Raw genomic sequence first — 72,089 nt, 5'->3', positions numbered from 1 at the left:
CTTCCACTAAGTCTCTGAGTAATTAAATAACACTTTCCTTTCCTTTCTGATTCCCCCATGAATCCCCTTGAAACTTCAGTGCTTCTTCCATAACACATTAAGGTAGAGATCCCTGGCTTCCCTGCTCTCTCTGTCACACAGAAACACACATGGCCACTTGGGAGATAAACACAGATAGGCTGTATTTATCACTGCCTACATTCTTCCCCACAGTTCTTCCTCCTCCTCCTCCTCCTCCTCCTCCTTCCACATCCATGCTCCAGGGGTCTCCAGGGGGCTCACACTGATCATTCCACATCATTGTGAGAAATGCCTTCACATTTATGATATTCTGCTCCAGCTAACAGGCACATCATTCCCCCAGCAGGCAATCTTGGTGTCAACTGCAGCCACACCAGCCTGTTTGTATGTTGCAGACAAATTGTTCTTGGACACCTACTCACCAGCACATCTAGCAACAAGGCACCACTCTGCCAATATATTGCTAAATTTGCTGGGGCTTGCCTTGTCTTTGTGAAACTGATATTTTTCTTTTCTTTTTTTTTTTTTTTTTTTTTTTTTCCCTATAATCCCAAATATTTGAAGTGTTCAAAGCAGCTGAGTAGGGACAATGGTCTGGCTTGGATTTTCCAAATTTATCTCCATCCTTTCTCCAGGCTCAAGCATTTGGACTTAAGCAGTGACAGGATATAAATCCAGACAATTTATGCTTTTGCTATTTTTCCCCCATAATGAACTCTCCGGGAACTGATAAAATAAAATTAATTTTATTTTCCTGAAAAACATTATGAGAGCGGAAATAGCAGGTTAAAGAAAATGAAAAGCAGAGCATAGAGAGTCCTTTCAATCAAAGGACTTTTCTTTGTAATATATGGGGGAAAATAACTAACATGTATCAGAAATCTGAGCAAACAGATTATAGAATATAAATTTTTATATGTTACAATTATGAAGTAAACCAGGTTTTCCAAGCGAAAAGACAAAGCAGAATTGTATTAGAGATTAGTGAAGGACTCACTGCTGCTGACTTTTTACAAGACTGATCTGGAATATATGACTTGATGGTGAATTTTTCTTTCTGTCCTATAGTAGACTGCATGGAACATGATGTGCCTTTGCAAACTAACCACCACAAGCAAAGAGTTTACAATGTCTGAGGACTCAGAATCATAAGAACTCGATAGGACCTGCAGTGTTTATGATGGAGCATGGACACTCATTCCCTGCTCTGGTTAGTTACACAGCCTGCATATCCCTTTCCATAAGGACAGCTAAGGTTTTCCTTGAGAAGCACCATTTAATGCCTGAGCCATGCCAGTCACTGCAAAACATTCCCCTCACCAGTTCCTGCACTAAAAAACAATTTGGAAATCTTAAAGTGAGAGGAGTAAGACTGTGCTTGTTCCCAAAAACAAATGCACAAAAAGCCCCTGCAAGGGCATGTGCAGAAATCCCTGCCTCATCCAAAATGCTAGTAGGAGATGCTTAAGCACTACCTTGCCCTTATGTTAGCATGGGCTTTAGAAGTGCAGCCAAGTCCTGAAGAATATAGGAAATCCATGGAGAAAAACAACATATACTCACCAAATTAATGGTTGCCATGTGACTCATATATGTGAGGACATAGAAAAAACACAATTTTGTCACCGAGCCTGGAAGGCTGCTACCTAATGCTCATGTTTTCACAGAAGTTCTTCAACTAGGAAAAACTTTTTACATGGCAAAATATATTTTTCTTCCCTAGAACAGATATAAGCAGAAGGTGTCAAACATTCTGTAAAAAATTATACCAAATAAGAAGTTTCAGCATCCTTACAAAGAAAAATGACACTTTTCCAAAACACATTATGGGGAAAATCCCACTTTAAACCAGTTTATGTTGAGAAATTACAGTTTTTCTACAGAAAACAAAGAAATATCATGACAGTGTACCTTTCTTTCCATAATTTTTTCATTCTTCCTTTATTTTATGGAGGGGTGTTACATTTAGCTTTGGGGTTGTTCTTCTGTTATAATTTGTTTGTTATTCCAGGACTCATATAATGGTTCTGTAGAATGAGCTTTTCTCAGCAACAAGTAATCTCATACATTGCTAAAGCATTTTCTTAACATTGAGCACTTATTAATATTTCCATTTTTTGTTTATGCCAAAAAACACGACTTTGTGGTAAATGTGAATGTAACTGCAAATATGTATCTATTCAAATGTTACCTGGATGTGTCAGAGCTGATACCATTATTGGATAATGTTTTACTAATTGATAAGATAATGTGCACTAATTATCAAGCCACAACTTAGAAAAATAAAGATCTCTCATATGGGATTATATTGAGACATTACTCTTGTATTTTGGCATAGAAATCAAAAATGATAGCTATTGTTATGGGCATGTACTAACATTTTTATCTTACATCAAATGAAATGTGATAAAAAAGAAAAACATGAAGCTAATCTTCAATGCTGAAAATGGAGTGATGGTCAAGATAAAATTTCATCACTGGTTCATCAGTTCTGTGGTTTCAGCTCTTGTGTCCTAAAATCCCCATCTCTGGGTGTGTTGTCTCAGTCAGCTGTGGAAGCTAGTATTTCACACACCAGAGGCTGGATTTCCCTGACTGAGATCAGTTTGGCTGCAAACAGTTTGTGACATCATCTGTAAACACAAAATACACTGCAACAGGACATTCACACTAAATTATTTTTACCTTACCTGTGGCCCATTTAATGTCAAGAACCTTTAGCTCTTAGGAGGAGGGTGTAACAAAGCAAAGGCAAAGGGAATATTGTGATCTGGGCCAGCATTACAAAAGAAAGGCATGCAGATTTAGAGCTTGTTACAGCCTCTTCTTGATTCCAGCTGTACATCCAGTTGGAATCTTTGCACTGACTTTAATATATGATTAGTATTTAATTTTTTTATGAAACTCCATCTAAACTTATTTGTGTTTATATATATAAATATATGAATATATATATATGTATATACCCACATTAATATTTATGCTTTCATACATTTATGTCTATGTGTATATATGCATGCTGAAGAGGAATAGAAAGACAGATTATAAATGCATTTAACAAAATAAAATTATATTATAAACTGCAGGATGATAATAAATAAGCCTGCCTTTTTCCTACTTGAATTCTATCAGAAAAGCACTCTAATTGCACTTCTCTTTTTTTAATACATATATATGTTCAGTGCTTACAGCATGCTGTTTTCATTACAGATTGCCAGTGTGCTGGGAATTAAGGCCATGTTACACACAGACAGATGTTATTTTATAGAGTGTCATTCAATGTAATGGTACCAGATTTTAGCACTTAGCCTTCCTCCAATTGCCCATTAACAGTTTGTGTAACTGGGGAGCAGGAAAATACCTACTCTACATTGTAGAAATTATTTCAGATATCTGCTTCCCAAACTTTGGGGAGTCTTTCCTGTGAGCAGGAGCCATTGTTAAAAGCAAAATGCTTTAATCAGGAGAGGAGTGACTGAAAAGCATTTGTCTATTTCTGCTGGGCAAAGCTCCCCTTCTTGCCTTTATTTCAAATCCATAATGAAGCAGGAGTCTTGCCTAAAATCCTGTGCAAATGTATCTGATAGAAGGAAACAATCTGATACAGAATATTCTGACGGCACAGTCTGCAGGTTGTTTGCATTCATTTCTGGTTTCTTAGTGGGTTTTGGAAGGAAAATGTGTGTATGTAGATGACTGTCACTTTTATTCTATCATAGAACACCCACACATCTGGAAAGCCCTGGCATTCAGCACATCCTTTGTCAGTGATGTTGGAGCAAGCATCTGCTGTGTGCCTCCTCAACAGCACCAAAATGTTATTGAGTACCAGGCAATGATATGCAGTTATTGCTCTCCTGACCCATCTTTTGGATCCCAGTTTGAGATGGTACATGCAAAGATGGATGGTGTTTTCTGAGGAGTTTTAACAGATCCATAAGCAAGTTTACAAGAAAAAGCTGTATGCGTTGGGCTGTAATGGCTCATCCAATACCACTGGGAAAATCTAAGGGAGCCAAGCTTGATAGCCCAGTTCCTGGTGAAGAAAAGGCCAGGCTCCCCAAATACACCTTCAACAGCAGGTCCTTATTTTAAGACCATATTCAGCTGAAGCCATGAGTATCTTCCAGAGGAGTGCTTTTCTAGTGGGTCTGAATTGGAAGCAGGTCTGCACACTCACTGCTGTTTGTTGCAATGCCCACAGCTGGACCTGGATAGTGATTACCTCTGGGACAGCCCAGTGCCCCAGGGTCAGCTTCCTCCTGGCAACAACCAGCTGTGCCACAGCTGGACTCAGCTCTCACTGTTGCCTTGTGAGCAACAGCCTGGTCAGAAACTGCCTTCTTCCACAGGTGGAATAGTTGTGTGTGTATGCATGTGCATGTGCTTGTAATCAACTCTGAACCCCTTGTGAAGAAAGACACTTGCTGGGGAATAAGTTTATTTTTCCTTTTTGGGTACTCCTACGGTCTCTAAATTTTGGAAAAATTTCAAAAAACAGTGCACAACAGGATCATCCTTCTTCATTAGACATTTTTTTGTTTTTTCCTAACTTGCTCATGTTTTTCTCTTTGTGGAGCATTTTTTTGGCACTGAAAAAACAGACTTATCCAAGTATGAGCACAAACAAAGCCTGTTAAGGGTTGTACTCACCAGCTATTAGTAGAGAGTAACATGGCATTGTGTGAAGAGTATGAGCCATGCTGGAGAGGCCCACTAGGTATCTAGCTATGCTCAACAGCATTCTTCAAGATTGAGAATCTCCTCCAGGGAGTTAAGCTCCCAGAACAGCAGGGTGAAAGGCTGAGGAAGGGCTGGCTCACCAGGGGGAATAACTTGAGACACAGAGCCATAGACAATATGAAGAATGGACCAAGTGGTCAGTGCACTCCCTGCCATGGGAAATACCAAGGACCAATCTGGGTGTACTTATGGAATGATCAGCTTTAAGGGAACATTATTTTTTTACATAATTTGTCCTAACTGATTCCCAGAATAAAGTTGTGACTTGCTTCAGTTAACAGAACCCAAACACCTCTGGCAATGACAGACCATGGTCCCTACCTGTGGCTCATACACATTCAGTTTCCACGTTCAGTGTTCCTCTCTGCACATTGAATATATCCTCAGGCACAGAAAGGCAGCATTCTGCACCCTCCACTCCCCAGGATCCTATGCCATTTGCACCACTTGGCTACTGATCCTAAGTTAGATTGGGTTGGACAGATGTGCAGCAGAACTGAGTGTACATCTGATGCTCTCTGGCACAGACAGAGTTTCCTTAATGATAGAGAATCCTTTAGAAAAAAAAGAAACAAAAAGATACTGGATAAAATGTGCAGTGATATGTTTTCCTCTTCTTACCCTGTTTTTCCTGCTTTTTCTCCCCTGAGTTGTGGGTCAAAAGGGCCAAGGTTCCAATGAGTCTTCTCACTCCCTTGCAGTCACATTTTGAGGACCTGGGTACACAGACCCAGGTCAGGGCAGCCTTGTGAGTGTTCTAGCTCCTGTGAGGCAGCCTGTTCTTTCCCTCTTCAACCACAGCTAAGTGGCTGGGACAAAGCATGAACCTGGAACGATACAAAGAGCTGCACAAATCAAACAGAATCAAACAGACAATTTATATAACCAACCAGACAGTTTATGTTACAGATTCACTTCTCTCAGTTGCTTTATTAAGCTAGTAGTCAAAGAAAACATCTTTGTTGCAATAATGTGCAGATCCATGATGTAATGTGTCAAATTTCAATACACTCCAATAATAAATCTCTAATCTTTACCACTCAATTGTGGTCAAAAATCTCCTGATTCAGCCTTTGAGACATGTTGACATTTCTAGTGGTAACTTGACACAAGAATATTGAGTACTTTGAATTGTGATAAACATCATATTGCATGTGTTGGGGTTTTGACTATTTTTAGTCTCAGCCAAGTTTGTGGATAAATGTACCAAATAGCCTTGCAAGAATATGCTTCAACTTTACTCATAGGCCTGGACTCTTTGACACATGTTTCTCTAGTTTTTGATTTAGCTTCATGAAATATCATAATTTCTCTCGGGAATAACCATCCTTCTTTTGGAACAAGTATTCTTGTTTTCTTCAAGCTATTTTGTACAACAGCTCCTAAATCATGAGTCTCTCCAGTCCACTGCCAAATAAAAGCAGCACATCAAATTCCAGTCCTAAGTACACTGGTGTTAATTTGGGTACTAGACACAGAGGATATGCTCCTGATTTGTGCCTGTGAAAGGCAGAGAAGTCTCTAATTCTCTGAAGAGGAATTACAGGAAAGTGCTGCTGCATCAGTGGGGGAAAACCGTTTTCGTTTCAAAGAACAATCGTTTTGCCCTATCAGAAGTTTTGTCGGCAAGACTTACCAGATAAAATGAACATTAAAAGGTTTTTAAACCTAAAAGAAATAAACAGAGGAATGATCCAGGCATTTCTCTCCCTTCTGTCTTACTCCCAAAGCCCCTGGTTCATCACTGGATTCCTCTCCTGACTTTGGTGACCATCAAGGTGGCCAGAAGGCAGCATGCACACAATGGCATGCTCTCCTGCCATACTCTTTCTAAGCAGATCTTTGGGAGCTGTAGCTCCCAAAAGCACATGGGAAATGTGCTCATCTTTGCATTCATTATATCCAGATGACTTTACCAAAATATGAAGAACCATCTGATTTCCTAAAATGCTCTGAGCTTCCATTGTATCTCAAAAATAAATCGCAATGGTCCTTTGACAATCTGTTTGTTCCATTCTTTAGATTCTCAGCAAAGGCAAAGTAACCATCTTTTCCTTCTTTCCCTCTTCTTTCTAGACCCTCAAACAATTTAATTCACATATTAGGCTAATCTTTTATGTGGATAATTTCTATTTTTATCAGTCTATTTCCATTTATCTTTTCTGGAAGTGGGCACTGGTGATTGTCAATTAAGACATGTTGATTAAATATCCCAGGTCCTTAAAGGATTTATCAAATTATGGTAACCAAAATTTCATTACCTACCTTTTTTTTGGTAATGTACTATAAGTTAATGAGCATCATAGGTTGGCATTTATCAAGCAGAGATATAGGCTAGTTGCTCTTTGGCAATACTTTCCTAGGCTTGAATTTGTTCAGAATACACACCCCTTCAATCTTCAGTTTATCTATTGCAGAGCCATTTTTTGACACTGGAATCCCATCTTCCCTGAGCAATGGCAGAAAGGATTTAATAAATAAGGTAATTGTGACAATCACCTAATTCCCTCCAGCCTCATATTTCAAAGATCTCAGCCTCATGCAAGCAACAGAGCTCTCCATGGACTCACCCTGCAATAACACTCACATTGCACCTTTAATTCCAGTTAGATCATGTCCAGTGATGCAGTTTCAGTTTATATTAAGACTCTGGGCCATGAAGCCGTGTTCCCAGAGAAGAGCTGCAGGCCTTGTTCATCTCCTCTAAATCCAGGGGAAGAGGACATTAAAACTCAGGCAGAAAAACAGGCAGGAAGCTGAGAGTAGTTTACATTATCCAGGGTTTAAACCCAGAATGATTAGCTATGTCCTCAGATAGAAAAAGCATAGGGTAAGAAGTATTTTGATAAAGGGCAGTTTTTTTTCCCCAGGTCTTAAGATAATAACACCATGAGTATAAGATAATAACACCAATCAGCAATCCTTAACTTTTAAATGTCCTAAAACCAGTAGCTGAACAATTGGTTTCTCCTAAGGTGACAAAATAGTGTGTAAAGTATGAGACACATGAAAAAGAGTAGAGCACAGCAGGCTGGACACTGAGTTCTGCATAAGTTACCAGCAGGGTGTTGGGGTCTTTTTTCTTTCCTTTGTTCCAAAGCTGTATTTCAGATTAGGTGTGATGGATGTAATACAGAGCTACCTCGTGAGGAGCAGCTGAGGTCGTTTGGTTTGCTCAGGCTGAAGGAGATGAGGCTGAGGGGAGACCTCATTGTGCTCTTCAGCATTGTCACAAGGGAAAGCAGAGGGGCAGACACTGCTCTCTTCACTCTCACAGCAACAGGGCTCGAGAAACCAGCACAAAGCTGAGTCGTGGTAGGTTAATTTGGAGAGCTGGAAAAAGTTCTTTACCCAGAGGGTGGCTGGACACTGGAACAGGTTTCCCAGAGATGTGGTCACAGGACCAAAAAGAATTTGGACAACACTGTCAGGCACATGACAGGATTTTTGGGACAACCTGTGCAGGGCCAGGAATTGGTCTCAATGATCCCTGTGGGTCCTAACTCAGGAGTTGCCATGCTGTGCAATGCTACAATTCTGTACTATAATCCTGATGGGTCCCTTCCAACTCAGCACATTTTATTCTAAAAATTTGGTGAGGAGTTAATTTCATCATATAGAATTCGATACAGGAGGTATAATTGCTCAGTTTATCCTGATGATTCAAATAACCCACAGAGAAGCTGCAATTTTGTAAGCAATTTAACAAGTTTTTATGATAGAAAAGGTATTAACAAAGGAAAAATTAACAGAGAATATCATGAAAAAACTTCCAGATGGCAAGATGTATTAGTTGGTGAATAACTTCCCAAGGGATGAGGTGGAAGCTGCATTGTCTGGAACTTTAAAAATAGACTGACAAATATAAGCAGACCTACAATGCAATGGCAAGAGGCACTGTTCAGTCTTCTTTAATATTTGTTCTTATTTACAGCTCTCATTCCCTTGCCCAGGGACTGTCCTCTCTGTGTGTACTCAAGCAGCTCCACAAATCAAGAACGGTGGCACTCCCCTTCATCACCAGATCAGGCACTTCCAGTGTTAAATCCACAACTAGCAACAGCTTAGGTGCAAAATACTGCAGGTGAAACCATCATAACCTCTACACTTCAGCAAAGAAGGTATCTAGAATATTCACTCTCTTTAGCCCTAAGTTATGAAGAAAAAAAACAAAACTGTGTACAAACATTTTAGTACAAGTAAATGAAACAGTTGTCAGTGAGGGTGAGGTGAGGAAATAACAGTTAGCAAAAACATTGATGTACTGTTTGTCCTATAAGGAAAAAGGTGATAGAAAAATATGAAGCATTATATTTGTTTTTCATGAGTACAAAAGCATATTGGCTCTCAAACACTGAGAAAAATTACAAGCAAAAGAGAATGGGTAAGATTATCAAACATCTTGGTGATACTAGAAAACAGAACAAAGTTCAGTGGCACACATAGTTAATATTAATTCTTTCATTTGCAACTGACCTAAAACCTGATATCTTGGACCATTATTTATTCAATGTTTTTAGTATGGATGCTTAATGTTTAAAATTATGCCTTATTGCAAGGGGGAAAGTAAGATTATATACTTATGGACTGATTCCCATTCAGACAAAAGAATTTGCTATATTTTTGATGCTGTAGGACCTATGAAGGAATACAGTTTCAAGGTATTTTTGTATTACCTAACTTAATTTTCTAAAACAATAGAGAAATCTAAAGGCTTGACTTTCAAATACCCCTTAATTCATCCAAACAAAGAGTTTATGGTGGTACAGATGCTTTCCTACACAGGTGTCATCACTTGGATCCTTTGCATGGATTTTGTTGTCAGTTTGAACAAAATTATGGAATAACTACTTCTTAATGAGCTGGCTGGTCATCCACTTAGTGAATTGTAGCCCTTGCTGTATGAATTGGCAGTGGAAAACTGAGCTAGACGGTCACTCTAATGCAAGAGGAGAAAATTGGCCTTCACACAACCTGCTTGGCTTCCAAACTAGGCTGCCTAAGCACTCCCAGAGCTCCTAGGCAGTACACTTGATGAAAATTAGCCTGTTGCTAAACATACAGTGTTTAAGAAAAGCAAACCAGAAATATTTTTCTATGAGACATTTAAAATTTAAAAGTGGAAAACCAGCATATGTCCACTGCTTTTTAAAGCCAATTTCCAGAACTGCTATTTCCCACACTGTGTCAGTGAGGTAACTGAGGCTGATCCTCTCCTGTACCTGAGAAAGAGAGAGAGGAAGAGCTGGCTCTTGTTTGATGAATTTTTGAGCCAAATTCATCACAGCCAAAGTTAGAGCCATGTTCAGTCAGCTTCAGCTTCTCTTGATGGCCTGCAGCCTCTAACACAACTTACACCAATGTGGGGCTGCTTGGACACCTTTTGAGTTTGCCTCTCTTAAGATCTCTCCCATGGCAGGCTGTGACCTCTTTGACATCAGATGTTTCAGCTTATTCTGCTCCAAGCACTGTTCTGCTGCATGTTGTGCATTGCATTTGAGTTCAGATGAAACACTGCACTTTGTTCTGCATCTGCACCCCACCCTCCAGGTGTCTCCTAGATAAGGAACATCTTCAACAGCACACATTGGTTACCAGGCCAAATATATTGGATTTAAACCCCTGAATCATTTATGGCATTCAGAAACCTCCTCCCTCCTTGCGGACTGCAAAGTTAAAGACATTTTTTTCTGTGAGAGGAAGACTCTGAAAAACCCCACATTTAGTGGAGTTTGTCCAAATGGGACAGGCTGCACCCCTGAAGGGCAGTTCCACAGCTAGGGCACTCACTGGGTGATTTGGTGGCAGCAAGTCCTTGTTTAAAGACCTTTCATTGAAGGAAGTCAGCCTGCCTCTTCTTCCAGCAGTAACCAGATGTGCTGGCCAGCAAGGCATGCACAAAGCTTATCATCCTGCTCAGGGTGTTCCCATAGGATTCTTGACTGGGAATGGGAACAGAAGAGAAAATTTATTATTCTAGAGAATTGTTGCAGTCTGCAGATGGGAGTGAGTCTGGTGGAACCGAATTTTCATTTTTTTCTTGCTGTTCATGCATGGACAACTTGGAGCAACAGATTGTTATTTACATCTGCTGAAGTGCTATGAGGAGAGATGATTTTGCAGGGCCACATTTGGTTCATATCCCACATAGCAATGAGCAGTGAAAGCTGGACATTAAATGTCATAGCCTCTGTGGAAACCTCAATGAAGTAAAAAATCAATATGCCTCAGTGGTCACCAGAAAAATTATCATGCAAAGGGAGCACCTTGTGTGTTTTCTGGAATAACACTGAACAATTACAGAATGCTGTCAGGGTGAGAAAGGGTGATCCATCAGAAACCTTTGTACACAGAAGATGGTGAATTACACCACATTTCCTTGTCTGTCTCACCCCTCCTCACTGCTTTATGCAGTAGAGAAGAAATTGCTACCCCTGTGAACTGTGTGTGAAGTTACAGGCTCATGTCATACCAGCTGAAGTAGAGAGCAGGCAGTTTCACAAGGATTCAAGCTATTATTGGCTAAAATTCTGGCAAACACGAAAGCTTCCTTAGGACTAAGCCTTGTTCTTGCAGAAGTTAACACAGCCAGTTCTCACCCTTCCTGCCAGGGTCAGCAGGAAGGGCAGCTGGGATAAGATCATGTGAAACTCTGGTTGGGAGCTGGGACACCTGTGGAGCCTGTTTGGCCCTGGCCTCTGAGTGTGTAAGGAAAGGAGAGCTGGAAGGGTCTGTCTTAATGGATGTTCTCATTCACCTCTCCCACAGCCACAAGGTGAACAGTGCTTTTAGGCTTGTGCCACTAAATGTGGAGTTTTTCAGAGTCCTCCTCTCACAGAAAAAAATATCTTTAACTCACCTACTATTAAATAGTGTCTGAATCTGCAGCTCCTCTGCTTTTCTGTCTATAATTAACTATGGATATAACTGCCATTGTCTATAGGTTTCCATTTGGGAGACTACTTATTAATTTACCTTCCATATGTTTAAGTCCAGCTTTAGCTGTTTCACTTTACCCAACCCCTAAAAAATGCCAAGCTTGGTAAGACTTATTTCATTTCTAGAAACTGTGTCTCCTCCAGCTGCTATCTTTTTGCTTTGTCTTTTAAAATTAATTTCTTCCTCACGATACCTAGCTTCTATTTCTTTTGTGCTCCTACTTAAATTCCCTAGAGGCTATGAGCCTCCAGGTAAACCTCACCAAACTGGTTTGCTCTTCTCTCAGAAAGGGAGATGAAGGCTATTTTTAAGAGGTTTTCTAGATTTATTTTGCCTGGAAAGCAATAATTTCAATTTTGCAGGGTTCTCAAAATAGTTAGATATGCAGCATTCAGGGAAACATTTTTGGATGTAACTGGACATAGGCAAGATGGGGAGTATCCTAAGACAGAAGACTGTCAGCAAAAGGAAAGTTTGGGTTTGGCCCCAGCTGGCAGCAAAGCACCACACAGCCTCTCACTCATTTGCCTTGGACCAGGGAGAGAACTGGAGGGGTAGCAGTAAGAAAGCTCATGGGCTGAGATAAAGATAGTTTAACAGGTAAAGCAAAAACTGCATACTCAAGCAAACAAAACAAAGTATTCATTCACTACTTCCCATGGGCAGGCAGGTGTTCAGCCATCTCCAGGGAACCCAGGTTTTATCATGGGAAATGGTTTCTCAGGAAGAAAAATGACATCACTCTGAGTATCCCTGCCTCCCTCCTTCTTCCCCCTGCCTTATATACTGAGCATGACATCATCTGGTGTGGGATTTCCCTCGGGTCAGTTGGGGTCAGCTGTCCTGGCTGTGTCCCCTCCCAGCTTGCTGTGCATCACCACCAGCTCATTCACAGTGGGATGGGGGAGAAGCAGAAAAGGCCTTGGCTCTGTGTAAACAGTGCACAGGAATAACCAAAACATCCCTGTCTTATCAACACTGTCTTCAGCAGAAATCCAAAACACAGCCCTTTACCAGCTACTGGGAAGAAATTTAACTCCACCACAGCCAAAATCAGCCCAAAAAACTGCACGGCTCACACCAGATGACTTTGACCTGTCTGCTTATTGCAAGGGAGCAGAAGACCAGAATAGCTGCAGATACTTTCCAGGCAGAAGTTCTGTTTTGGGTGGCAAACTCTCCTGAGACAGAGGGTATATGTCCTCTCCAGAAACACCAGTTGGTGCCTTCACTCTGCTCACACCTTTGAAAAGGGAGATTCAGCCACCTACCCATCCCACAGCACAAGCTGTTCAGACATGGCCAGCCCCCATCTCCTCATCCTTGGGGCAGGAAAATTCAGTTCTATGTCTCTTGAATAATGAACATGCACACTGCACAGTGACTGGCATTGGTCAGGCCCACAGCAATAGAAAGTTTGCAAATAACTCTTCCAGATAAGCACAGAGGATTTTCCCCACACCAATTAGTCCTCAAGAGATTTGTTTCCAGATAACTTTAGGCTTGATCATGACTTACTTTTCTCTGAGAACTACTTGGAATATGAACATACCCTAATCTCCTAAGAGGAATCCTTAGCAAACAGAGAAACTCCTATTGTTTGTTTGTTTGTTTTTTAAGTAATGAATGAAAACTCACTTTTGCTAGACCTGTAGCCAAATGCCCAGACAGGGCATGCATTTCAAAACCCCACTGACACGTAAGGGAATCACAGCTTATGTTTGTTTGAGCCTGCATATTTGAAGAGAACTTATAAACTCATTTAACACACACATTTTTGAGAGGAGCCTTGTCAAGGGCATATGAAATAGAAACACTGGCCTGATGGTGCTCAAGAATCACTGGCATCAGGCCTAACTCATTATTTTATGAAGGATCTGGCAGTCAATCAATGGGAAATTATCTGTGCTGTATTGACATAAATCATAATTGGTTTCCCTTGAATGCCATGCCAAATCCTTAACAGAATGAGTTACTGTATGCTTTATACAAGTTTTCTTTCTTTATCAGTTCAGTTTAAATCCATCTCTGAATGCAGACGAGCAGGGGCAGCTCCAGCAGAGCAATCCCTTGGGAGCACAAGAGCTGCCATAGCCAGCCCAGCATCCTGCATCCAACCACAGCTAGTGTCTGATGTCTCAGAAGCCAGGGAAGTGAGAGAGAGAATGCATCTGTTCAACCATGCATTGACATTATAGGAAGCAGGATTTTAAGAGACTTTAGTGTTTCTTCTCTGAATGGGAAATGTGGCTTCATCTTTTTTTTTCCCCTTTCTGCAACTCAGCATTTTCATATATGTGCCTATATGTAATATTACATTTGCATCCTCAAATTTTGCTCAGAAATGGATTTCTTGCTGAGTAGGACCTTTTTTTTTTTTTTTTTACAGCCTGGAGGATGAGTGACAAAGCAGCACTTTTATTTGCCCTCTGGTTCTCAGCTGACAGTTTCTTCTGTAACTCTACAAGAGTTCCTACAGGTCATGGTATCAACCTGGCCTCCCAATGCTGCCTGTCACACTGCACAGCTGATCAAGTGCCTGAAGAGACCTAGCAAGAATTAAGGCAGCTCTGCCTTGAAGACTTGCCACCTTGCTGGCAGTCATCTCAGCAGTGGAGTTTCCTCCCAGAGTGCTGCTAACACAAGGGCTCTGAAGCCTGAGGCATCTCTGATGATCAGTACCTAATGAGCCCAACACCAGCCTCTCTTTCTCTCCAGCTTTGTTTTCTCCAGTTAAAGAAGACTGGAGAAGAAGTGCTGAGGGTTACTCCCCAAAGCCCTGCTAACTCCCTGTTCTGCAACAGAAAGAACAAGAAAAGGAGAGAAAAAGAAAGAAAAAGCTGTAATAAAGGAAAAGGATGGTATGGCAGGGTTTCACATTCACAGCTTTCTGGTGAATGGGAATGTTTTCCATCACGCTACAGCCAATGAACCAAGCTCCATCCTGCCAGCTGGCCTCTGCCTTCCTTGGTGAAGCAAGTCCCAGGGCCCAGAGCAGACCTTGCCAGAGCTGAAAGGGTGAACTGAGCTGCTGGGGCCACCTCAAGGAACAGCAGCTCCAGGGAGCCCATGGCAAGTGAGAGCAAACATAGGCTAGTGCAATGCTAACACTGCAGCAAATCTCTCCTCCTGATTGCTCTTTTTACCCCTGCTTTCTGTTCCTGTATTCATTATACATATTTTCCCATCATAGATCAGCAACTATTCTACTTTTAAATTCTTGGTGAGTTAATAACCTTTAAATCAGACATTTAGAAACTCCTTGTCTCTCTCTCTTTTTTTTTTTTTTTTTTGCTTTTTTTCATCAAGCTGTTCTAAGTCAGAAAACACATTCCAGGATGTACTTCCACCAGCCAAAATAAGCATTCTCTGTATCTGTTCAGGCATACATCTTAGATGCACTTGTATTAACTCACTAACCAGCACAGACCCAGGACTTAAAATGGCCTGTAATTTCTTGGCACTTTAACTGTGTACTTACAGTAATATCAGAGGCTGACAGTTTGTTGATTAAAAGCAAGCCAAGTAAAGCACAGGCAGATGTCAGTGCTTGATTTAAATGATTATTCACATACTCTCCTAGGTTAGATGGGAAAATAACCCACATTGCTTTCTGCAGCATAACAACATAATGCATAATCTAGAGTAACAGCAGGACATTTCACCCCCCCTTAGTAAAATTATTCTTACTATAGGTCTGTATAATACTTATGTAAAGTTTTAAGTGATCTTTTGAATATCTTTCTTCAGTATTGCATCCTCTGGAGATATTCTCAGCTTTAGAAATACATACTTTTTAAAAAAGAAAACAAACAAACAAAATTGTTTTTAGATTGCAGCCAGTTAAAACATTAATTGGATTTTTTTTTTCTTTTGTAGACCTCCAGAAAATCTTCAGGCCATATAAATGCATACTTTGTAATAATAAGACACAGTGGCCTTAAAAAAGCTAGCAAGCCTTCTGATCCAACAGCACTTCATACAATAGAACCAGAAATTTGAAAATATATTAAACATGTCACTATATGATAAGAATCACTTATTCTGCAATCAGATAACAAGATCAAAGATAATAGAAAAAGGTAAAGAAATACAGAATATTGTATTTCATACCAAAAAATGAAGACATCTCTTCTCCATGTCTCTATGTGAACCCAAAATGCAGAAAAAACCCAAAACATTTAACTGTCCTAGGTAAGCATGAAATTATGTCAGCATAGGAGACATCAAAATTGTCTCAGAAAAATTTCCAGGCATCAGGTGGGAGTGCAAAGAGCTATGAAGAAAAGAAAATGGATAAAGAAAATAAAATCATGATGCATTATTGCAAAGGGAAAAAAGCTCTGTGAGCAGGTGAGCAGGTGAGTGAGTGATCTGTTGTGATGATATACACTCCAAAGAACACTTGGTAGTAGTTATCTCTCTCTTCCAGACATGCAATCAGACCAGGTCTCCATTCCAAGATACCAAAACATTCCCAGGAAATATCTGAAATAATAACAATAGAAGAGGCACTGTAAGCAGCAGTGGGAAGTGATACAATACTAAAACATATTTTCAGTGCCATTGCCAAAACCCCCATTTTATATCAAAAGGTTAATAACATTTTTTTAATAGCTACATAGACAGTGAAATCCTCAGAATAATTTCATGCACAGCTGACTTTTTCAAGAGAAGAATGAGAAGAAAAAGGGATCTGTCTCACTCCAAAGAAAAACAGCATCTTGAGACAAAAGCTTGATAGCTGGGAACAAGTGAGAGAAGTAAGTGCAAGCAGTGCTGACTTGGATGAGGGACAAGAGTAACAGAACAGAGGAAAACAACAGTGCAGGAAGAACAGACTGCATTTCTGAACATCTCAGATGCCTGTGTATTAATACAAAAAGCATGAGGAGCTATCTGGCAGAGCTGGCTGTCCTCAAACAAGAACAAAATTATGACTCAAACTAGAGCAGGGACCTGGTGGGAATACTCACATGGCTGGAATACTTACCAGCTTATTCAGCCAGGAAAAGGCAGAAAAGAGGTGCTGCTGAGTGGCAGAATGTTAAAATATCTGTAGAGAAGCATCTTGATAATAATGAGGGGAAAGCAAAGCTGTTATCCTGGCAAATGTCAGCCATCAAACCAAGGGATCAAGTGGAAGGCACTTCTGTGAGAAATTAGCAGAAAGCCCCCAATGTACAGGGCTTCAATGTAAGAACCTTTAATGCTCCAAACACCTCCTGGAAAAGAGGAGAGCAGGCTCTCCAGAAATTTTCCAAAGAGGAAGTTTGATGATTTTTTGATGCAGAAAACTGTGCAAGCAACCAGAAGGGAAATAGGTCTGAATCCCAGTGTAGGTCTGAATTCCATTTGAAAATGTCAGAGTGGAAGGTGAAAATGGGAGTGAGCTGAGGAAATGAGAGTAAAGAGTCTCCACAAGTGGGAAAAAAAAAAGCAAAGACAAGATATTGGACTTCTAAAAGGAACTTGAAGACCTTAATAAATAAGATCCCATGGGAAATAGGGAAAAGGATTATTGACTCCTAAGGAGATAATAAAAGCAAAATTGTGGAATATTCTAGCCAGCTGGGGAGAAAATAGGTAGGAAATGTACCAGGAGTGCAGTTTGATAAACCATGAGAATCTCTGAGAGAAGAAAGAGGTATACCAGAGGTGGAAACACTACTCAGAATTACTGCAGTTGGGGACATCATTCAGTGAAATGAGATATGACTCAAAACAAGTCACAGGGATGACTAAACAATTCAGAAGCCCTCTACAGCAGGTTAAACAAAGAGAGGGAGAGAGAGATTTTAAAAAGGACAGAAGAAGCTAAAAGGCTGAAATACTTAGTATGTTCCTTTGATTAACTCTTCATTAAATTCCACATGAAAAGAAAAGCTGTCACACATGAGGAAAAAGAACCTAGGTTACTTAAGGAAGAGACAAGCTATTGAGCACTCCAGTTCTCTAGTTTGGGGCCTGCTTTTCTATTTTTTTTTTCTAATTTCTTGGCCAAGTAGAATTCACCTTAGCTGCTGAAATATGGTCAGTGTCATCAGTGATTGCCTTCATAAAGGTTAGGTCTGGAAAACTGAAAAAGATCAAACAAGCCACCTGTTTCAAAAGCTGTAGATAAGAAAATGGAGATTTCAGTTAACACCAGCTCCCAGGAAATGCCAGGAAATTAGATAAACTATTTGTAAAAACTAAGACTCAAAAGAAGCAAATAAGAGGCCAGGTTGGTCTGTCAAGCACATATCAATCTGAACCTGTGCAATTTCCCTCTTTGGCAGGGAACAGGCTTTGTGGACAGAGAAAACATGTCAAAAGTCTCCATTTCTTAAGATTCTTGACATTATCTCAAGTAATATAGCAAAGGAGCTAGAGAAATTTGGTCCAGGTGAAACTACTAAAATGTGGTGAGGAAAGCTGCTCAGATGTGCAGAGAAAGGTTCATAGTCAAAAAGGAAGGAGGTGTCAATCAGCATTTCACCACAGATATATCCTGGGCTCTCACTACTCTTTATTAATAGCCTGGAAACAGTGCAGAGGGTATGGTTACTACATTCTCATATGACACAGTAAATTAGAATATGGAGTAAGAATTCAAAAAAGATCTTAGCAAACTGAAAAAATGTTGTGTAGAAATATTCACTTGGCATCAATTCTTCAGGAAAGGAGCTCTGAGACTTGTGGACAATCAAAGGTTGAACATAAGTTGCCTATCTCATATTGTTGCAAAAAGTGTAAATATTGTGCTGGCACATGCAAGCAGAAATTTTTTGTATGAGACACACAAAAAGTTTCTTCCACACAATTTTCTAAAATTCTTTGTCCCAAGAAGATATTATTTAAGTAATATTAGTTCCATAAAAGCATATCTAAATCCTCTTTACAAAGAATAATGATACATCAAATGAATTATTCCTATATTGAATGCTAATGTGAATTCACCTGGCAAGAATACAGAGATGCTATCAAAGTCTGTAACATGAATACTGCCTCTGTCATGCACAGATTTGGCATTTAGAAGGATACACAAAAGTCAGACATGAATTGATCACCAGGAGAAGGCAGCAAGATTAAAATCAATTAACAGCAAAGCAAAGGCAAATCCTCTCTATCATCCTCTTCTATCCCCTCATTTTGTTACTGCTGCCTTTCACAAAGCCAATGACAACAAATTCATTGCAATTTATCTATATTTATAGTCACATTTTGATTATCATGCACTGTCACATTTTAAACCACAGAGGAATACTATTTCTTGTTTTAATTTTTTCTTTTTCTTTTTGAAGATGAAAGCAAGTAGTATTTTGTAGAAATGTAGAGAAAACCCCTTATCACTGTATTACTAACTGAAAGCCAATATTTTTTTTCTCCAGCCAGCCTGAGATGGCCTCCAGGTCACCCAGCTGCCAACCTGTAACAATGAGAAATAAATCACCCAGTTGCTTCGTTATGGTTTTCCCAGCAATGTTAGAATCTTCTCTGCTGTGTATCAAATACAGAAACAACCATGAAGGCCCCCAAAAAATCCACAGGCTTGGATGGGTTTTCTCAAGGCTTCACATTCTTTGCTGGCATAAGAAATCTTGTTCAAACCTCCAGCTTTGGCAAACACCTTGTAGACCCATGGGTCACACAAAGATGATTGGAACATCTTCTCCAGTGTCTGTACTGGATGTTTCTGCATTAAGGAGGGCTCAGGTCCTCAATGCTTAAATAATGAGACAAAATACAACAAATACTCATAATGACCATTGTAGGCTTTTATTTTAAAAGACTGATCTCAAAGAAGAGAGAATAGAAGTGCCTTTGAGACAATGCCCATATAAAGCTACCTCAAATTAAGCAACACCATAAGGGCTAAGAATGGTTGACAGTAGGCTGCCATCACTAATCACATGCAGCTGGCATGGTAACACTTTCCTGTCTTCTTTCATATAGATCTGCATCATTCCCAATACTACGTAGCACAGCAATTCTGAATTCCTGATGGGAACATAGAAATTATTATTATTATTATTATTATCATCATCATCATCATCATCATCATATTTAAAAGCATTTGCTGAATTTTGTTAAATAAATTGACCTTAAGTTCTGCATAAGTGCAGTAAGAAAAAATGTATTATTTTTCAGGTTACCCACTGCACATTTTTATATACAATATAGAGCTCCCTAAAGTTTGTAAACATTTAGAGAAAACAAAATTTGGCAGAAATATGTTGTAAACGATGTCTACCCATATACTCAATGCCTTTTGACATATCAAATTATTCTGTTGCAAATAATGAAATATTGGTTTGCAATATTTTAAATAAGTGTGTGACTGATGAGCTGAATTCAAACCCTTGAAATCAGTTTGCCTCAACTCAATTTTATGTTGAAATATTTTCTGAAATAGATAAATCTACCTTGTAACCCCTGTATTTTACTCACTGAAATTGTTCTCATTTTTAATGTTGCTTGTATACTCAACAAAACTCCCTCTTTAAGTTGTCATCTGTTCTATGACAAACAAAAGCCTTCATTTTCCCCAACACCCTGAAAAAAGGTAAAACTACTATAAGACCACTTGGAATAAAATAATAACATCCTAGTCATCTCACAAACTAGAGTAAGCTGTTATCCAAATCATCTCAGGTTAGCTGAAATTGCTAAACTAAATTTCTGAGTTTAGATATTGGATACATTGAAATAGTTTCAATAGTTTCTACTTCTCCCTCCTTCCCTTCCTATTTCTTTAGCTCTTCCCAGCTTCTCACTCTTACTGTAATTCTTAATGGCATTTTTTTGGTTGTTCCAATGGCCAGACTGAGTTAAACCTGTATGGGTGTTTTAAACATCCTCTAGGTTAAGACATTTTGATATCCACTTAACAATCTGAAATCTGGATTTTTTGACTTTGATAATGCTGATATTTGTGATAAGAACAATATACTTCTTGAACTTTTAAAAATAATACTGTATTCCCAGGTTCAAGACCCAGTTTAATGGGTCCTTTTAGGCTTATTGTATAGCACCCCATAGAGCTGTTGGGAGCTATCAGTGCAGATCAACTTTAATCAAGATCACTTCCTTGGAAATTTTGCATCAAATTTGTCACAATTACAAGGTCCAAGAAAGTGAAGGAATGGATTATAAGTTATCACTGAAGTAATGAGATTGTTCAGCCAAACTTATTCAGCTGTTTATGTTGAATAAGTACCACAGTTGTTGGCTGTTGGTAAGAGTTTGACTAACAGGGGAGTAGTTTCTTGGAGGATACATCCTATATCCAGGATGGATGGAGGAGAGCTGAAAGCCAATAGGCAGCTGTTGGAAAGGTACAAAGAGGCTGAAGGAACCAGGGAGAGAGGGAATGGGAGGTAGGACAGCTGTGGAAGGCAACAGCAGCTGAAGCCCCTGCAGGTGGGGAGGAACCAGATCTTGAAGCTGAGAAGTAGCAGAGCAGGAGGCCAGGATGGAGTGGTGTGATGTGACCTCCAAGTTCAAGGAAAGCTTATTCCTTCAGAAATGTCCAGCAAAGCAACTTCCAGTGAGGTCTGTTCCATGGTAGCAACCTGCCATGTGTGCTCTCCAAACACAGATAACAATGTACTAGAGACCATGGGCTGCCTTGAGTATAAAGCCCATTACTGGTATAAATACTAATAAATGCTGCTAGTAACTTCATTATGGGCACAACACCATTCACTCAGTAGAACATATGAAAAATTAAAAAAATATATCTTTAATGCTTCAGAAATGCATCCAGGTGGATCTCTCATGGTAGCTCCTAGCCAGGGCAAGGAGGAAATTGTCACTATTAAGAATCCAATTAATGTCTAATTCCAGATAGAGCCATCAGTCCTCAGGATATGTGTACAAACCTCATGTAAGGTTGTCCAAAAAAGGGTGTCACTGCAGACTCCATCTGTCTGGGGCTAGGATTGCTGCAGTGGGCACTGAAGACCGGGGCTGACACCTGGCAGCTGGGATGTGCTTTGACTGGATTAAGTACACAACATAATAAGGTACCTGTTGGCTGAGTTTGAGTCAAACTGCATTTTTCTCCTTTTTTACTTGGTTCCAGTCTTTCTTATCCTTAAATATTTTAGAGATATCCTTAAAGATTTTAAGACTCTGATTTAAGTGTGTCTGGCACTCCTGGAAAAGGATGCACCAGAATAAAACTGTCCCACAGCAAGTGCTCAGGCTGCAGGGTGGCAGTAAAGCAATTAAAGCTGCATGTGTGGGCAGCCCTGAGAAGTGACAGAGAAATAAGGGGGCAGAGCAAAGAAGAGCAGCATCTGGGGACAGTTTCATAGCAGCCAAGCAGTCTGCACAGGCTGCAAGAACCCTGTCTGTGGCCAGGGTGAGCAAACCACTCCTCCCACAAGGAGCAGCAGACTGAGATCACTGCCAGGTGTTTGCAAAACTGTGCTTCACACAGGTGGGCATGCTTAGAATCCAAGATTTGAGGGACTGAGAGCTCACAGCAGCAAGGCAGGAGTCAGTTCCAGCTGACAGGAGGTAGGGAAGAGATGGGAGACTACACACTCCCTCAAGGGAGGAAAGTGCAAACATTTTGGGTGAAAGATCAGGAACTCTGTTTCTCCCAAAGGCTGTGAAATTGAGTTTGCTAACGTGATATGCTGGGACTGAAAAATAAAAGTAGCTTCTTTAGAACCTTAGAACCTTCCCTACAGCTGATGACACCATGACTATGTAAACCTAATGAAAGCCCAAGGTGGACTGTGTTTTCATGGAGAATGATCCACACAGAGTGCCACAAGGTGTTTGTGCCAATAATTCTGATGACTGCTTAGGTAGAGGCATAAATGAGTTTATGCTTTTGCACCTGTCACAGAGACATGCAGTTCATGAGAACATCCAAATATATGAGTTATGAATAAATTTATCTCAACCAGTACATACACAGAATAAAAATTTATATCTATTTACAGTGCATATAATTTTTTCTGCATCCTAATTTAAATTGACATGGAATTGAACATCACTAGTTTTGGCTAGATTTCTCTTTCTACATTCAAGATAAGGTATTTCCAGTATTATCATTTCACAGATCTTCTGCCTCCTCCATTGCACAGTTGAGACCTGGTCCAGGATTTATCATTCAAAGCCCAAACATTTGTGCTAAGGGTCACCACTGCTACTGCAGGGTAAGCTTATAGTGTGAATCAAAGGTTGCTTCATACTCATGTAAGATGGCAAGTGTGAACTTCCTCCTTGGAGCAAGCCAGCAATGCCTAAAAGAACCAGAATCAACAGCATCCCTGTACAGCCTCCATCTAAAAAGTGTTTTACTGCCTTCCATGCTGGAGAGCTGATCAGATAAGTAAACATAACTAAAGAAAAATATTTACTTTAAAAATCAATCCATTCCTCCCTGTAAATACTTTCTATACAGCCTTGAGCACATAAGAACACAGCCTGCATTTTCCACAAGCAAATGCCTAAAGTGATGTTGTTTTATACAAAAGCCATCTTGTAAACATTCCCTACTACCTCGTAAATTTTTCTGCATTTATGGCACTTTTCTTTGGGCAGAGACCTCTAACCTGTCTTAGAGTACCCAAAGCTGAATAAAATGTGTCTTATCTAGACATTTTTAAAAGCTTATTATGTACCTACACATTTTGCCTGCCTTCCTAAGTAGAAGAATGTAATTTTGTGGAGCTGCTGGTCCAGACCAGCAAAAGAAACTGTCACTGCATCTTGCTTGTCCGTGCCTCACCAGTAACAAAATAAACTTGTTTTAGCATCCTGTGTTTGTTTAAGCACAGAAGCTTTGACAAAATACTGCTTGCTCATGGAAGATGCCAGCAGCTGCCCACTGACTTTGCCCACGTGTGGCTTCCTATACAAGCACAGTCAGCACTTGCACAGACTTATTTTGGCCTCATGTTCTGTAATGTTTCAGGTCTCCATCAGCACCAGACCTTCCCCAAGTCCATCCTCTCCACCTCTTGTTTTTGAGTTTGGGCTGGAGTGCTGGGACCACCTCCTGTAGTACCTGGCCATCTGGAGTACTGGCCCTGTTTGAAGAATCAAACCCAAATGTTGCTGATTTTTTTTTTTTTTTCTTTCAGTTTTTCTTTTTCTTCTACTCTATCCTTTCATTGCCATTGTTTCATGTTATTTTCCCTTATGTCACCTCTGCTGTGTCTGGAAATATGTTAAGAACCTGGAGCAGAGCTGAAATGGAAACATCCAGAAATTAAGAGCTGACTTTTAGCCATTTGAGGTTCTGGCCATGAGCAGCCAGGAACTGCTGACAACACATCCACAGGCCAGGGGAATAAATTCTCTTTGGTTTCTCAGAGGTCTCTTTTTCAGAGGTCTCTTTGGTCCCTGCTGAAGCTGTTATAAAAGTATATGGGAAAGGAAAAACCAAAACCCTTGTTCTCATCAGTCACTGATACATCAGGACATTCCTCCTAAGATTTCTGCAACTAAACACATTAATTATTGCTGCAGCTAGGGTTAGGTGAAAATGGCTTTAGTCAAAGCACCAGATGAGGCTTGGTACAAGAATTAGAAACCAATGCTCCAGAAGTTTCAAATTTGAGTGTGAATTTCTGCTGCTCCTGTATTTCAGAAGAATTATCTCTGATGTCAAGAGGCCCAGCTGTAGAGCTGAAGAATGAAAGGCTGTCTCCACACCACAGCCCCTCTGTCATTTTTCTGTGTTTAGGCACCCAGCAGGCTGTGCCTCACTAAGGTCTCTAATCTGTGCTGAAAAGGAACCAGCAAAACGACTGATGTTCTGTTTCAGCATCACATTTTTCTATCTGTCTGCTTGTTTTGAACTCTTTTATAGTAATAAGCGAGATTAATGCTAAGATTATTACTGGTAATAATCTTTAAATATTGGTGAAGTGATAACATTTTCCACTTGGTGGCAGATAATCCTTTTAAAAATAAGCACAAAGCTCAAAGATACATTAAATGCCATTTTTTAGTGAGGAAAAGCTCTGTGGTGGCTGATGAGCCAGAACCTGTGGATGCAGGGCTGAGCTGCAATGTTTTGGGGCAAGGATTTGCCCCAAGAGCCAGGTATGCAGCAGGCAGTCATGCATGGATGCATTTCCTCGTGTTCTTCTGAACCCACCCATCCCCACGGGTGTCCCCTAAGGTAAACAGGAAGATGTTGGCTCCACATTCCAGGAGTCCATGCCACTCCATGAAACCCACAGGCCCTGAAGAATGTCAAAGCATGCAGATTTTGGGTGTGTCAGCAGAAGTTGAGCTTCCTGTAGGCTGTGCAATTGAGAGGAGATGCTCCTTCTGCTCTGCTTCCTCCCACTTACCTGCAGGCAGGTTGCTGCCAAAAGAGGCAATTTTTCCCCATTCTCTCAGTGCTGTGCAGAGCACCCAAAAGGACATTAAATACAGGGTCACTATTTCTAATTCAGGGTATCTGGAATATAAGCTGCTGGGAGCTGGAGAGCAGTCCAGGGAAGTATTGCCTGGCCCTTGCCTCTCCAGGGCATTCACTGTCATTCCTCGAGGAAACTGGGCACTGGACTAGCTAAACTGTTTCACTGTCCCAGGACAACAAACTGTTTTCCTTTTTATTCTAAGATCTCACCATGGTGGAAAGGTAGAGGACAAATTTTATCCTGATAACTAACAATGAACATCTCAAAATCACATGAATCCCTCTACCTGCAGGTAGGACTGTTGTACATTCAATCAGGTTGCTGACTAGAAACAAGGTCATCATACTAGCTGGCAAGTAATTAATCATTTAAGTCCATGAATGCCAATGCCTTTTTGCATGAAAATTTTTCTTTAAAAGCACCACAAAATATTTAGGGTCTTACTCTTCCTTCAATATTCATCACGATCCTAAAAATACAGCCTTTTTTTTTCTGCTGGAAGTCAATGCCTGTCTTCAAAACAAGGCCACTGCCAACTCATTGTTCTGAGAATACTTCTCTATTGCTGTTCTGAGAACGCTTCTTGAAGTAATACTATGTCAGCTGGGGTAAAAAAACAAACCTTGCAATGAGACCTCTCCCTCAACAGAAGGGCGTGGTGGGAAACAGCTCTGTCACACAGTGCTGTGGATTGTCATGCCCTTTCTGCAGCAGGACCCCTCATTTTCTAGGTAGGGCCTTCATCTCTGACATAGCTGAATATTCTTTCAAGAAAGAAAAGATATCTTGAGGCCATGACATGAACTTCTGTAGCTGAGATTTATTTTGAACTGTGTTTAACAGGAGCACAGAGCAATGCATCCTGTCATAGTACAAAACAACACTCTCAAAGTTCCCTTCTCTCACCACTGAATAGAAAGCTGAGTGCTTCTGTCTAATTATTCTGACCTTTCCACTCTCAGGATTTGACTAAGACTATTCAAGGAGCAGAGAAAGAGGCTCTGTTTTTGCCTCAGTAATGTGTTTCTTGTTGGGATCATAGCTGTCTGACACTGTGCTGTCTCTCTTCAGCATCCACTTCCTCTTGAGCCTCTTATTTCATAGATAAAAAAAAAAAAAAACACGAAAAACAGAACAGCAGGAGAATATAAACCATTCCCATCAATCCAGCATCTCTCCTGTGTAAGTGTGGCTGGTTGCCATTGAATTTTAATGCCAGTGAATCCCATCCCAGAAAGGGCATGGGCCACTGCTTAGTGATGCTAATGAAACCTCCCTCCCTCTCTATTTCAGTGTATCTGCATCAAGAACTGATGGTGGAAGGAAGGTGGCTTTCTCTCAGCTAGAGGGTCATATCTGACATGGACAAGCAATAGGTCCCACTGGGTCTGTTGGGAGGACCAGGTGCCAGAAATTTCCTAGCTCTGCCTCGAAACCAAAATTACATTTATTTCCACTTTCCAGATAGTTGGCATGATGCTGCCTTTGTGCTAAGTCAACCACATCATGTCTCTACACAGGGAATTTTGAGGGCTTGCAGTTAGTCACATTTTCTATCTCATTACTTTGTCTCTTGCTCATCCTGACCTTCTCACAGGGCTTTTTTTCCCCTTCCTGTTCACTTTTCTGTGTCCCACTCTCTGTTGCTTATGACAGTGACAAGATACAAGAATGGCTATCTAAATTTCCTTTCCTTCTTACTAATTACTTTTGCACTCCCAGAGGAAAAATTTTAAAAGTTAGGTGTCATACTAATTGGACATGAAATTTCACTCAGAATTCCCCCCTCCACGCTCTTGGTGTCTTGTATTGCCTGGGACTAGGCTGACTTACCATATAGAAAAACAAACTGTTGCAAGTGAAAAATGACCAAGATCAGGAATGTGCAAAATGGCAAGTAAGTAATTACAACAGTTTAGCCCACTTATCTGAATTGGTTTTTAATATTTATCTGCTGATATTTTTGTACAGCATTGGAAAATTCCCTCTTCCAGCCAGGTGGACAAGTGAATACCCATGCCATCTGCTTAAATGCCTAATTTGCAGTATGCCATCTATATGACCTTCAGTTTTCAAATCATTTTAAAACCCATCAATCTGTGCCTCTGGCACAGTATCCCCTCTGTGTACCTGATGACTGGTTTGCACATTTTAACCTCTCTCATTAAAAACAACAAATATTTTCAGTGCTCATCAGGGCTTTCTTCCTTCCCATTCTTCTGCTATTGCATGAGAACAACATAATGAATTTGTCAGGATGAGATCAGATGTTTTTCAAGAATCCATTTGTTCTCTGCACTCAGATTTTTTTATATATTTTGGCTGGTTTTACCTGTCCTGTAGACTCTGTGAAAAAATACCAATTCTGGATTTTTAAACTGGAAAAAGTGTGCAACTCAGTACAGAAACTGACACTACAAAGAGCATGCAAGACAAAATGCTGTGGACTGACAGCATTATTCATGCAGGTGCTCACAATGTGTTTTTCCTCATAAAAATAGTATCCAGTGCTGTCGTCACCAGAATTGTCCAGAAGAATGAACAAAATCACACAGCATGCTCCAGATGGGGTTAAGTGAATGTCTGCCCCTTAAAGCATTTTCTGAAAAGTTTATGTGTCATGTCCTTCAGCTGCCTGGCCATCAGTGATTTTTCAAATGCATTCACTGTTTCCTTCCTTGCTCCCAGCCAGTCAGATGCTGCCAGTGCAGCAGAACCAGGAATGTGACTTATGTTAGACAGGAAAATGCTCACCCAGCACATGTTCAACATGTGTTGCAGGGAAGACACAAGCCCAAACAGACAGCAAGAGCCAAAAGATGCCTCCTAGTTCTGATCACTGGCAGAGTGAAGCACAGAACTCTCAGAAAAGCTTTTGTGCTGGAGGAAATAGATCATCAAGGGTGATGTAGGGCAGTTTGGTGGGAAAAGGTTTGCAACAAGCAACACAGTGGAGCAGAAATGGAGGGAAATTAAGTTTGCTGTCTTCTGTCGGAGCAGTAAGGAAATTGTTCCTATCTTACAGCCTCACCTAGGACACTAGGAAAAGAAATTAATACTCCCTTTCCTTGGAAAACATGGCTCATATTTCCAGTGGTCCTGTTAGGTTTTGGCATGAAGCAGATTGAGACAGTCAGTGTGAACGTGTCTTAGAGATGCCAAAATGATTATTGGTGGGTCAAACCTAGGTGTGCTTCCCTCCTCAAAAGCAAGAAGGATGACACTGGAGACAATTTCCCTGCAAATCAAGATGGCAGCTGGTAATTGGCATCAGAGCATTTCTTCTGTCACCTCTGATGCCTTACTTAAGTCGTGCTAAGTCTGCTAGGAATAAAGTAAACCTTTTCTAGTCTCAGCTAAATGTTGGCAAATAGGACTTGACATTGTGAGTGGAACTGGCCAGGAATTTTCTGGCTAGTTTCTTTACTGGAAAACATGAAATTTCAAAAACAGACATTTTAGTCCAAAGAGCATTTCTAAGTTAAGAGACAGAGAGAAGTGTTTGCCCCACAGTGATACGAGGAGAGTAAGCAGGATATCTTATCCTTGCTTTATCTTACTCAGATTACAGATTTTGGTCTGAGTCTGCTTGGTGAGAGCCTGGTCCATGACTGCAGACACAGGGTCAGTCTAACATCAACACCTCCTGGGTTTCTACTTGATACAAGTGCAACTGTTGATGACAAGAGTTGATGTAAGAAGAGAGACAGATTTTCTGTAAATTAAAGTGCATACCCTGGATGAGAGAAAAGAGCAGATCTTTTTCCTTCCAACCTCCTGGAATTACACCTATCTCTAATTCATGCTCAAAGTGTGACTTTCTAGAAGAAAGTATCCAGTTTCATTCAGACCTAAGAAAGGAGGAATGCTGAAATCTGAGCAGAGTTTGAGCACAGCCCTCACCACATATGACTCATTGTGCTGGTCAGTGCCAGGCAGCTGAAACCCACCAGTGGTAACCTCACTCATCCCTTCTGCATTTTACTGGTGTAACTCCCACCTTTTATGAAATATGCTCTCTGTTCACTTAAGCCCTGAAGATTTTAGCAACCTGCTGTCATCTATGAAACCAAGATCAAAGGCAACAAAAATACCTGTCTAATCTTGAATGTAATCCTCCTCACATGTATTTGTTCCTGAGCTGTGGGTCCAGCAGTCTTTCTATCCTCATCTTTGAGCTCAGGGATTAAGACACTGGGGTCACTCACATTGTTGCCACCATGGATCTATTTCCCAGCTGTCCATTTTTTTGCTCCTATTCATGGTGTGTAGTACATGAAGGCATGAGCAGAGTTTGTGAGTAGTCCCACAGCATCTGAGCAAGCTATCAGAAATGGGCTTGGCCTCACACTTGTCACACTGCTTTTCAAAATGAGAGTTCCTGTCATTAAACAGCCACTGACCCTTTGCCAGCAGGACCAGACACACTGCAAACAACTTCCCCTATAGATGCCAACACACGGTCCTTATCTGACACTGCACAGCTCCAGGTGACAAAATCAGCTTTACAAAAGTGGAAGCTGGGAAGCCTGCATTGATAGACCTGTAGGAAGCTGGGAAAATAAATAAATGCATCACTTTATTTTTTTTCTTCCAGATGAATCTTCTTTTAGCTTTCATTCATGCTGTATTTCTCACACCTGCGTGAATTTGTTAGCAGTGAGACAGCACATCCAGCACAGACCACAGATCTTCCCTTTTGTGCATCCTTTCAAAGCCTGGCCAGGCTCTTCCTTCCTCGACAGGGGATTTAACATCACTCTTTTTTATATTCCCAAAATCTTGTTGGGCTTAAGTATTGCAAATATTATGTAGTTCTAATTATTCCGGTAAGACTGCAAAATCTCAAGTGCTTTCATTCCCCTAAAAGCTGGCAAGTGATGTGTAAGTTCTCTGTGTTTTTGTTTCACTTACTACACAGTTTGTTTTCTCTTTCTCTCCCACTTGCCAGTGCAAAACCAAAATCTGCAAACTTCTCTCTAAACCACCCCATGCCAAATTTTCCAGGAAGTAATCTGTAGTATCTAGTCCCACAAGGAGCAGTTGTTCCCACTGCAAACATCTGCACTGACAGCAGCACAAGAAGAGATGATTAAAAGTTATGCAGCTCCTATATTCTTTGCATCCATGTGGCTATAACTTATTTAGTAAGCAAATTTCAAAATTTCAGCTGTGATTTTTAATTTCATCTACAATCACATTTGTTGCATATAGGAATTACTTTATCCATTGCCTTAAATAAATAATTTTCTATTTTTATCTGAGATTACATTGAATTCAACACCCTGATGCTACCTATCTATAGTGCAATTAGGAAAATAATTATTAATTTAAATAACAATCTTTTCTTAAGCTTTTAAAGAGATTAAAGTGTGTATCTCTTAGTAACATTAGTCATTGCTCATTGTGAGAAACATGGCCACATATTTACCGTAATACAAATTTCTTTTGATTAATTATGAAAAACAATACCAGTTTTTCTTCCCTGGAGTTAAGAGAAAGACTCCTATTTAAAGGGAGGACTCTTGAGAAAACAAATTTCATTTCAAAGGTTATTAGCAAAAAGAAGCCTTTGTTTTAATCTTAATGGAATCATTCTCTTAGGATGACACAAATATCCATAAAGCACCATGATTTCATTCGGGTTTTAAAAAAACAAAAACAACTTTATTTTCCCTTGACACAAAACAAGATTAGCCAGGGTGGTTGTTTTCTGCGTTTAATGCAATAAAGGCTGTTTGTCTCTGGCCATGGCAGGGCGTGCAGGGAGCAGGGATGAGCACATAAAAGGTTTCCTCTGCAGAGCTGCCGCGGAGCGCAGCCCTGTCCCCCAGCTGTGCAGCATCCCTGCTGCCCGCCGGGCACAGCTGGATCCCAGGCTGCAGCTTCACCCTGCACATCCCCAGCACTGCCACGGCCAGGGGGGAGCCAGGGGGTCCTGCATTCCCTGGGCCAGCCAGCACAGCCCAGCAGGTCACAGCACGCACAGGAGGAAGCTCCGCTTCCTCCGCGGGCAGGGTGCGGATTGTCCTGCGGTTTGGGGAGGCTGTGCTTCCTCCAGCCAGATCCCACTGAGGGACAGCTCTGTTTACATCAGTGCAGCTGTGAGCTCCCCCAAATGCAGCCCAGCTGCTAAAAGCCAGAGCGAGCTCCAAACAGCGTGAACCGGACTGTCCTCCTACATCTGCCTCTTCAATCCCATCCAATAAAGTGTCCACTGCTAACAAAACAGAATGAGGCTGGAGGATGCAGAGCACATGCTATAACATTACTGCCCTGGTTGCTCCAAGTATCCTGCCATGCCTCTATGGGAAAGGAGCTGCCCCAGCCCCTGGCAAGGCCCTGGACAGCACCCCTCACCTTCACGGAGAGTAAAGTGACCAAATTGCAAAATATTTGCCTGATTTTTACCAACTCTCATATGGGAAAAATCTCCAAGAATAATTAGGCCAGGATGAGTAACTGAGTTTACTTAATTTGTTTACAAATCCTTTCTGTTAAAAAAAAAAAAAAACAAAAAAACATAGGGAAAAGTAATAGGGGTTTGTTCAAACAAACACTTTGAGGTCTTTAGACTTGAAAATGTGTTCATTAATCAGGGCCCTTGGAAAACGCTGAAAAGGTCCAAGTGCCGAAAAAAATTCTGTCCCATGTCAGTAAATTATCTATAAAAAAAAGAAGCCTAGCTAAAAAACATTGCAAAACTGGAGAGGATCATACCCTGTAGCATGAATCTAGAATCTGGCTGTACCTAATAAAAATCTCCTCCTTAGTACATATTGCCCTATGAGAGTTTACAATTCCTAAGTTCAGGGAGATTTTTCTTTCTTTGAAAGCATCTACATTGAAAAAAAGACACCATCAAAAAATCTTCTAGTGCACAGAAAGAAAGAGATTATTGTGTTTGTAGCAGATATCTGCTGGAAATCCTGCTCCAGTTATCATAACCTGAACATGTTCTCAAATCAAAGTACTAAGAAAGATCAACAAGTAGAGCAAGGTTTGTTTTCTTCACGGTTCATTGTGAGCTTAGCTACCCCAGACTTCCTCAAGGCAGAGCCAGTGTGGCTTTTGAGAAACATGTCATGCTCCAGATTTATTTGCATACACAAGAAGAGTATTTTGCAGCACAGTTTGATAAACAGTTTTTAAATGTTGCTGATAAAAACAAGAGGGAGGGTATTATTCAAGACAAAGGTTTTCCTTGGGAACAACTGAGAGGAGGGCATGTAGAAAGCCCTGTACCTCCTGGAGCCCTCCTGGAAGTAAGTAGCACTCTAAACAAAGGCATTATCAAAGGAGTCCCGAAAAAAAAAAATAGCTGTGCTACCTTAACCACATTTGTATTCAAATCTGTATCAACATGGGCATCAGATCCGTGCTACACTTTCATGATTTTAAGGCTACAGCACAGGTGTGTGGTAATCATTTACATTGTATGCTTTGGAAAATGTTGCTCAGTATAATAAATCTATTTTCAGAATGTGCAGGAAAGAAAGATTTCATTTCTAAATAAAGAAACCATTTTCAGGAAATGCAGAGTTTCTGTCAAGATGTTAGAAATTAATTTTGATAAAGCATTTCCAAAATATTACAAAATATAAATAGTACGTTAATTATAAATTCATAATAACAATAAAAGTATTTGATTTCAATAAGGGGCTCCCCCCTTCAAAGGGGCATTTTTTTACCAGTGAACAGCTGATGTTTTGATCAGCAGGAGTAAGAGGAAAAAAAAGTTGTGAGTAAATGTTTTTAAATGGATAACTAGCTAAATATGCAAATAAACTATGCAACATTCATTTCCTATTATTTCCTAAGGAAAAAATATGGAATTGTTCCATTGGATTCTTCAACAAGTCCTGAAGGGCTGTTGAAAAATGACCCTTCTATTCCTACATCTGCTTAATTAATGCAAGTGAATGTGTCAAATATCCATCCTGGTAATGGATTAAGAAGTTATCTACAAGCAGCTTTGGAAAGCTGTAGGCAAACAGAATTTCTCAGTATCACTATGCAGAACATCCTGCCCTACTTCAAGGCATAGCTGAAAAAGTAGAGGGTAGGGGAATGGGCTACAAAAATATGTAAGGCTTTAAATTTTCTTGTAGCAGACCAAAGCAGCATTACCATAATAGTCATATCTATCATGTCTCCTGTCACATAATTTCTGGCTCTCCAGCTCTAGTTTTGCCAACCTTGAATGCATATTTCTCTCTTTTTTGCTGGTGTATCTGTAAAGCTTCAGGCGAATTTCCCTCACTGATCCCCTCGCACACGCTCCCTGAATCAAGCCAGAAAGATGCTTCTTATCTCCTTCAAATTCCTCCTCACAACATACATATTCTGGGATGCTGACAAGGAGGGGAAACCTGTGGCAGCTGGGGTGAGCAAAAATCACCTAGGAGCCACTTTGAAAAATATCTTTTTTGAAACAATGTTAGTCGATGAATACATGTGTGATTATATTGCCCGTGCCTCAATTGTTTCCTCCACTTAATTGTATCCTGGCCTCTTTTGATGGCCTCTCTGTTTGCTGATATGAACAGCATAATTTAACAGATAAGGAGAGCAGAAGGCAAGGGAAACATGGCAGATGGGCTTTGATAAGAAGAACATTGTCCTCGAGCAAATGAAACACTATCATTGAAGGAAGTCACTCTTTCACAGTTACAGAGATTGTATGGGACATTTTTCTGCAAAATAGTTAGCATCAGACACAAAGTTTTAAAACAGCTAAAAAACTCATCAGAATTGAAGTCTGGTTGCATAGAGAAGAAAATAAAAAAAAAAAAAGACTTGATTAAGCAACTAGTTTCAGCATTTACCATATGAGGAGCTTCCACTGTGGGTACTAAACTCACAAAAGGGTTGGGAAGATCAGTGCATTGAGTTCCATTATCACCTCTTGGGAATGTGAGGAGACAGTAACTGATGTCCAGATGTGTCTGGTGCCCACACTTTGAGATGGTCTTGCAAGGAAGCCAGCTGAGGCATGCAGGATACCCAGTCCTGAAGGGATAAGTCAACAGCTGAAGGTCACAGCTCTTTATTTAGCACTCCTCTGAGGTGCTTCCTTGCTCCTCAAGGATTCTGGTCAGAAATGTGGTCCCAGCACTCCCACTTTTCACAGAGAATCAGCTCAAGATATTCTGGCATTTCTAATAAATTTGTAGATGTGTGGGGCCTTTGGTGTGAACCTTCCTCTTTTTTACAAGAATAGAGGACAGGCTGCAAGAGCTGCCAGAGCTCTGACCTGTTTGTAAGGGCTTGTCCAAGTCTTTGCCATACTGCCCTCCCCTGTCTCTCCTCTCTAACATCTGTCCTTCTCTCTAATCTGAGCAATTACAGATTTAAAAGATTGAAAGATGAACTTTGGCCATAGCAGCCAGAGGGCCTTCAGATGTGAACTGAAATCAAGATACTCTGTCCAGCAGAGTGCCACTGAACAGGAGATGAAGCAGCCTTCAGAAGGCAATGGGACAGATTGCTCCTCTGCTAGTTTCTCTGGCTGGGTAAATGCTGCTTCTCCTCTGAGTTTTCAAGAGGTGTTGAAACAGAGGAGCAGATCTTCATTAGCATGGTTGCCTCTCCCAGCCATTTGGGACTGGTACCTCTCAGCCTCTGGGACATCTCAGTCTCTGAGGCTTGGACCAGGAAAATCCTGCAGTTTTCCAGGGGGAAAACTTCATGTAAGAAGTAGCCTGAAAGGGCATTGTCCCCGTCCTTGGTTCCAAAAGAGACAGTTTAAGTGTGTAAGCCTTGAGAAAGGATTTATACCATGAAGGATAGTTTACAGATGTACTAGAACGAGGCAAGAAAGAGGGTTTTGGACACATCTGTTGTACCTTCTACTAATTAGCTTTTTGGGTTGCCCTGACCAACATCATGGCTTCTATGCAATTTCTTCTTAGATATACAACTGTATAATTGATCATAAATGTCTATAGTGCCACTTCACTGTATAAATGCACAACAGGAGGTTACAAGCCTGACACCTGAGAGTTAATTCAATTCCAAGGCTAATATTTAAGCAACATGTTATCTGTACACATTCTGGATCTCACTCTTTTGGTCTTGTCCATGTACTATTTTTCACTTCCCCAGAAAATCACTAGCCTTATCAATATTTAAATATCAGGTTACTCTGGTGTGAACTGCTCTTTGACAGGTTTTGTTGAATTCTGTCCTCTGTTCCGTTCACCCATATTTTTCATTATAATTTCTTTCAAAATCCTTTCCTCCTCAACTGAATGCTCCTTAAGTTTTGTTTATGGAAGGCTACTAAATGAGTCATTAGCCTGAAAAGCTAGCTATTGATCTGTGGTGTCATAATTTTATAGTCACAAGACTGGGTAGGTTGCACCTTAAATATATCTAGTTAAATTACAGGAAATTCAGAACTGCTACTTTTTAAAATTCTACTGAGACTAAAATCTGGCTATTACTGACAAATTTCAAATCCTGTACTTATTTTTGGTGCTGCCCTAACACAGAGAAATCACAGGGTATTTTGAGAGAGCAGAAGAAACTCCAGGGCTGTCCTCTAAGGCTCTCCTGTGCCAAATTCTTTGCTCTTGCCTGTGGAGTGTGCCCAGTCCTCGTATTGCATCCTCTCTCTCAGCTTTGGCTCCATCATCCCTCGCTCAGCCCTTGGCCTCTGCTCTGTGCCAGAGCCCAGTGCCCAGCAGGGAGAGCCTCAGCCCCACCTAGGGCTGGGGAGTCACAAACCCACCTCTCACTCCCACCCACCTGCTTCCAGCACCAGGGGTTTCTTCTTTTGCTGCAAACACGAGTTCAGAGCAGCTCCACAGGCAGCTCCCCCTTGGTGCTGCAGGGTTGAAGGTTCCAGGGCTGAGTTTCCAGCTGCTGGATTAGGACATCCCTGAGAGCTCAGGGACACATGCTCTGCTCCCTCCATGCCTAAAGGAGCAGATGTGATATTTCAGACATATTTCAGAATTATGGAAAAAATTCCTATGGCCAGCTGATTTTTTTCTCTCTTCTAAAGCCTTCTGCTGCAGCTCCTGATTCCTAGGAGCCATTATCCTCTTCTTTCTTGATAAAAAAAACAACCTTGAACTTGAGTTACACTTAGTCATCTTGAACCTCAGCCCCGTATTGAAGGTATTGCACCTGTACCACTTTTTTCAAGCCCACCACTTGAAGGTTAAATTTTCATAACATAACATATTTTCTCAATATGTTTTAGCATTTTTTTTAGAAGGCTTATTTCACCCTGATGTTTGGTGGTTTTTACTTTTTCCTGTGCTCTCTGATCTGTATGAATTAACTTCTTTCCTGATATGTCCCTGTAATAATTTTTGTTTGCTGGATATGCTCACTCCTACCCTCGTTCACAGGCAGCTGTTGACTCAAATAGCTTTGGGAATATTTTCTTATAATTTTATCCCTCTGCTTGTTTGGCAAATTCCTTCTAGGTTTTGTGATTTTGATTAGAGGAGAGTTCAAGCCTCCTCCACACTCAAACCCCTCTGCACTTCAGTCCAGTTGACTTTACTAACTACTTCCTTCAATTTCACAAACTTTGCCTTCCTGAAATGACTCTATTTATTTTAAACTTAATCTTAACTTCCACTCATACAATGCAAGGTAATTTTCTACAATCAACCCCATTAGAAGGTCCTTAAGCCTACACAAAATCTAGCCTGAAATAAGTGCAAATTCTCTTTGCCCTTTTGTGATTGTGACAGAGAAATTGAACAGTAAGGACCCTGCACTTTTATTATCAAAATGAAGCAATAAGATCTGTAAATACAATTTTCATTTATAATGAGCCTTAAATTTGTACATTTCATCAGGAAAATTTTTGTTTTGCAAATGAACTTCAATAATATATTCTGAAGGTAAAATCTTGGCTTTATGGAAATAAACAAGGAACTGAGTTTAGTAATGTTACGACTTTTCCCAGGAGTTGTGAAAGCACAATCAAGTGTGGGAGCTCTCAGCCCACTTTGAGAGAAGCTGGCTGTGCATCACATCCAATGTGTCAGGAAAAACAGGCTGATAAAAGGCATCTGGGAGCAGACTCATTATTTTTCACTTTTCATGTACTCTCTGTATTTTTGCAAAAGTTCTAGGCAATTGTTAGGAGTCCAGTGTGGTGAGAAAATGTTGACCTGAAAGTGAAATGTGAAGCTTAAAATACAGGTCCAAACTAAGTCACAGGTGTCATAGTCATGTGCACTGGGGCTCAGACATTATATTCATATGAGGGGATACAGTTTTTTCTTTTAGCTTAGTCTGCTTTGGCTTTATTAGTCCTGTAACTAAAGATGGATAAAAAATTCTAATAAGAATTCATTTGAATTTTCCTTCCTCATATGAAAACCACAGGCACAGACTCCCCTAATTTGTAGCCTCATGATACTCAATATTCAAGAAGCATTCAGGTGTCTAGGCTGCACTCTAAATGTCCTTGCAAGTCTTGGAAATTCAGTGCAACTCTTTACTCCACAAAATATTCCAGGCATTCATTACCTTGCTTTGCAGGAGAGTTTCCATAATTTACCCAGAAGAGAGAAGTGTTATAACATGCCACAAGCAACAGACAGAAAAATCCCAATAACAGGCACGAGGCCATCTTCCCTCCAAGACATCTGTGTACTGGGGTTGGTGAGAATGGGTGTGAGGCCACTGTCCAAGCTGGCACAGGTAATTTCAGGATGGCTTAAATATCCTTTCAACGTGCTTCAGTCCAGCCCTGGTGAGTGGGATGTCAGGAGAGGACTGAGGAGGTGTTGGCCCCTGTCTCTGTGGCAGCACAGAGCACAGAGCAGGGCAAACCATCCCACCACAGCTATGTGGGTACCAGGCACACAGCTCCTTGCAGGTGTTGATGGTGTCCTTGCACCATACACTCAAAACTTAGGAGCATTAAATAGTATTGAGAAGTATTAAGTTCTCATTTTCCAATTGCTTTGCACAATTGTTTCTAACAATGTTATTATTCTTAGGCATTTCAGATTCTGTGTACAAGTCAAATTTAAAAATTGGACTTGAACTCAAGGTTTGCTTAGGCTCTTGTGGGATTTTCCCCAGAAGAAATTAGCCCAATGTGGGAATTATGTGAGAAATACCTACAAATCCCAATTACTTTTCCCAAGGAGCAAGATCTTAATATACTCACCAGTTTCATTTGAAGCACTCCTACTATTTTTTTATTTTATTTCCTCAGATCCTCAGAGAGGTGAGCACAGGGACATGTGCTCCAGACACCTGAAGGAGCTCAGCAAGTTTTCACATCCCAGGGGTTCCCTTTCACCCATCCACTCTATTCCAGGAAGTCTTTTCTCCTTTGCTACCTGTCTTGCATCTGAAAACAAATATACACAAGGTAGGAAACATGAGCAGGAGGAACAAATCAGAGTGGATCACATATTGTAACGAAGCATACAGCTTTTCTTCTTCTCTAGTATTTACTAGAGAATAGATATCAGGTTTCTTACTGACCAAACAACTGCAGCAGGCTTTGTAGACAAATGATGTTTTAAAAAGCCTTTTCAATCCAGGTTTCTCATGATCCCTCCTGGCAAAGAATTAATCAGTTCAACATGTGAGGGGGTGTTTTGGTCACTGTTAAGTTGATGTCTGAATTGTATGTAGACAAAATAGTCTGTTTGTTTTCCTTTCAAAGAACAAGCTTTGTTGTTTCATGAGGGACTACAATTCATATTTTTTCCTGAAAGGAAAAAAAATAATATCTATATTTATATTTTTGTTCTGTGAGAGTATTATTTTTTACTTGGGTGGTAAGCTAACATTGTACTTACTGAATTGTGATCTTTCTAAAACCTGCCCTCAAAAACACAGTGTCTCAAGCCAACCATCAATGCTGTCAATACTTACATTTTTCGATTTCATGGTTGTCGTGTAAGAATTCAGATGAGTAAAACAAGAATGACTAATTGCTGTGGCAAAATGTTATGGACATTTACAAATAATCAGTCACTGTAATGAATTACACCCCTGTGCTACAGCTAATTATTAATGCTTGCTTAACTTTGGGTGGAAGGAGGTGGTAGTTATTTGATTACTGATTATAACTTTCTACTTACAGCCGACAGCCAAATGTTTTTCTTTCATTCCCCAATAATGGCTATTAGGCTCAGATGTGTCTGGGCAAATCTCCTCTGCCTTTGCACAGCTCTGCACTAGGAGCCCTGCACAGGGCTCAGGCTGGGACACTGCTCTTCCTCACCATGCAAATGCACATTTTCCTGTTTCTCTCTCTGCCTTCTCTTATACCACTTGCAGCATTCACTCTTACATTAGGAGAAGGTTTCTCCTAGGAATGAAGGTCAGGGAGAAAGAGTGAATGTCTTTCAGCCAGTGGCAGTCAAAAAAATTCACAAGACTGTGCAAAAGCTGTTTGTGGCCACTGCCTGTAACACACAGTACAGGTGTGGGCAGCACCTCTGTCAAGGGCTGCTTAGAGCAATGGGCCAAGGACAGAGATGTGTGTTCCCCAGGGAGAACTTCTGTTGGGTTAAGGAGAACTTTAGAGAGGCAGGTCTTTAATACACCCTTTAATTTTGCTTCAAATGTGATGTCAAGAAAGACTGCAAACCTCTTGCCTCCTCATATGTTGGTTAAGAGGTTAACTTCCAAAGAAACCCCCAGGTAAATGCAGCATGGCACTACTCTTTCCTTTTCAATTTTTAACAAATACCTTGCTGTACTATCAGAGCCCTCAGTTATTTTTTCCTCTTAACATCCTGTCCAAGCACATCCAGTGCCTTTCTGGTCATATGTATGCACCACATGGGTTTTGCCACATCAGCTTACATTTCATCCTTACATTTCATTCTTGCTGTCAGACTTCAGCTTCATTATCTTTTGATAGACCATTATTTCACCTCAGTCACACACAATGTTGCTTTTTATTTAAAACAACCCTGTCTGAAGACATTTAGAGGAATCACCTCTGCCACTTCCACTGATGCACTGGTGAAGTTCATATACTCCTTTTAGTCCTCAGAGGTGTTAATTTTTATAAGGCTTCTTGTCTTCTGAGTGTGAGGAAACCCTTTTGTGGTTTTATTTAGTAGCTGAACAATCCACGAAACATAACCTTGTAACTGTTCATGCACTTATTCTTTGGCACCCTGTGTCACTCTGGACCTTTACCAGGTTAGCTGAAAGAGTTCAAACACAACCATTGTATATACCATTACACAGCTATATAGATAATCCTCAGCTGTACCACTGAGGATTCCAACAAATCAATACTTTTTCGAGTCAGTAAAATCAGGACTTTGTTCTGACTCCTTGTGCAAAATTTTTACTCCTCCATTTCAAAAAATAATAGTTAAAACTACTGTCCAGAGACTTCCACATACTTTGTGGAACTCAGTATGAGCCTAAATAATGCTGTAACCCAATGCAGTGAACAGCAAACTCCCCCAGCAGAGGGCAGGCCCATGGGATGCTCTTTGGCCACTGTGCTGGGTCAGTAGCTCTGGCAAAAAAAGTGAGATCAGCAGCCAGGGGACAACTTTCATCTCCCTAATAAGAAATGCTGGAGCCTTTATATATGAATGCTTAGTGAACACTCCCCTATCCTCTTCAGAGATAACTGAGGCATGAACAAGAATTATTTGCTCAATTTTGGAATGTGATTTAATTAGAATTAAAACCAATGTCAGCTATGTAGATTTCTGAGTTATTAAATTCCTTCAGTAGATAAGCAGACTCCCTTGCTTAGCTCTTTGACATTCTTTTAGTGATTTTAATGTCTCTATTAAATTACAGGACCATTTTCTTTCTAGGAGATGTTCAGTCATGAGCTTAAGAACAACTTATTGGATTGAAAAAAACCAAAGTTTAATTGAATGGTGGTATTATCAATCAAATGATTAGCTGCCATCTCTGTCTTTACCTTGAGTACCAGGGTCCTAGAAACTAAAATTGTAAAAATAATAAATAAAAAGCCCAAGAACAATCTGAGTGCTAAGGAAATGTGGCAAACTTTGAACAGAGCCAGAAGGAAAGGAAGATTAAAAGTGTGAATTAATCTTAGCCAGAGAGAAACTTAGAAACTCTAAGAATACTGCCTGCTGTCTCTTCCCATACACCTTCAGCAGTAGGCAGCTACCAGTGCATCAGTGTGTCCATGAATACATGTAAAGATAGCTGATATCCCAAGGCATCTGAAACTGCTGCTGCCAAACACAGAAGCAGCCCAGAGGATTCAGTAGGGACCCTGGCAATAACAGATAACAGTGATGGGGAGGGGAAAGGTGCAATTCACCTGTACTTTCACTCCTTCCCTACCATTTTTCTCAAGAAGATGATTGTCATCCCCCAACTATTAACTCTTCAGGCTAAGCAATGTAGGCACCAAAAACTGACTACAGCAGCTGCAATTCATCTTTACTCCTCAGCAAGCACTTCTAGGCTAAAAGGGAGCTTTTAGCAGGCTGATACTGAAATCTGTGTGGCATGTGAAAGTGCACAAGTATTAATGGGTGTGTGGGGCTGAAATGGAGCCAGGTGAGATTCCCAAGGGGCCTCCTACAGAACACTGGCACCCAGCTTCTCACTCAAAGTCATCTTCTGCTGAGCAAGGTATCTGAGTGAGGCTAAACTCTCAGGAGATGCCATCTGCAATGCTTAAAGAACCAAGAGAGCATTAGGAAAACATGCAGAAAATGAGCACATCATCTGATTTGCCTCAGCTGGATCTCAAGCTGCAGCTGAGCAGCAGGAGCACCCACCTTCTCATCTGGATCCAGCTCTCCACTGGCAGCAGCCCTGTGCCAAAGCCTGGGCACCTGCAGCTTTGCTGGATTGTACAGTTTCATGTAGTTTTCATCTGTCCATGGTGTTCCTGTCAATCAAGAGAAGAGCCACCAGCAAGAGGCTAGGAGATTTTGCCACACTTAGGGTCAAAGGAAAGTCACTAATTAGGGCTTGACTCCAACCTCATGGGAGGCTGACCCCACTTAAGGCAGATCTCTGTCAAAATGATGGAGATTTTCTTCCAATTCTGAATTTTGTCCACAGTTTATGCTGCAGCCTGGCCATCTACAAAGCATCAGATTGTAGTTGGCTGTGAGTGTCCTCATCTGACAGGAAGGAGTGAAAGAGGATTTTGGAAGAATCACACAGTGGAATTTCTGTTATTTATGGTGTTTTCCTATTAAAAGTCAAGGGGTTTTGTAAGTATTTAGTGAATTGATTTTTCTCCTACATTCTTATCCCTTCACATTTTAATCTGCTCAATGGAAATGCTGAGAGGGAGCCGATGGCCTGTGGGGAAAGTGGGTAAAATCAGAAACACGTTCAACATGAGAGTCAGTGAGAAATCTTAAGGATTATTATTTTCCCTGGGAGAAAATATTTCTTTAAAGTCATCCCTAGTTTTACATGGAAAGAGGGCTTGGTTATGTCAGGTTGGCCCAGAAGTTTTACTTTCATGGAAGCTTAGACTGAGCTAAGCTGTTTAATGTTTCTCTTCTCCCTGATCTTTTCCCTAAAGGGGAACCAGGTTGCTAGTGCATTTAAGCTCTGCCAAGAAGAATTTCATACAATTTTCACCAAATTTCTTCCTCCTTTCTGCAAGTTTAGTTACTGCCATGCTGCAGGATTTCTTTATAAGAAAAAATGCAAAATCTAACAAAAGACATTTCTGTTTCAGCCTCACTGTCAAATTGGGTCTTTTATGACAAGACCTCAAAATTTCAAGTAGAGCATACAAATTAACATATTTATTTCCTGTTAAATAATAACAATAAAATAATAGATATACACATCATATTGAACTATCTCCATACCATATAAAAATGGAAAAGGGTTGCCTCCTCAAGTTAGGTGTTAAATACTTAAGGATGTAGTGTTCTTTGGAAATATGATAAGCAAAAGAAATCATGTTTTCAAAGTGCAAAATAGCCATTGGCTAACTTTATTAGCAGTGTGCCACAGAACAGTTTGGCAGGAGTTCATACAGGTTTCCTTGTTAACATAGGAAGGAACTTGGTTTTTTTTCCTAATAGATAGCAAATTTTCCATGAAGCACAATATATTGAAAACTCCATTTGAACCCAGAAGGTGATGGTGGCTGCTTGTATAAGGGATGATGTATGGGCTGTGATTTTTGCAATGGTCATGTCCCCATGAATACTGTCAAGTTACACATCAAGCTTCTCTTCAACCTCAGCCTCCCCTTCACAGCACAACAGTGGAACCCTTTTTATCCAATATGGGCAAGTTCCTAAATCCCTACTGCTCCCTGCTGGACTGCAGTTCCTCTGGCTGTGTCCTGGACAAAATGATGCTATTTGGGAAGAGGATGATAGGATGTTGCCCTCAGAATCCTTAAGGTCAGGACATATTTAGGAAAAGCCTCTTCTTCTGAGGTTCTCACCTCAGTGTTCCAGGTTTGTCCTGATGCCTCTCACTCCCAGCATGAAAAGGAAGGGCATGTGATGGTATGGATAAAAGCACTTTAAAATTTCAGGAGGAAAAGGAAAGAACAGAGAGGAGAAAAAGAGACTTTACATCGAGAATTGTATAAAGGCAACTGATGGTACCACCTAAAGCCTCTGTGTAGCTGAGATATCATATAGGAAATTACATTTTTACTCCACAGACAAGAAATGTCAGCCTTTATCTTTATATAGGTCTTATCTAAATACCTTAATTTGGGGTATTTGTGATTTTTCCTCATCCTTCTGAGTTTCTCTGAGGAAAAGAAAGTGATGTAACAACTGATAATCAGCATAAACAACCTCTAGACTTTAGTGAATTTTCCTGCATAAACAGCAGGAGGTCTCTCATAGAAAGGAGCCTTCCTTTCCTGGATGTCTAAAGGCAAATATGCATTTAGGATTTATTTGTGCAGTAACACAAAGAGGCTCCAGCTGAGATAACAACATTGCTTTTTTCCAGGTTCACTTTACACAGAAAAAAAGAAGTCCTTGTGTCTGAAAGTTCACAATCGATCTACAGGAGCCAAAGCAGGTATTATTGCCCCTTTTCTTGCACAGGTGGCATTAAGATGCTAAGAAACAAAATAATTATTCCAGAAATTACCAGAGGAGTCCAGAATGTAAATTTCCCATACTTATTGATTGGGTGATGTTGGAACCCAAAAAGGAGTTTTGAGTTTCTTGTGGTTTTTGATACTAACTCTTAGGAGAATATTGTTTTTGACTTAAGGTCTTGGAGAAGAATTTTTCAAATTTGAATAATGGAGTTAGAGTCACAAGTGTGTAGTTAAAACAGAAATGTGTGATTTCACATGGTGAAGGGTTTTGAATGTGGACTTTTTAGAAAATAATAATAGGTATAGGACAAGACGAAGGTTTTTAAGTTTTGTCTCTTTCTGTCTTCCTTCTTCAGGATTTCAAGTAGTTTTTGGTTAAATATTAATGTAAAATTTTGTGACTCTACAGGTCCCAAAATTTAGTTATTATGTCAAAAGTATAAATAATATAGGTTTAGTTCTTTATTAAACTATTTATCTTTAAAAGACCTTTTAACTAACTAAATTCACCTCCATTTTACTCCCTTTTAACTAATAGCTAAAAGTGTTACAAAACTCTCTATACTCCAAATAATATGTAATAAACAACCAAGTCTGAACAGGAAAAAATTAATTTCCTTTATGTTTTTAATCCTAACTCAAAGTAAAAAAAATAATAATAATACAATTAACCCATTTACAGGGTAGAGTGATTTAAGTTTTCCTTGCCTCCTGCTCTGGGCTGTTGGGTTTGATGTGACCCGGTGACAAACGTGGCCCCACAGAGCAGGCACAGAGCCAGGGCAAGCCAATATCCACTCATGGACACTCCAGGTCACCACAAACCCTCCCACTGCAATCTCCTACTCAAGGGAGCCAAGGCTGTAGAAAACAGTGCAAGAGCCCCTTTGCAATGGCCCATGTCTGCAGACAGGAAATCTTCTTCCTTGCTCCCAAATCAGAGATTTCCTTCTGCTCCAAAACATAAAGTTTCAGGCCTTGTGGGATCCTTTTATTACCACTATTAGTTTTACCTTGGATGATTTCATCATTCATGTAAAATTCAGCTCCTGCTTGAGAAATATATAAAAATGGAGGGGTCAAAGAATCTCATAGGGATTAACCCTCTCTGACCTCCTTTGGGAAACTGAAAACTTTTTTATTCATGTCCTGTTTTTCAGATTAATGCCTTTCTGTATTTATTGAGCCTTCTGAGAATTTTCTCCCAGCTTTGAGAAATTAGCCAAACCTCTTTCCTTTTCCCTATGGATACCCTGGCTTTTCTTTTGGTCACCTGTACAATAGTTTTTGTTAAACTAGTATTGATTGCCACAAAAGCCCTCAACATTTATTAAAGCAGTATTAAAATTTCATCTTGTAGAGTATTTATTTATTGTAAAGAGATAGAACACTTGAGTCCCTTCATGCCCTCAGTAGACAGCAAAGTTGAATTACCTCTGGCTCTACCCAGCAGAGCTGAAAGGCATCAGCAAGATTAAACATTTCCACAAAAGATCTCATCCATGCACACAAAAATGGGTTTGCCAGCACCTTGCCTTCTTTCCCCTCTTCTTAAATGCACATATTATCTTTGGTAATACTCAACTTCATGGTATTAACACATTTTTATAATTTTCTAGAAGAAATATACAGTCGGAAAAGCGAATTCATGCGAAGGTTCTGCCAAAATCCTGGGAAGGCATTTATCTCTTGTTGACTAAAGGAACCTCTTGCAGTTTTACAAGTTTGCCTCAATGATCCATTGCCAGATGTATTCCTGCTATCAGTCTTGTCTTTAACTCTGTGTGCAGCCTCGTTTCATCTATGGAAAAGAAGCTGCAGTATTTATTTGAGTTTTGAGTAATACCTGCCTATTCTAAATCTGTATCCACTCCACCTTCTCTTACACTATTTTCTTTAAAAATATGCAGCTGAAGAACTTCATGCCTTTTTTTGAGTGTTCTTTCTGAGTTATGAGTCAGCTTGACTTAGCAATTCTCACCTCAGCACTACGATTTTTCACTTACAACACACAGCTCTCTTCACCCACCACAAAATTTTTCTGTTTCTTAGAGGCTGCCTGACTGCCCAGGCTCCATATCAATAAGGTAGTTATTTATCTGTTTATATCCAGTATTTCTTTTGAAAAATCTTTCCATGTCACTTCTGATACAAACTCTTAATGATACAAACAGCTTTGTGACCCTTCTCTGCATTGAGGCTTTATATTCTCCAGCCCAGTCTCATTAAAATTATCTGCCACATTTAATCAGACTTAAGCTTTTCAATTTATTAGTCTTAGCTGTCCTATTTGTGTCTCAAATGGGATTAGTTCGTGTTCACTCGGTCCACGGTTATTTTCTATAATGTCATTTCTTCTACAAATTCTCTCACTGCTTACCTAAATCAAGTCTAATAAAATGTTGCCTCTTGTAGCTTCAGTGATTATTCAGTGAATAGCAGCTAGTTATTACACCTTTGAACATCTGAGCACAATTAGCAGTATTTTTTTCTCCTATCTATTAACTTACACATTAAGGCCATCCAAAATTTTATTTTCCATGCTCAGATAAGACTCTGGGGTCTATAAAGAACTGACAGTATCTTGCTAGTAGAACTTTTCTCACAAGGCATCTCAAAATTTACAGTTACCCTGTTTCTTTTTTAGCCATGCTGATTTCATTTTTCCAAGAAGCACACAGGGAGGTCTCTATATGATATCAGACAAGTAACCTGTTGCAAAGTGGTTGACTAGGGATTTTGTTAAAGAATTATTTGGTGGTTTGTGGAATTTTTTTCTTTGCTGAGAGGTGTACAGTGACAAATTTGATTTTCTCCTTAGCCAGATTAAACCAGATAAAAAGGTTTCTGATCACACTTTCAAAAGTATGCATTTGGGTGGAAGCCAAAAAAAGAAAGTAGGAACTGCACAGATGAATCACTCTTAATAATTTATTAGTCTAATAAAACAGGGTTTATAGCTGAAAACTTCTTGTGTTTTTTAACATTTGCTCATAATGCTGCATATAAGAAAACTATAAACAGTACATGAGGTTGCCAAATTAATTATTGTAGAAGAATGTAAATTCAATTTGTACAAATGATAATCCAATAGAAGTTCACACTTTGGGAAATAAAATTTTTCAAATAGAATTGAAACAATTTATTTTTCATATACTATTTTACAGTAAGACTTGCTACATAAATTTTATGTTCCAATAGAAAATTTTTTCATGGGAAAACCAGAGAACATTTACATTTGCATTCATGTTAAAAATGTGGCTGTCACTGATCAGAGAGTGAATGTATAAATCTTTATTTTAATTACCAAAGTAGAAGTAAGAAACCCTTATTTCAGTTGTAGGTGAGCTACTTGGAAAGCTGCAGCTGTCTGATATCTCACTACTCTCCTTGACTAGAAACTGAACATTTTCACAATAACACACAATAGAACTTACTTTCCTTGAAATTCATAAGCAGTGCAAGTGTATAATCTAGGTCTCAGTATAACAGTTGTGCTGTTTATTTTAACCTCCAGAGAGTTCTGTTCAATCCTGTCTCTTGGGTGCCTTTCTTAAAACCCCTGAAAAGAGAATAAAATCTGACTTTCTGCATTCCAAAGGCACTGACATTACATCATGTGCCTTTATAATTAACTTTTTTTTATAAATATGGGGTTTTTTTCCAAAGGCCTGTTTTCTCTCACTGTTTAAGAGTGGCACCCAACTGGGAAGTTGCACTGAATGGTCACAGGGTCTTTCAGCTCTCCCATTAAGACCTGTCTGTTTGAGTGTTTTATAATGTGGCCATTTTTATTCACATCAGGCTAAATCTTGGCAGGTGTGTCCCCAGCTTGGGAGTAAATTGTTTGTATGGAACTGAATTGATGTAGCTGCTGCTCAGTGAGAACAATGCCAAAAACCACAGCTCCTGAGGTCAGCTTCCACCTCACAGGCAAGCCAGAGGCTCTCTAGGCATAAAGCAAATTTTGCTTTGGGACACCTATGCCCTGCATCCCTCCCATTTCTGTCCTGTCAGTTCTGTCTTTACACCTTCTGCAGGAGCCTAAGTGAAAGCCATTTCTTCCCTTATCAGACTATTTGGAGGATATCTATGTTATTCTGAACCAAAATATTGCCATTTTTCCAGGAACAAGATGGACTCCAAGGATTATCTACAATGTTCATCTGGATGTTAGATACAAGATTAGATTCACAAGCAGTGCTGATGAAGGTGTGGAGCATCCAGGCATGGATAGTCCTGCTGCTCTCAGGTAGCCTAGATTGTATTTCTAAAACAATGCATTTTAATTTCATCAATCCTTTTAAACTATTATTTGATGCCTCTCGAAGTGGGATTGTACTGCCTTCTCTTCAGAACGTACTGATTGCATTCTAAATACTTTCTATTCAAGGAAATAAAGTAATAGTCTAGTGCAGAAAATCTTCCCACTATTTTTTAGCAATATAAACAGCATATTCAGGTCTTAGGGTGGTTCATTGCTGGATTTTTCCTTTCTAATTATGAGGCCCACTTTCATTATTTTCTGAGTACCAAGTAAAAGCTAAGGTGTTGCTCAATCCTACTAGCAAACTCATCTTTTTATTATCTGTAGTTCATCATGGAAATTTCAGATGTTCTCTTGTGTCCCTTTAGACATGTCTAAAAATGGAATCAGGCCCAGTAGCGCATATTTAACACAAAATTGTGTTGAATAGCTAAACTGGTATGTTGCTCTGTGTTTGATTAAGTTGTTCTTTTGCTGCCTTAATTTTAAGTAATTTGACAGTTGTAGTTTCCCAGTTCAACACTGTTAATGGACAGATAAAGTTTGCATATTCCCTGTGTATCCAGCTGTGAAGTTAAGTCTGCTGTCACTTGGATGAAAAATCAATTTTTTTTTTAAAAAATGCAATGGCTTACAATTAGTTCCTCTACTTCAATGTTTTTAACCTTCATCCTTTGAAAATCTTTCTATTACATGGCACTCAATCCTCAACAAAGTAAATGAAATTCTATATTATTTTATGCCACTCCTGTCTGCACAAATATTTGGGTTTTATGCAAAGAAGTGGTATAAGAAAAAACTATTGAATTTTTCTTATTTCTTTCCTGTTTGATGCAAACTTTAATAAATGCTTTTGATCAGTGGTGCTCTTTGCTGAGAAACTAACTTTTCCATGTTTGCTCAGTGCAGGCAAGTACCAAATAGAGGTGAGCTTGGTAACATTTAGTTTCAAAAGTCGCAGTACAGACTGAAACTATCTACAACATCCCAAAGAATTCAATAACCCCATAGAGTGAACACCAGCTAGGTCATCTTTTTCAAAGACACAACACTCTAAAATTAATCAAAAATTAAGTGTCTGCCCACAATTTGTTATTAAATTTAGTTTTAAATGACCAAAGCATTTAAGCTTTTGCCATTCATTATGAAGATTGTTCTGCAGAAGGGCAGCCCTCAATATCAGGATGTATCTTCTGGAGGCTTTAATGTTTCTGCACTTTATTCACCCTGTCCCAGCCAATAACATTTCAGGGCTGCCCTCACACAGGGCCCTCTTTTGCCTAACCTATTTGCATGCTAGACACAAAAAAGACGAGATATAGTGGGATGCAGGCACACACCCAGCCTCTGCTGCCAAGGCAACAGGAACAGGATGTTTCAGATAAAGAAGGGGTGACATTTTGGTCCTGCCAACACCCACCATTTCCTTCAGGAGAGGCCAGCTCTGCCAGTAGATCTAGAAGTCATCTAGGATAAGCACTTTGCACTGACTGAGATGAGTACAAAGTGTGACTTTCAGCAGTGCAGTTAAGAAACTGGAATCTGGGCTCTTCCTTCCACATGTATATATTTATCATGAAGACACTCCTCGTGCCTTCTTCTTACACTGTGGCCTGAGGAGACATAACCTGATCCTGAGAGTGTGTGTCTCCTGCACAACACTGGCACACATCTTTGGCCACTTGTGGTATTGCTTCCTTTCAGCACTTTGATCAGGTTTGTGCACTTATGCAGGTGCTATGCTGAAAGGCAATAGTCTAAATAGCAGGTGGCTACTCACGACCTGTCAATAAAGCTATTTTGCATGCAGAATTAGAAACAAAAAAGTCTTTAGCTTTGGATAAACACATGGAAAAATTGGGAAAGTTTAGTTAAAATATGCTCTTATAGGTCTTTTAAATGTCACTAAATGGGCAAACAACTCTGTTGTGGGGTGTTGGGCATGGAAAACTCCTGCCTTTACCTTCCTGCAGAGCTGCACATTCCAGCAGAGTGGTAGCTGGGAATGTTCTTGGGAGCACCAGAGCACAGGAAAGAATCTGTTAATTGTCCTTTGGAAGCCTTTTCATGAACACAGGAAGGGAGTGCCGTGTCCATTTAGAGAGAAATGTGTGAGTTTGGAGCACAACACTCTCCACAGAAGTCACTGGAGTCTGGCAGTAAGAAAAGCCTTATGCAGCCAGCTCACACTGGCATTTTTCAGCCTTCAGATGTCCTCACAGCTCATCAGAAAACAAGTAGGAAATCCTCTCTGTGTGCCTCCCTAAATGTACATTAAGTATTTTTGAGGCATATCTGCTGACAGACCTCAAAGTCTCCTGAGCTAAAGTGGCTGCGGAGAGCAAGGGGAGAAGCTGAAAATGGCCCCACCACTTGGGACAGGAGACCTGCCTTAAGTTGTGTCAGGGGAGGTAAAGATTGAATATTTATCAATATTTCTCCACAGAAAGGGTTGTTAAGCACTGGAACAGGCTGCCCAGGGAAGTGGTTGACTCTCCATCCCTGGGGGCATTTAAAAGATGTGTAGATGTGGCACTTGGGGACATCATCTTGTGGTGGACTTGGCAGTGCTGGGTTGGTGGTTAGATTTGATTTCCAACCAAAATGACTCTATGATTCTAAGATGCTCTCCTCATAACTTTCTGCCATCTCCAGTTTGACTAAAAAATATACAAATTTTTATGTTATGACCTTAGAAACTGCAGTGGTTGAATACACACATGGTGTATTAGGGGACAGGTTACACACTGTCACCACAGGTGATCAGGTGATCAAATCTCTAATGGTGATTTAGGTTGTCTCACACTCCAGAAAAACAGTGATATAAACCATTGTAACATTCATCATAAATCTTATATATTTAGAGATATCAGGCAAAATTGCTACTGTGATGATGATGATGAAGATGATGATGATGATGATGAAGATGATGACGATGACTATTATTATTATTATTATTATTATTATTATTATTATTATTATTATTAGGCAAGCTGCTAGTTTGATTCACGAAGCCAGACTTCTTTTTATTTTCCTTAATTTTTATTTAACTGGTTAAATAACAGTAGTTAATGCACCACAGAGGAAACATCTAATTACCTGGTTTAGTAAACCACCATGGAACATATGAAAAATTTTAGTGGTTTTGGAAAGACTGAGACAATGTTATAGGAAATGTTTCTAAAAGCTAAGTTTGAAAAATTATTTCCAAAATGTAAGTTACAGTTATTTGAGATAAAAAGATTTTAGTGATCCTCTGTCCCTGAAGAGAGTATAAAAAAAAGAATATACAAATATACATTTTACCTAGCTGTAGTCACTCTAAGGTGATTTTAGAAAGTTTGGGTTTTGTAAATGAAACTATAATTCTAGGCAATTTTTAGGAGACTGAAATAAGAATTTCTGGTACTACATGCTTACCCCGTCACATTTTAAATCTGTAGAACTATTCAAACAGTCTGTCTAAATGTACTAAATTTGTAAAAATATTTAGCTTTACTGGAAATACAATTATGTATCTTCATATTCAGGTATTTTATGTCCAGTGGCAGTTATTTTTCAGCCATGGTGTCTTCATTTAACCTAAGCACTTATTTGGAAGTTTCATTTAGGACAGCAAATAATAAAAGTTAGTGTTAACATTCTTGGCTTTAATGCAAAGGAAATCCTCCTGAAATACAGCTCACTGTACCTTGAATCTTCAGGATTTATGTATCCCCATGCCCAAGTTTATATCATCTAAACAGCAAGTGGTTATTCCACTCCACCCTTTCAAACACTTTCCAAAAGCCCTCAGCAAGTGAGAGGGTTTTTCCAATATCTTTCCTTTCTTCTTGTATCCAACAAAAGCATTTCAATATTGCAGCAGACAAAGCTTCTCTTGTGAACTGGCCTCACTTCCACAAAACATTAAGCACATGATTAACTTTCAATGCATTTTTTAAATTTAAGCTCAAAGTGTATCCCCACATGACAAATATAGCTGATATATCACATATGTGAAAGTAAACACATGCCAAAGTGCTTTACCAAATATGAATGAATGGCTGTCCTGTGTGCTGAAAGATAAGTATGTGCTTAACTGGTTGGATATTTCTTAATATCAGTATGGTTTTGTCCCCTGCATTTTTTTATTTGTAAACAAGTCCCACTAACAAACCATAAAGAGGCTTTAAAAAGGAGAGCTCTAATGGCTTTATGAAGGGTTTCCTTTCATTAAATGCTTAGGATCATGTTTTTACAAATATATGTTAGTGCTTATTTTGGGGAGTTTTATACTACTTAAATTAATTACTTTTATGAAGTACAGTACTATATTTTCTACTATCTTTGATTTAACTGAGCTAAATTACAACCTTTCCTTTTTCTTGATTTTTTTTATATAGAAAGTGTAATTTAATTTTCTCTTTTTTTTTTTTTTTTCCTCTTTCTTTGATTCATGCAAATTATTACTGTACTGCTTTTACCTGTGTATGAGTCAAATTTACCCCTAAAATGAGGCAAATAATGAAAAGTCCCTGAGAACACCATGGGGTTTTATTTAATTAAAACTAATTTCTCCACAGGGAGCAGATGCAAAAAGTTACACTCTAAGTTTTTGCAAGTCCAGGTAGCAATTGATATGTTAGAGATGTAATTACTGTCTCCCCTTTCTTTTCCACAAGTTTCTGGAGATTGTGTGCTCCAGGACAAAATTGTTCTGCTCTTTTGTACAACAAATACAGGTAGGGCAGGACTTCAGCTGTGGTGACAGTGCTATTGCTATTATTTCTGTTGTTCTGTTACCATTACAGTACTGTGCTGTATGGTCTCTTCCTATCCCATAACAATGTGTCCCTTCCTAAGCTGGTATAGAGATAACACAATATACAACCAGATCCTTTTCCTCCTTCCTCAAATTCCACCTCTTCACAAAAAAATTAGAATTTGAATAGCAGGCAAATAAAGAAAAAACTGTGCCAAGTATTTGCATGAAATTTATGAAGAGATTGCCTAGGACATTTTCTTTTGTCTATGAGAGTATTCAAAACATCTGAATATGGATAGAAGAACATGTAAAATCAAGCAATAATCATTTGCACCAAGGAGTGATGAAAATTCTACCAAAAGCTTGGGTTTCTTCAGTTTAATTTTTTTATGTTGTTGATCTATAAAAACAAAGATCTCATAGTACTAGCAATTGTAGAAAGTTTACACAGGTGTGTTTTCAGAAAGAATAGATATCCAAATATCAAAACTTACTCAGAATCTCTTTCCAGTTAACTGTCAGCTTTGCCTGTTGCAAGAAGGGCAGTCAGTCTCACATCACCTAAAATATTTTCTCATATCCAGAAGAATTTCCTACAAACCAGATTTATTTTCCTCACGGTACATTGAGTCTCACAATAGAGATTATTTTGTGTGAAGAATTTGTACCTATTGCTACAATAATCAAAATTATTGATATATTTTCACTATCACCTGAATTCTTTTAGGTCAGAGCTTGTTTCTGGTATCAGCAAACCAAGAAATAAAAATAAAAAAGAAATAAAGCTGAAAAATTTGTCGCAAAGCTGTAGTTTTATACTTGCATTTCTTTCACCACTTTTATCTACATGAAGGGGAATTCCTCCTCCTCAGTTCTATATATACATTGCCTTTCAGAAGCATCTGATTGGTCTTTTTGGCTTTGAGGCTCACCTGAGGTATTCCACCAATTGCATGGCTCAGCCCTTGCCTTGAAGTAAGACACAAGAGTTGCTGGCCCCTTTCACACCATGGAATATTTCTACTTTAGTGGCTAAAACCATCCCCACTATCTCCCACATCCTCACAGAAATACCTTCCCTGCTCTCTGTACAGCAATCTTTATGAGAAGCCCTTTCCTGAGTGAGGGTTTCATGTTTCAAAATAGGAGGAACCTTCTGACCTTTTCCAGAAGCTCCCAGGCACCAGAGGAGCCATAAGTCACCCAAACCTGGCAGTAAACCTGCCTGCATGTCTACTCTTTCTGCTCTCTCTCCTGTGCTGTCATATTTCATTCTGTCTCCGGGTGCTCATGAATGTATACAGTTACCTAATAGCCAAGTCTCCCGTGTGCTCTTGATGAAGAGCCTGGGCTCCCACCCGGAAGGTTTCATTGGCACAGGCACAGGGATGCTAAATAGCCACAGACAAGCCATAGGTGAAGGTTTCCACAGCTCACAGGGCTGCATGATCCCAGGTGTGATTATCTCTAAGTGGCAGTGAGCCACACAGAGCAGACACTGCACTATCCCAGTCTACAGCCTGGTGACAAAGCAGGCAGGTAGGCAGCCCTGCTCTGGCAGCTTTGGTCCTGCCCACAAGGATCACCCACAGACAGGGATGACAAAGGAAGTCAAAGGAAGGTGACAGATCCCTGACACTGTTAAGAGATAGTTAAAATGTTTTCATTTTCAGTTGTGATTGATGAGGATAAGCAAAGGGTCAACGTAAGGATCACTGTTTTCCTTCACTCTCTGAAGAGGCACAGCATAAATTGCAACCAGGCTGAAATTTTTTTCTGTACTTTACAGCAGTAGTTAATGATCCCAGTAAACAATGTATTTAATAACACTATTTGGAGCAACAGTGTGCACCTGTGTTAATTTACAGGTTTTGCAAAAGCAGGGCCAAGGGCTGGCTGCTGGAAAAATGGGAATGAGATCCAGCCACATCTTTCCTGGATAAGTTCCTTTCTTACCACTCTCATCTGGCAGCAGGAGAGCTTTACACAAAGCTGAGCATTTTCAGAGGGCTTGCAAATATTTTATTTCTGAGTAAAATCTACTTTTAATTATTATAATTATTTGATTCATTCCCAATTTTGCCTGTTGTATTGGTCGTGAAGAAACCACCTAACATTTTTTAAATGCATTTCAGATACATCCCCTAGCAAATAGCACTGTCAAAAGTCTTGCTAGCTTACCCATGGTCTGCTGCTTCTATTACAATGAAATCAATGGAAAAGGCACAGCAGTGTCTTGAGAGACCCTTTGTAAGCTGCACAATAAAGTGAAAGGCTTGGATAATGACATGCCATTAAAGATTGTGGACTTAAAGCCACATATGTGGCAGATGTGTTTGATTGTACAAAGAATACACAGCAGATTCCTATTTTCAGTGACCAGAGTCCTGGCATATTAACATGGAACATGTTAAATAAATGTCAGAGCATCTAATCCCCTAATATAACCAGAGTAAATGATTGTTATTTACTGCAATAGTGTGACAGTGATAAAATAAAGCAGGATATAAACTGAGGTAGGCAGGCACCAAGATGGACTGCAAATTTTCTCTTTCTCAAGTACAGTACAGCTATTTTTAAGGGGATACACCAAAATATTCCTCAAATATCTAAATTTAGGCTCAGGAGTTTATCACACACACACACCAGCCCATGCACCTCACTGAGAAAGGTCAATGTGGCAGAGTGTACAGTGGGTTCTCCAAATGGGAAGCAACTGTTGGGATCAGTGGAATGGCCACAAGAGTCAGGCTCAGGAACTTACAACTGAAACCTGTAAGCATTATGAAAAATATTTCAATTTACAGTGAAGTGAGGGAAATATTTATAAAGGAAATCTGTATCTGTAGTTCCCTAGGCAAGCCATCTCTTTTGCTCAATAGCTCAGTTTTCACTCTTTTTGGACAGCCTGCGATTATTTGCTTAATCAGCTGTTCTGTTCATTGAATCTGGATATCTGGTTAGGAAAAGGAACTGCCATCCTATGAATCAGATCACAAAGATTAAAAGAAACTGCTGAATTTCAGACTCACTGCATGCAACTTAGGAATTTCCACAAACCAGAGAAGGTTTTTAAATCACTTGGCAAACAAATATAAAATAATCAACAATTTAGGGAAAAGTCACTGACACTACATGAGTCCAAGAAAAGTAGAAGGAACTGACAATTATTTTGCCCAAATATAGAGGTCTTCAGCTCTGTATTTTGGTGAACACTGAGCTTTGAATGGAAGTACAAATTCCAGATGGGATCTCCTAAAAGAAACGCCCACGAACTGCACAGTGTGTCTCAAAGCCTGGCAACAGCCCATTGCACTCCTATTTTTCAAAAACTTCTTTTTTTGGTGAATGATGGTTTTAAAACAAAACCATGCAACTCTCTCCTACACATAAATAGATCCCATGTTTGGCTTGCTTTGTAATCCTTCAGGCAGATCTGTCTTTAACTCCCACCCTCCATAAAAAGCTGGATGCAGTAGATTATGTAGGTAAGATTTAAGTTGGATTTAATTAAAGGAAACTCTTAAATAATCAGGATCCTTTCCCTTCCAATGTACACATGATCTGTGTCCTCTCATACAATAGTGCTTGCACAGGGAGTTCCTGTGGATGCTTTGTTAGCATTTTCCCCTGTCTGTGTGCCTGCCTGTGACAGTGCAGGTTCTGCAGCATGGCAGGATCTCTTTGCTCAGGCTAAGTGCCCTGCGGCAGTCAGAGCAGCACATTACCAAGATTCCCAAGGGAGCAGAGCAGGTGTGCCATGCCCTGTTGGTCTGTCCCCATGGCTGAGCAGGTTCACAGCTTTCTAAGGCCACGAGGGAGTGTTATAACCACCAAGTGTCACATTTCTCCTGTGACATGCAAAGGAACACTTAAGCAAGACTGGAACAGGACAGCTCTAGAGGAAACAGATATCCTCATCCTTCAGGATTGAACAGAAATGTCAGGTTAGGACCTTGTTTTTCTGACAAAACAAGCCAATTATCAGCACTTACATCTCAGTCTATAACTTCCACATGGGTTTTATCCATTTTTCTATGATGAGGGAATAAGTCCTCCATTTATAACTAAACTGCTCCGCACTTTCGGGAGCAAACTCCTGAAATTTATGAAGATCACTAACAAAAGCTCTCACTTCCTCATTCCCATTGAATATTTAAAACATAATCACAGGAAAACAGCCTTTCAATAGTTTTGAACATTAACTTAGTGCAACAATTAAAATGTAAAGTCCCAGCAACCAGAGCTAAGTAAAGACTATTGGATTGATCCTAGACCTTCCAGGAACCTTGACACATAAAATTATATTAATTTATAAGGCAGACATCATTTATGGGAAGACACAACCAGAATATGAACAAACAGACTAGGCTAAAACAACCATGGCACATGTGTGCACTGCTGGAGGGCTGGTGTGTGAGCTGGCACCCTCTTGACTCCCCTTTCCTCCTCATCTTCTCCATAAATCCTTGTGTCCTCAGCTCTGACAGGTGCTTTGAAAAGGCTTCACTTCAGGTAGAGAAGAAAGAAGTCATAGATGGAGGGCCTCTCTTCTTCCCTCGATTTTTGGAGCAATGTGGGATAACAGAAAAGAGCATGAATGTCCAATGAACACATCCTCATAGGAGGCTCTATAGCAGATTTATATAAATATATATCTCCCAAGCAATCTGGTCTTTGAGAGGACGTTTTTCCATGCCCTCTGGAGCACTGTAAGTACATAGATGTGTGTATATACACACAGCCACACTATTGGATCCCATTTAAAGCATGATATACAGTCCCAGGCTGGCAGGGGAATTTTTCATCCTCTGGTATTCTATCAGCACTATATTTGCAATAAATCATGTTTGAAGTCTGGTGCATGTCGCTGCCACACAACAGAGGATCCAGGGCTGACTCAGCTGCCAAGAGTGAAGGACTGCTGCTTGTGGGTATAAAGGAAGAGGTTGATTAAAAGTATTTGGATGTATGCAAGAAGGGTTGAATTCAGGGAAGCACCTAAATCAATAGACATCAGCTTTCAGCCTCTCTTGGGGAAGGCCAGAAATTACTCTCACCTGCAGGAAAGTAAATTCTGATGAACACTCGCAATATAATGATAAAACTTCAATTCACTTAAATGGAAGTACCTGACTATAAAAAGTAATTGATTACATTCTATAAAAGAGAAAAGGCAATTACAGGCACAGAATACAGGAAAATTCTATTATATACAGGATGAAAATTGCTGTACTGTAAATAAGATAAACTCTCATTTATGTATTTATCTAGAGAAGTTCTGATTATGATGGCTACCTCAGTGCCTTGTGAAGTTGTTGAGTAAGTAAAATGGAATTTACATCCCAGTGAACCAGACAATATCATTTTATCCGTATAAATGCTTTATTTTTTTCTTGGTTATAGTATTATTTTTTCAAATTAAAAACCTGATCCTGCAAGCATTATCTCTCCTGCCCACAAGCAAATTTACTGATGTTTAAACATTTTTAATTTGTTCATGTTCTCAAATAGTCCAAGAGCTTAGGACTTTGATCCTGAATATGAGGATTCACCAAATAATTTGAGTAAAACAATTTTTAATCTTTGAGTGATTATCAAAACTTTTTATTTGGACTCCACATTTTTGGGAGGGTCACTGGACATTGCATATTATACTATGCACAATCTCTCCCTCCTTGAAACCTTTGAACCAGCAGACAGCAAAGTAGAAACCAGTGAATTACAGTCTGTCCTCCTGACCTTTAGGTTAAGCCAAGTCTGCTCTGCATCATTGAAGCAGTCCCAGTTTTATTGCCCTCCTTCCAAAAGGCTGCTGAGCACTAAAGCTACACAGTGGTATTGTATTCAAAGGGCAAATCTGAGCACATTATACAGGTTCCAAAAGCACATCCTTACTGCTCAGAGCAGACCTGGTCCAATGCTCACTGAAGTGACTTGGGATGGCATTCCCCTCTTTTAACCTCACACAGTTAAAGCAAACACATCTACACCTCAGCCAAATCTTTGTCTTTATAGTCAATGGAAGAAAATAGGCCCTTTAGGGTGTGTTTCTTCTGACCAGATTTTGACTTCTACATGAGGATGGAATAAATTTCCCTCCTGGAGCTCCTCTGTTTTTCCATTGATTATAAAGAGATCACAGCATGACTCAGATGACTTTATGAACATCTAAAGTTAGGTAAGAGAAACTGGAACTTCTGGCTGACAGACAAAGGGATTTGGTTTTGGCTTTTTTACTCCCTTTGAGGTAGCACCGTGGTGCAAGTGTCAATCAGGGCGTGAAAATTCTCAGTCTCTACAGATGCATCTGTGATGAGGAAGATTTCAAAAGGACCTGGAGAAGGAAAGGAGGCTCCAGTTCCTTTCTGAGTGCCTTAGTGTGCATCTTCAGGGTTACACAGATCTCTGGAGATGAACAGCTGACCAGCAGAGCGTTTATTTACATTAATTCAAATTGATGTAAGTTCTGAGTTGCCCTGCACTAGGTCAGAAAACACAGTGGCCTCATTTTACACAGAAGGCTCCTTATACGGTCTCATGCAAGCCCCACACCAAAGCTCCTCAGCCAGCACCTGTCACAGTGTTTGGGGAAATCTCAAGCAGTGGCAGAGTTGTGCCCTTACCCTGTGCCAGGGGGTGTCCAGCTTGTCCCTGCACGTGGACATTTCTGTGTTTTCAGTGTTCCCCCAGGGCGCTGCCTGGCAGACTGGATTGATGGGCAGCACAGGGCAAAGAAGGGCACACAGCAATCACTCAGGGGCATGACCTCTTCATGAACCTGATCCAAACACTGAGAGTATAAAACTCACTCTGGTGTAAACTTGCAAAGTGTCTGCTCTGTATAAACAGCTTTCACCGCCCTGCCTTTTCTACTTGCAGCATTTCAGATGCAATTCTAAGTTGTCATCAGTGTATCTAATGTAATTCAGAGTCTGGGCACTGAAAGAGGAAAGCAAAAGCCTATTCCTTTTATTCTAGCTCTGCTTCTGCTTAAAGTAACTGAAGAGCCATATTAAATTATTTGAGAATAGAGTTAATCATCTCCTGCTTTGTTCTGTGAATTGCCAGGAGACACTAAATACAAATTTAACACTGTAACATGAGGCATCCTTTCTCTTCCTTAATATTTTAAGAGTTAATTTGGTTTTATACTATTATATTTACTATTGACATTTACATGTTATGAGAGAAGGATTCTAAGTCAGGAGTTTTGCCTGAGTAAAAAGCACAAGTCTAGAGTTTCTGTAAATGAAAAGTTGTTTTTTCACAAACATATGTAATGTTCTGAATGCAGCAAAACCAGTTTTAGAAAAAGGAAATAGTATGAAAAGGAAAAGAAAGAGATTGAATTTCCAGTGATGTACTTTCAGGCATTTGCATTAATACTTAATGCTTCCAGCTCTGCTCCCTCAAGAATCCATAAACAAGATAACCAGCTCCTTTATGAAAGAATAACATGGGTATAAAAGGTTATATAATGACATGCAGCTTCTTTTGCAAAAATTACTGAAACCATAATTGCTAACATAGTACCTGCCCTTAAGGAATGCACATATTTAAATGCATTAATTATAATGTGTTGACTGTATTATCTAAGAAATTGATTTATTTTTTTTTCCTTCTGAAGATGCTAATCGGGTCCTGTGGGAGACTTGTTTGAGTGTACAATTCCCAAGCTTTTATGCTTTAATTTAAAATAAATTCTGAGGCACAAAATTCATTCTTTTGTTTTCCTTACTGTATTTCCTTCCATGCTCCCCAATCCAACCTGGAGATGAACTTCCCATTTGTTTAATTCTTGTTCGGAGATTTTAGGCACAAAATCTTCTCTAAGCAAACACAATGACAAACTTTAGATTAATTACTTTTATGATGGCAAGATTAACAATTAATTACCCAAATAAACTGGTGAATAGGTTTGGATTTTTATGCTGGTAATATGAATGTATTTTCTCTTTATACTTGGGAAAGCATTTATTGACCTAAAGCTTCATACAGCTCTGCACAGCATAGAGAGGTCAGCTCTGAACCCTGAGGACAGGTTTGTGTGAACATAAAGGCCTTGTTGCTGCATGTGTTTGCAATTTCCTCTGTATTTTTTTATTGTGAAAAATACAAATGATATAAAACATCATCTCTGCTTATTTTAGTCATTGTGTTAGATTGATCTATCTAAAATTTACTGTCCTTTTTTCTGACCCAGTGCATGGGAATGGCCTTCCAGTAACACCTGACACACACATGCAGACAGATCAGAAGGAATTCTGATATCTGAACCACTAAGGCTCAAATTGGTGCTGTAAAATAGGAAAGAAACTAATTAATTTAGCCTGTTACACTTATTGAAACTATATTGTGATTTTGCACCATTTTACATCTGACATTTGCATCAGACTGATTCTGAATTTTGCACAGAACTTCAGCATCCAAGAGCAAGCAGAAATAACATAGAAATCCAATGCTTAGTAATGTTCATTTTCATTGTGTTAATTATCTGAACAGTATTATTTAAGTTCATTAAATAACTTCCACAGCTTTTCATTCTCCAAGGAATGGCCTTGAGAAGGTAAATGTACCCTGAATCCCATGGAGAAGACAGAGGAAGAGTGAAGTAGCTGGACTGCAGGATTGAGCAATTACCTTAAATGAGTAATACTGGACAAAGATGCAGACTGGGACATGTAACTCCATGCTGGAATATTGGAGATCCTGCTAATGGGAAGGGACTTTGGGAGATTTGCCACAGAAAGGGAAGTTTGCTTCTGTCTTTTCTTCACTCCATGCTGTTTTGTTTAACTCCTTTTTCTTCTTTTCCAAGGTGAAACAGGTCAGTTCATAAATCTGGCACATAGGAGAACTGGTTAATAATGATTTTGCACCCTTCCTATTCATACAGATCAGTGTTTTGGTGTCTTGACTTGAACAGCAACCTCAGTCTCAGGTCTCCATTTACAGCCCTGAAGCAGGTACTTACTTTCAGGTGAAATTGTGAGGAGAATGTCCCTTCAGATGGATTTAGTTTCTGAAAAAATCCTGTTACACACATTTGAAATTAAGTAGAGCCAGGCTGGGCCACCTTTCTTTTCTGTCTATTTTTTTTTTTCTTTTTTTTTTTTTATTGTTAAGTAAAATGTGATTTTTTTTTGTCAAGATGGGCTAGGTCTTCCTAAAAGAAGAAAAGTGGCTTGGTCCAGGCACTGGGGTGAGGCAGCATTCTGGGCTCAGCTCTTCACAGAGTTAATTCAGGCAAGCATCCACAGGGAAGACCAAGAGCAGCTGAGAACACCAGCCATATAAACAGGCTTGTTGCCACCCTGCCACCCTTTCACAGCCACTCTCACCCTGTACCTTGTACCTCTTCCTGCAGAGCAGCACGGCCAAAACGGGACTGAAGTCAATGGAATTATTCCAGCCCCACGCCTGGCAATAATCCAGCTTCCCTCTGTGTTTAATGTGGCCCTAGCAGACCACCCTGAGCAGCACACACAGACTTTCTGTGGAAGCTCTCCACTAGCAGTGCTGCTCCCCCTCCAGCCACAGCAACACCAGCCCAACACCTCTGATCCTGGGCTTGGTTTTGTTTACTGCAGGGAAAAGAGAAGGAAAAAAAACTGGAAAAAGGCTGAAACTTTTCTCAGTGAATCACACTGAACATGCTTAGCTGAGGGAAAGGATGGGAGATGGCTGATGATTGTCAATTAAATTCAAGGTGCTCACTACTCAACAAAAGCACCATAGGAATCCCAAAGGTGACTCTGTGCTATTTCAGAGTGGTTCTGCTGCTGCTGTTGCTCTCGGGTTTTTTTTTCCAAATCCTGAGCTGAGATTTTCTTCTAGAAATGAAAAAGAATTCCTGAGCTCATGTGTTATTGAAGCACTGCAAAAAAATACATTCCCTTTACTTCCAGGGCACATTTTGTGTTCAAAATAAAACAGTAACAAAAATAAAATTACTTTTATGCTATTCAGAAAAGGACTTTGTTAGGCAGCCAAGAATTTTCCCTCATTATTTCAGGCTGTCATTGAGCCTGACTTTCGTAATAATAATATTTTTATTACTTTGCATTAATAGGAAACATGAGCCAACACTATCCAGATATAGCTGAGATGAGTGATCACATCTCCCAGGACTGCACACATAGCTCACAGCACTAGGGATACCCTTGTCTTTCTCAGCACAGAGCACAACACTAACACTGCAAAGAAATCCCACCACCAGCCCCTGGCACAGCTTGGCAGGAGAGTCCTGTGGGAAGCACAGAGAAAATGGGAAGCACAGAGAAACCCCTATCCCAGAAACAAATGAAGGGGATCTTCAAAGGAAGCCTCAGGGAAAAGGAAATTTAAGAATATGGGATACCCAGGAGATGTCACTTGTGCCAATAATCCCTTGAGAGGCTTTGAGCATACCTGTAGTGATTTCCTCATTTTTTCAGGATATCCTGTTCATTCAGATCCCTTTGTCCTCAGGTGGCACAGCCCCATGTCCTTCTCTCTCTCATCACCTGCTAAAAAGTCCCCATCTGTACCTGGGTGTGTATGCTTGTTCCAAAGGTTTACCACCCTTCCACTTTAATCCCATCCTGTTTTGGTTTGGCCATTATTTCAGCACCTGCTTACAAGAATATCATTGATGCCATTGGCTCTTCTAATGAGTTGAATGATCTGGCAGAAGTTTCCTATTTCTTCTTCCCTTGGTCACTCTATCAGATAAGAAGTTCATGACACTTTCCTGTCTCAGATCTCTATTTTTAAAGTACTTCAGAACAAAGCATTCCCCAAGTTATTTCAGGAAGTTTCTATGAACTGAGAGCAGATTTGCTGCTTTTCCCTTTTTATTACATGTAAACTAGGGATGTATGCACTCTGTGAATGTTTCCTTCTTCTAAGGAAATACAGGGTGGAGGGGGTGTTTCTCTGATCTGACAACACCATGCTACATGCTTCATGACTGGGTTCCTATTCCTGCCACCTACACCACTGTGTTTATTGTCACCCACCCCACCCCCTGCACTCTATCAGACTCTGCAGAAGGCAGTCCTTCATTTCCCTCAATAAGACAAAATTTCCTATGAATACTTGGCCCAGGTTTTAAACTAGTTACAAACAGAGCCAGAACCAATTATCACCATACCCATTAAATGATCATTTTAGCAGTAGAAAATCAGGAGAATTCATGTTTTCTTTAGAAAACAAAATAGCCTGTCCATCTGCAATCCCTTTTCCAAAGCATGTCTACATCACCATTAGCTAAAGGAAACTATTACCTCACCATAGCCTCCATGCTTCTCCAATAAAAATGTTAAAGGTATTTGAAAGCAGTTACTAACCCACCTGTGTAAGGTCTCTGATTTCTAATCTTTGCTATGGGAAGAGCACTTTTTACTCTTTGCCCCTGATCCTGCTCTCTGAACACCCAGGCTGAAGGTTGCAATACTCATGTACCTGGTCATGATTCCACAAGATGAGTCACTCTCCCTTTAACTACTCACTGCCACATCATCTACCAGTTCTCTCCATCTCACCCATTAAAATTAATTAAGCTGAATCAAATATTTTCCTTAAAAGAGATTATAGAAAAATGTCCATTGCCCCACTAAAAGTGGGGTCACCTGAACTACTTGAAAAAACTATTAACTTTTGGTGTGGTTCATACCTTGTGGTTGCCTGATTTCCAGGTCTCTTTCAAGAGTAAATAGTTCATATAGAAATATCCAACAAATTGTTGGGATGTTTTTACAGTGAGTTTCTGAGCTGACACAGATGTCCTGCTAACTAGCCAGAAAATGTGAGTGCCCTGACATCTGTAGGGCTACACCAGTGAAAGAATCTGCCTCGTCATCTAGTGCTTTGAGGATAACTTGAGACCAAAATCCATTCCCTTCTGAAAGAATAAGCTGTGTTCAGCCCAAAAATTACAAACAGCTATTCCTTCAGTTTAGGAAATCCATAGGAAAAAAGCCTTCTGGCTGAGTTCTCTTTGCTCAATACTCTGCTGTCTACCCAAATGGTGAAATTAGACATTCCATACCATTTGATACATTTTCTAGGTTACATGCAAAGGTGTAGCTTTACCAATTTGGTTTGTAGCTACAAAAACTATATCCACGAATGTTTCTATTGAATACCATCAAGCACAAAGAGATTTGTCACAAGCACCTCAACTTCTACAGAAGTTTATGAATCAAATCAGTGAACTAAAAATCTAATACTTTCGTCCTGGTTAGTATTCTCTTTCTTGAATTTTGCTAGCAGGTGTCCATTTCCACACAAAGCCCAAGAACTCAGATTCTTATGCCCACCCTTCCCCCCAAACATCTACAGAGAATGGATGAACTCTTCTCATGCTACTACTTCTGCATCCTGTGGACATGCTGAGACAACCATCCATGGCCGCCACTTGTTTCAGACAAGTACTTTAGTACAAACTTCATGGCAACTTCAGAATTTACTGTAATCTAACACACAGATTATTAATTATAATTTCCCCAGTTTATAATGCCCAAGGTTCTTAGGCTGTTAGACACCTTTAACTAGCTGACAAATCTCAGTGATTAGGAACAGTGTGCCTTCCTCTATCAGATGCTTCCACAATAGTCAGACCATCCTGTAACTCTCAGCACATAGGAATAAACTCTTAATTGTATCAGTACCATATATTTTCTCAAATGAATACACTGACTGAACATGTGATGTGTACAATGTTTTTTTCTATGGATGGTTTGACAGACAAAGACAGGTCAAGCCTTAAGGGATTTTTGTTTGATAACTCTGGTCTCAGCCATACATTTATGCTTTCTTCAAGTTATGTTGAGATAACATCTTTCATTTAGTAAATAAGAAAATCCCACTCCATCTCCATCTTCTCTTCACATTCTTTATCAGGCCTTGTGGCTGGAGTCCACCTCACTGTGTGCACAGTGTGCCTGGGCTCTGATTCCCCATCTTGCACAGCTCAGCACAGAGAAGGAAGTGACTGGAGGCATGTCCACTTATCAGCCACTGTCAGGAGCTGGCAGTGACAGCAGGCAACATCCCAGAAATCTCTTAAACAACTGAAGTGCAAGAGAAGAAACACATCAAAATAAAATAAGGTTGCAGATGGTGGAACAGCAAAGAATTGTATTAAAAGTATACGGAGACTTTATTGGCATAAAAATTGATGTTGTAGGAGTGCCACATGTTTGTGTGCATAGAAGTAATTAACTGATAAATTTTTCAGTTGTTCACTGCTCAAAAACCTTTTTTCAAAGTTTTACAAACTAAAAAGTCAAATAGTATGTATTGAAAATATTTTGTATTTTATGTCTGTGTATTTCTTCATGTCCCTGTCCACTAGGATTTCTTTCAGGCATTTGTACTGGCTTACAATTTATTCTAACTTCTATTTAAATGTTATCATGAAACATTCACTCTCAGCAGTGTTTTAAAAGAATATGCAAATATATCTGTCTTCACTCTCCTGAATATTGAGGGACTGGTTGGCTAATCTTCCACTTCCTTAAAGTAAACTGAACGACTCCTTTTGAAGAGAATTAAATTAAATTTTCTGCTGAAAATTGAGGTGTTCAATAGTGGCAGAGCTAGGCATAGACCTCCTTCAAATAGTATGAGAAGGAAGATACTACTCCTGTAGTATTTCAGCTTTATGATATTATTAAAAAATTCCCTTGCACAGTTTTATCCAGATGTAGGGTTCCTTAAAGGTGAGTAAGTCACCACAAAGCAACTAAGAATCATGCAATGCATCTCTGCTGCATGCCCCAGGGCACTAACTAAATTATTTGTCTTTGAGGCAGCAGAATGTGCAGACAAGGGGAAGAGCTGAGCAGTCCTCTGCAGGAGGGGATGTTAAAGAGCTGTACCCATAAGCAGTGAGTTTGTACATGCTTCTTCCCTGCAGGGAGGTGCAAGGCACTGCCTGAGGGCCTTTTTGCAGCTTCAGACTTGTTTCCACCACCCTGATGTGTCAGAGATGGGAAGCACTAAACCATCAACCCCACCACTGGAGCAGGTCATCATATTTATAATCTCCATATGTGCACACACTGACCCACCTCAATTCCTACTTTTGCTCTTGTGCAGCGCCACGTGTCTTTGCCAGATAAAACAACATGAAAGAAAATCCCACAACTGCATATGCATTTTTCTTTAAAAAAGTCCAAGCCTGTCTTCAACCCCTGACTCATTCTAACTCACCTGTTATGGGGTAGTCCTTGCTTGGGGCGAGTTTCTGGCATCCTAGAGCTCAGCAAGGGGGAAACCCTATATACAAGTGCCTTGAAAATAGCAGATAGAGTTGTTCCCCCCACCACCTCATCCTGGCTTTATCAGTAGCTGGATATGCACAACACTTTGCAGTCCCTTATGGCCAGCTTTAGCCAGAGGTTGCAGCTTGTTCTGCTTAGCTGAGGGGCACCACACACGGCAGCAAGGTGCAGCAGGAGAAGAAAGTGAGTGAGGAGGGGGCAGAATAAGGTTGGCAGGACAGACCCAGCTCTTCAAGTGGCTCTGTGTTCAGCCAAGGGGAGTCCCCTGCCCTTGGGGTGCAAACTCAGTTGCTTTCATGTCATCCTGCTTCTCCAAACAACCTGGGACAATGCACCATTCTTCAGAGGAGCCCACCTCCAGGAGCTGTGCAGCTGCAGGGCACCATTTATCCCTCCATGATCAGGGATAAGGCAGCACATCTTGCAGTCTTTCCATTTTTTTTGTCTGTTAAGGATTTGTCTTAAATCCTTACAGAGTGTCAGCCATGTAAAACTTCACTGTAGCATGTCCTGTTAAATCTTCATTGTTGTGTTGGGAGGGACAACTAAACTCCAAATGGATTTTGAAGCATTTCATTTAGCTGAGCATGGCTCACTGCAGTCCTAGTGTATTAATTTCATATGCTGAGCTTTACATCAGACAAAATAAACAGTTTCAGAAAAACATTTTTCAGTAATTCATAAACAAGGTGATGGTCCAGCTGAGAAATCTTTTTCTTATAAAAAAGTGTGATGCATCTAAAATATGTGTTGCAATCTGTAGATGAACAAAAATCTGAGTATTTCATTATTTGCACTTGTCTATACTTGGTATTAACATAACATAGAGTAAACAAAAACAGACAGTCAATTTGTTTTATACATAAACAGTATTTGAAAATATAGATGCATTACCAGAAATTCCTAGCTTATTATTCTAAAAGGATTTTGTAAATTGCTCTCCTTAATATCTTACCACAATTTTTATAAATTGCTCTATTAGCACAATTTGTGGAGATTGTGTCATGCAGATTGTTAGTAAATTGAGCCTGCTTTTCTCATTTATTTCCATTTTTCTTTGTGAGGGCACAATTCAGCAGAAATACAAGGATCAGATTCTTCTCTCAATTACACCAGACAATGTCTGAGTTACTACACAGGCTTCATTTTAAGAAAATGAAACCTAGATCCTGATTTTCCATACTTTAAATTCCATGAAAGAAAAAATTTTCTTCAAAATGTTTCTGCAGCTGAGATGAAATTAGTTTACACATTACTAACAGGATGCTCAAGTATTTCTTTTTTTTGTCTTACCACAGTATTAGTCTAGACAGTAAATTCTAAAAATTCTTTAGATTTCATCTAAAATAATATAGTTAAATTGCCCAGAGAATTATTATCATTTAACCAAGTTTTGAGCAAATTATCAATGCTGGGGGGGAAAAAGCATGTGTAAGAAATTAGTAAAGAGTATAGAAAAGGGAAAGACAATTTAAAAAAATGTGGAAATTATCCTTACTCTAGGCTGACTTCCAAAGACTCTGGTAGCAATTCCCCTCACACACAAACCTGAATGAAGCTCCTTTCATCAGACTTTCTTCTCTATTATAATAGAGAAAATAATATGGGCCACATTTTTTAAGACATGCATGCCAGAGGATACAGTATTGCATTGCAAACAACTTAATTCCAAATATTTGGAAAATGTGGAGCTCAATCTTGGGACCCTTCAAAGAACAAAAGGAATCCCATGGGGTTTTCAATAAGTTTTGTGCAAAATCTTTCATTTTTCCATTCTAAATACAACATGCTGGGATCTCCCAAGAAACACTGCTAATTAATTTAATGTCTATGGGACCTAAGGAATAAGGATTATGGATAAATTGAAATATGGAGGGGAGCCAGTCACCCCAAAGAGAAGGGGGTTGATTCTGCCTCTCCAAAGGCTCACAGAGGCAGCAGCAGGCTTGACAGCAGAGGGAAATAAATGTCCCCATCCCTTCCCTCCACAAGAGTAATTTCATGAAGCAGAGGCACAGGAAGCCAATCTTGTCAGGAAAGGTTAATTGAGGTGCTGGAGGTTGGAGGCATTGGGGAGTGGGGTGTTGCACAAGGAAACTCCCCAGAAATGCTGCCAAAAGCACCCTGTCTCACCAGCAGCAGGACAGAGGAAAGAAAGAAGCACCTGAGAGGTCAGAGGGGAGACAGCAGAGACAGGCACAAAAAGTAGAATGCATTAGAGCAGGTGAGGTTCAGAGGAAATGCACCTGATTGTGAGCAGGGGTGAGAAACACTGGAGACACATTTAAGGACAAGTAATGGTGTCAGAGCAGGACCAAGCAGGGCAGAAGAATGAGACTGCTGCAAGGTGTGATTTTTCATCAGACCAACATATTTGGGCAGGTTTTTGCCATCCTGAGTGCTAGGAGGTGTAATAATGAGCCTCAAGGCTTTGGGGCAGGAGCATCCTTTGTGATGCACAGTTTCTGCAGTTTTACTCACCCACACCTCCTGCCTTTTGCCCCTCTTGGTGCTCTAGAGACAGCAAATGCTTCCTAAAATGTGCTTGTGTACTACTTAATATTGAGCTCAAACTCAGCATTAGTCTTACTTTATTGAGCATAATGATATAATTGTGTTGGATGGAAAGCACTGGTCAGACAACTGGACCCTGAAGAAGATGTACCAATTTACTCTTATTGTTATAGGAGCAATTTGTAGATAATTTTTAATCTAATATTGATAAAGGCTTAGCCAAAAAAAAGAGTAAATACATCCTGATCAAGATACAAACATATTTTAAAAAGAAAAAAAAATTAAAATAAACAGCTCAAGAACTGAAATCTAAACTGATTTTTTAATGTCTTATATTATTTTTTCTTTAAATATAAATTTTTAAATTAGTTTCATGGTTTCATAACTTCAATAAACATTTCCATGAAATATATAAATGCAAATGTTACAAGAAACCACATAACAAGGGTCCTTCAAGAACAGTCATGTCACTGTAATACGAGCATGAACTGAAGTCACATAACTTCCTGGTATATAGCCCCTAAAAAAAGAAACAAAAGTTTCATTATTTTCCTTTCATCTTCTGACTTCAGCCAAGAATAACCAGATCATCAGTGGGTCATCAGGTAGCACTCTTTGTCCACTTTTCTCTCCTCCAATTTTCACTTTAGACAGCTTTACTACTGCAGACAAGAATGACACAAACAGAATAATCACAAATACAGACATGGAAGGGTTTGGGTAGGAAAGGACCATAATGGTCAAAAATTTTTAATTCCCTGGCCATGGGCAGGGACACCTTCCACTAGACCAGGTTGCTCAGAGCCCCATCCAACCTGACCTTAAACACTTCCAGGGATGGGGCATCCACAGCTTCTCTGGGCAACCTATGCAAGTGCCTCACCACCCTCACAGTAAAGAATTTCTTCCTAATATCTAATCTAAACCTACTATCTTTCAGTTTGAAGTCATTCCCTTTTGTTCTGTAACTACATGCCCTTGTAAAATGTCCCAGGCTGCTCTAAGGATACCACCATCATATTTGTGTAAATGAATGTACAGCAGAATGCAGATCTCCAGAACCATCTGTGCTTTATAGAAATATCACATACATTCACACACTTGCAGACATCTAATAAAGAGCAAGCAAAGAGCTGTTTGAAGGAGCAGGGAGGGTGCATTTCAGGGAAGCCTTTGCCCAGCTCAAATCACTGTTATGTTTTCAGGGTGGTGACTCATCTGATGAGCTTTTTCTTTCCCCCCCCACAAGGTAGAACAGTGAATGAGAAATAAATGACAGTGTTTTAACACACAATACTAGAGAGGAATAATTAGCAACTCTGAAGATTTAAGAAAGGGAGTTTATAAAAAAGGGAAGTGCAACACTCAGCTTGCACTTGCAGGCATTTTTTAAATTCTCCTGTTAAAATAAAAAATGGGATAAGGACTCTTGATCACAGCTTCTGCTTCACTCTCATTGCCATTAATGTGACAATAATTTAAAATTTTCTCAGTCCCCAGATTCTTCAAATATCACAAATAGATTGTTTTACACAGACACCAACAAATGACTAAAAATTCCATAGAAGACACATTCCACCCAGAAAACAGAAAAAATTATGATCTGGTAATGGATATAGCAGGAAATGATTTTGAAGCACCATTAGTGACTGGGATGCAAGTCTCTATGCTGACTTCAAGTACATGAGCATAAAGTGAGAACCTGGCCTATTACCAAACAGTGAAGGATATAAGGAACCAGCTTCTCCCACTAAAAGAAGTTCTCCCACTAAAAAGCTGATTGCATAGCCACACCTGGTAAGAATCAATCCTCTCTCCACAGGGTCTGAACCTTAGCTACTAAACTTTACCTGCTAAGCACCTTCTTGGAAGGAAAGAGCACTAAGCTGTACCTAAGGTGAAGGATGAAAGAATAAAATGTGGAATTCTGAGAAAAGAGGCATCTAGGAGAGGCCAATTCAGACAATTCAAAGACAAAAAATGAGCAGCCATAGCACAGAGACAGTCATTACAGCAGGAAAGGGGTGAAGCTAAGTCTGGAGAGAAAAGAACACAGTAGAGGGTTAAGAAAAGTAAGATAACCAGAGAGTAGTTGAAAACTACAAAGAAGGTCACAGATAATAGGTAGGAAGTCCCAAGACCTGCTTTTAGGGAAGATTAAACTCAGATTGAATTGAATTCCTTTGCAGGCTGG

General features: G+C 39.8%; 1 long non-coding RNA gene across 1 annotated transcript; it reads right to left on the bottom strand.

The window, feature by feature from the left end:
• Positions 1-12,793: 12,793 nt before the first annotated feature.
• On the bottom strand, positions 12,794-63,703 carry LOC130251732 (uncharacterized). The gene is made up of 3 exons (XR_008840212.1): positions 63,522-63,703; positions 42,301-42,359; positions 12,794-16,191 (listed from the first exon to the last, which is right to left on the bottom strand). It is a non-coding gene; the product is annotated as an uncharacterized LOC130251732 (long non-coding RNA).
• Between the last annotated feature and the right edge of the window lie 8,386 nt (positions 63,704-72,089).

Source organism: Oenanthe melanoleuca, chromosome 3 (genome assembly GCF_029582105.1).
Source record: "Oenanthe melanoleuca isolate GR-GAL-2019-014 chromosome 3, OMel1.0, whole genome shotgun sequence".
NCBI classification, from domain to species: Eukaryota; Metazoa; Chordata; class Aves; order Passeriformes; family Muscicapidae; genus Oenanthe; species Oenanthe melanoleuca.
The sequence above is the reverse complement of the archived record's forward strand: the minus strand, read 5'-3'. Positions and strand labels throughout refer to the sequence as shown.